The 72,089-nt window shown below is 34.8% G+C and overlaps 1 pseudogene; it reads left to right on the top strand.

Moving 5' to 3' along the window:
* Window positions 1-27,367: 27,367 nt before the first annotated feature.
* Window positions 27,368-44,735, top strand: LOC119537280 (annotated as a pseudogene).
* The last annotated feature ends 27,354 nt before the right edge of the window (window positions 44,736-72,089 follow it).

Below are 72,089 nucleotides of genomic sequence, written 5' to 3'. Positions count from 1 at the left end.
CAGGGAAACTTGGATACAATTTGTTACATGGTCATTGTGTTACCTACACTATTGATTTGGGCATTCATCCCACCAGGATCTTGGCCAATGATGCACTTTGCTTGTGCCGCATTGCCTGAAGATACTCTTATAGACACATTGCAGTAAAGGGCTTCAGTTTCTTTCAAGGAAAGGTAAGTACAAATATTTCTTAGAAAGTTGATGTTCCTCAACCAGGAAGCTAGCCACAGGACTGCAAGCTACCTGGCCATTGCACAATGGATCAATTTCAAAAGCAGCGAATTTTTAATAAAGAATAGCAGGTCAAAGACAAAATAAGGCTAATTAATCACAGAAGGATTTTAAGCTTTCTTTTCATTTAGTCAAAGAGATCAGATGATAAACAAAACATCTTTAGAAATCTCCCTAAATTATGGAACAAGTGATAATCTAGACATGGTGTTTCTTAAATTTTAATATGAGAAATACTCTCTTAGGGATCTTGTTCAAATGGCAATTATGATTCAGTGTATCTGGGATGGGCTGCATTTCTAACAAGCTGCCAGGTACTGCGGATCGTACTTTCAGCAGTAGAGTTTAAGATGCCTGTGGGCTAAGATGATCAGTGGTGCATTCTATTACAATAAGCACTAATGCTTAACAAATACCTATTAAGTGCCAGACAGTTTACCTCTATTTCATCCAGTGCTCATAAAACCTCTCAGATGCGGATGTTATTGCCCCTATTTTACTGATAATAAGGAATGAGGCTCACAAAGAAGAAATACATGTTTATGGTAACCAGTTACAACTGGGTAGAAATAGGGCCTGAATTTAGTGTTGTCCAACTCAAATCCTTTTCACACGTTTAGTCATTAAACAAATGTGAATGGAGGGCCTACCATGAACATGGCTCTAAGTGTCGGGGAGATAGAAGCAGTGTATAGGACAAAGGACCTAAGCTTATGGAGTGTTTGTTCTAGCAGGAAAGACTGAATCAAACCAACAAATTCCATAATTTGTTATTTGTGATTTGCTAAGTACCATGAAAAGAAAAAAAAGGGGTATTATGAAGATTATTAAAGGAAAGCCTGGCCTAATCTGCGATAATGTTAAAAAGGCTTCCCTGAGGAAATGCCTTTTGAGTTGAGTGTGGAAAGATGAGTGAGAATCAGCTAGGTGACTGGGGTGGGTCAGCGTGAGGCTAGCAGAATCGGCCCAGCCACTGACGAGTAGCAAGTGTAAAATCCACAGGGAGAGACAACTACGTGTGTGATTGGAGATAAGCCACTTGTAATGGGGCTGGTGGGAGAGACCCAGACCTGATCACTGTCAGGTCAGGGAAGCCACGCTAATAATTTTATTAATAATGGTGGTCTTTATCTACAAATGAGGAAAGCATGGGAAGGTTTGTTTTTTTTTTTTCCCTCTTTTACAATGGGGATTTATTAGCTTACAAGCTTACAGTTCTTAGGCCATTGGAATGTTCAAATCAAGACATCAACAGGCGATACCTTCTCCCTGAAGACCAGCTACTGGCGATCCTCAGCATCACTGTCCTATGGCCAGGCACATGGTGACGTCTGCCAGCCTCTCCCTGCCCTCCCAGGTTTCCTTGCTTCCAGCTACTGGTTTCAGTGGCTTTGTCTTTGTTTCTGTGGTTTCTCTCTGTTTTCTGTGTGTTCTCGCTTAGCTTCACTGGATTTTCTCTCTGAGCTTCTCTGTGTCTTTTCCTCTCAGCTCTGGGGCTTTTCTGTGAGTGTTCTTTCTGTCTTTTGCCCTCTTTATAAACGACTCCAGTAAGATGATTAAATCCACCCTGAATGAGTGGGGAAACATCTCAATTGAAATAACTTAATCAAAAGGCCCCACCTACAGTAAGTCCACACCCACAGGAATGGATTACCTTTAAGAACATGATCTTTTCTGAGGTACATACAGCTTCAAACCATCACACTAGGTGTCCTCAAAAACTATGGCCAGTGGGGCTAACTCATTGACAACTTGAAAGAGTGGAAGCAAAATTTGGGAAGAGGCCACTCCAGTTCTCACCCCCTTATGATCTGGCTGTGAGAAATCAGCTCCATGCATTGTATTGACTCTTTTTTAATGCATTTTTTAATTGTGAACTTTAGCATATATACATAACAGTGATAAATTTCAAAGTATGATTTAACAAATAGTAAGCAAGCAAATTTCAAAGAATAACATGGATCCAAGTTCCACAACTTCAGCTATTTCCATTATTATAAAATATACATAAAGAAAGGTGTTAACTTTTGATGTACAGCTCAACAAGCAGTTATTTAGGTAATTTTGAAAATTGTTATGGGTTACAGTTCCACAGTTTCAGTTCTTTCCTTATTATGCAATACAGGGTATGTACAGAAAGGTGAAGACTTTCAAAGCACAATTCAATGAGTAGCTATAGAGCAAATTTCAAAGGATGTTATATGTTAGAGTGCCACCATGTCATTTACCTCCTTCCAGCTATTCCAACACAACAGCATCTAAAAATAGATGTATTTACATAAAGATTCAGTATTCATAGACCTTTGTTAAATCTTATCTTGTCTGTTGCTAACCCTTCCTCTCACTTAATCTCTTTCTCTATCTTTAGGGGTGTCTAGACAGTAAGCACCCTAACTTGTTCATATTGAAAAGGGGTATCAACAGTATGGGGAAGGGAGCTGTATCTGATTGTTGTTCTAAAAGAGGCTCTTGCCTCTTTTAGAGGCTCTACATGATGTAAATTTCCTCTAGGGATGATTTAAATTTCACCTGGCAGTTGAATAGGTACAGATGAAGAAAATTATATTTTAGCTATTTTAAATTTTATTTATGGATAATATGCTGTCACTGTGAGAAAAAATATGAAGATATGCCACTGTTGAAAATCTTATTTTACCACTTTTTATATGTGAATTTGAATGGTTATCATAAGTGAAAAATATCCCCTAAAATAAAAATAACACTAATTGAAGTTCATTGCTGTATTCACCTATTTCATATGATGGCGCACCCTTATCTTACATGTCCTAAATTCATAAAGGAAAGAATGAATCTACCAAGCAGAAAGACATAATTGCTGGGTTGGAAAAAGCCTTGCAAGTATCCATGGCCATAATACAGAACCTCTGGGGTTATCTGCCCAACTGGGCATAATTTATTTACATCTCTACTATAAACAATACATGTTAACATGCAATTTCAACAAGCCCAGGACATTTAATCAATAGTAAACAGTGAGATGCCCTAGGTACATTCACTTAGATAATACTTGGTGGACTTCACTCCTGTTTGACATTGAAAATACATGCCACCCAATATATTGTCTTATTCTCACATTTCAGAAATTGTTCTGGCCAACAATTCTGTAACATGGGAGAGATGTATTGGTATTTCTACTTGGGGATTTACTGCTTTTCATAATGTTGTAGAGCTGGGAGGGAATTTTGAGAATATCTTTTCCAACTACCTCACTTTTAATTGAAGACTTTTCTATTTAATATCATGCAATGCATATTTTTCACCTCTTACCAGAGTACTAGCGTGGTGGTCAAATATATATGAACTTGGCTGGCCTATGGTCCCCAGTTATTCAACCAAACACTAATCTAGGTGTTGCTGTGAAATATGTTGTAGATGCATTTAAAGTCCATATTAAATTGACTATAAGGAAGGAAGATTATCCTAGATAATCTGTGTGGGTCTAATTCAATCATTTAAGAGACAAGCCAAGTTCTCCCTGAACAAGAGAAATTCTGCCTGAAGACTGAAGCTTCTGTTCACATCCTATAATTCTAGTCTGCCCTTCCTGATAATCTGCCCGATGGATTTTTGACTTGCCTAGCCAGCAATCATGAAAGCTAATTCCTTGCAATAAACCTCCCTCTCTCTCTCTCTGATTTTTATGATATGTATATATATACACTACTGGTTCTATTGTTCTGGTTGAACCCTCACTGATAAACAATTAGTAAAGTAAAATACAGTTAAATCACAGATTTATACCCAGGCAATGCAAACATAAAAATAAATTCTAACTCTCTAAAAATTCTCATCCATTCTTTAAATGAATTTTAAAGATTTTTATAAGGACTTACCATGTGCAAGGTATTGAATTAAACACTGCAGGGGAAGCACAACCTTCAAAGGTTTTAAAGTATAAATAGTGTCAACAGAGCAAACTGATTGTCATAAAAGAAGAGCACAGTGCTATGACTATAAGAATAGCCTGTCCACACTCAGACAATTACTGAATAGTCCAGAATGACTTGGATTTTTAACTGTTAGTGTAGGCTATCTGTTCATTTCTTTGTTCAACTACAAGATACCTTGAATTAATGTATTATCTAGCACTTTTACATGAACATTGTTTTTTTTGTTTGGTGTTATTTTGTTGTTGTTTTTGTTGTCTGTGCATTTGGTTTCCCTATTATGGGCTAATTATTTTTTAATTAACCAGTAGCTTTGAGTCTAGGGTGATGCAACCTCTAGTCCCAGCAGGAAGTCATATGCCTAAGGCATTGAACTAAAAAATGCATGCAATGTATTGCTTGTCTCCTCCATTTGTATGAATTTTTCAAATGATTTATGCCTGGAAAATAGCATTTTATGTTCTCTTTGATTATTGATGTTGATGAAAATTTAACAGGTCCAGTTTGTCCTATCTACTAAGTGATATTTTCTTTTATTTTTTTTTAAGAAGAAAAGTTATTGACTCATTTGAAGAAAAATCAGAACTTAATAACATTTCTGAGAAATGTGCACTATCATCTGATATAAGTCAACGTGTGGCAGTTTTTGAGCAAAGGTTCTAGAAATTTTAAAGAATTCAGAAAAATGAGTTTATAAGATAAAATCCAGAAAGAAACATATATTTTATATTCATAGCAAATATTTATTGGTTATTATGTGCCAGAGAATGTGTGAAACCTGCTTAACAATCAGACATGGCCCTCTCCCTTGTGGAGATTATGGCTTAAACAGAAAGACAGATATTGAATAAACCTACACATACAACTAGTTACAATAAGATTATGAAATAGAAGAACACTGAGCAGTTTCATTAAGGTGACATGTAAAAGATGCGAAGGAGCCTTCTGTGGGGCTCCAGGTGGCGGAGGAGCTCAGCAAACCCAAGAAAGTGTAAAAATCCAACATAGCTGACAAGTAGTGTAGAAGAGAAGATTATATAGGAGGTGTCAATCGAGCTTGTTCCCAACTGCCTCTATTAGAATCAATACTGTGGTTAATATCATTATAAATCTATTAAAATTTAATAATTCTTTATATCAACTCCTAAGAATGGAATTGCTGGGTTAAAGGTTATGATATAATATTAATATCTCTTTCTTTTTTCTTAAAAGCACAATACAAAATTGACTGCAAGTTTAGTCTGATACAAACTAGCAACAACTGTGAAATACCTGATGGATTTCATATATGCCTTATTTCATGCTAAACAGATAAACTTAATCCCCAGTAAGCCAAAGGGGAGAAAATTATTTCTTAACTCCTCTACATTCTTATCTAGAAAGAGACGCAGCTTACATTTATAACATATAAAATGGGTGATAAACTCATATCCTTCTCATCTCAGATTTAGATCCCACGGCATCCCTGAAATCTGGGTGTCATGGTTATTCTGACTCCCACTTGAATATTCTCATAAAATACCATGAAAACATATAGCTTCTCACCCTTTCGCCTTGCTGCTCTGTGTCTTCTCCTGAGAGAGATGGCTTATCTTCGTTTTCATACTTCTTTTACTTTCTAATCTTCATTTCACTAAAATTTGGGCATTTTAGAAAAAGCCTGAGACAGAATTGCTGATAGCATGTGGTTCTTACCTGGACCAGAAGCCTGAGAATCACCTGGGAACATTAGAAATGAAAATTCTTGGATCCTAACCCAGACCTGCTAAGTCAGAAGCTCTGGAGGTGGATCCCAGAAATCTGTGTTTTAATAAGCCCTCTTGGGTGATACTGAGACACCTTAAAGTTTGAGGTCCACTGGCTGGCAGCATTACATGGTACAAACTGCAATTCCATCATGAAAGCATCTGCTTTGGGATCAAACCGCTCTGTAGCAGTGTGTCCTTAGAAAAGCACTGTAACCTCTCTGAATATCACTATTAAATGTAGATAATAATATCTCCTATGATGGTTGTGTCAGCTTGTCCAGGTAATGGTGCCCAGTTGTCTGGTCAAGCAAGCACTGGCCTGTTTCTGTGAGGACATTTTGTAGACTTAAATCATCAGTAAATTGATTGCATTTATGGCTGATTACATCTATAACCAACTAAGGAGAGTGTTTTCAGCAATGTGAGACATTTCATCCAATCAGTTGAAGGTTTTAAAAGGAGAAGTGATGACTTCAGCAGTCAGAAGAGAGAACTTTCATCTCTTCTTCAGCCAGCCTGCCTTTCATCAAAAACCTTCATTGGAGTTGCCAGCTTGTACCCTACCCTACAGAATTTGGACTCGTGCATCCCCACAGTTGCATGAGACACTTTTATAAAATCTCATAATTACAGATATCTCCCATTGGTTCTGTTTCCCTAGAGAATCTTGACTAATACACTACCCCACAGGGTTGCTGAAATATTTACATGACTTAATGTTTGTTCTGGTTTGCTAATGCTGCTGTTATGCAAAACACCAGAAACGGATTGGCTTTTATAAGGGGGGTTTATTTGGTTACCAAGTTACAGTCCTAGGGCCATTAAGTGTCCAAGGTAAGGCATCAACAATAGGGTACCTTCACTGAAGAATGGCATTGACATCTGGGAAACCTCTGTTAGCTAGGAAGATATGTGGCTGGTGTCTGCTTGCTCATAGGTTGCATTTCAAAATGGCATTCTCCAAAATGTCTCTAAGCTGCAGCTTCACAGGGCAAACTCTGGGCTAGTACCTCCAAAGCATCAGCAAAACTCTGCTTTCAATGGCCATCTTCAAAATGTCTCTGTAAGTTGCAGCAGCAAGCTCCTTTTGTCTGAGCTCTTATATAGGGCTCTAGTAAACTAATCAAGGCCCATGCTGAATGGGCATGGCCATGCCTCCTTGGAAATGATCTAATCAGAGTTATCACCTACAGTTGGGTGGGTCACATCTCCATGGAAACAACCTAATCCAAAGTTCCAAATTAATCAACACTAATATGTCTGCTCCCACATGATTGTATTAAAGAATATGGCTTTTTCTGGGGGACAGAATATATACAAACCAGTACAATGTATATAGAGCAGGAAGCATAATGCCTTATAGGAAGCTCTCGATAAACAGGAGAGATTACAATTGTGATGTTATGACAATGTAATGATAATGACAATGAGTGTGCAAATGAGAAAACTTTTGTGCTGTATCTTGTTTTCATGTTATTCTTGCTCCAGTGTTTTCTAATTTTTAATATTACACTTCTTGTCTTACATAGAGTGTGACAGTTCAGTGCAGTGGGAAAGAGGACAAGCTGTGAGACCAGACAGTCTAGATACAAATCTTGATTTCATCTAGCATTTTCAGATATATCAAATCAAAATACAAGATGCCCAGGTAAATTTGAATTTAAGATAATCAGTGAATAATTATATCCAATGCAATATTTGAAACATTAAGGACATGAAAAAAGTATTTGTTGCCTTTATGGAAATCAAATGTATACCCGAGTGTCTTGTATTTTATATGGCAGCCCCACCTCCAAACTTATGGCTATGTGATATTAGCAAACTACTTAACTTCTCTGTGTCAGTTTCCTCACCTGTAACAAGTAAATAATAATAGTATATAGCATAGGGTTGCTATGAATATAAAGTATATGCATATATACATTTTATGTATGTATATTTAAACTATATAATGTGTGTATGCATATCTATTTATGCACTCACAATAGTGCTTAGAACAGTGTTTGGTTTTATTTCAGACCATGACAAGGCTTCAGATTTATCCTTCTTAAAATAATGCTTAGGAGTCCTGTAGAGCCAGGGGACTTGGTTAGTGTGGGAACCACTTAGGAAACATTCACTTTAGTAATACAAGTAGGTATTTAAACAGTATGGAATTCTATTGAAGTAGAATTCATTAGCATATAAATGTTTCTTTCAACAAGAGAAACAAGAACTTAGACTTCATAACTGCTGAGTATAAAAACTTTTTCACATTTATTTCTAAAGCTTGACATTCATTATGCAAATAACCAGAGTTTTTACTAAAGTCTTCTAAATTTTATTGAATTCCTATGAGTTTCCAAAACAGCCCTATAGGATTACTAGCACCAAGTAAATTCTATTTTTCATAGAAAAAAATAGTCAAGATTTTCAGTTTTGTAGAATGCACTTCATTTGGACGCATTTACTGGGAGAGTTGAAAATCTATGCCTGAGTTGTCAGATGAGGTAATAAATTTTATACTATTTGGATTAAAGTTGGGAACGGATTGGGAGGGAAATTTGTCACTACAACTTTTTTTCCTAAGTTTTTAACTTTTAAGTTCTAATATTAATGTCATACTATTGAATGAGACCCTGTTATGTGGAAATACTGTGTTTCATTTTAATACATTCATTTTTATCTGGTTTAATGTACTTTGACCAGTTGAAATGAAATGTATTATCTTTTGGGCAATAATTATATAGGAGAAAGAGCATGTTAGGTATTGGTAGAAATCCTAATAGCATATAATGTGCCTTTATGATATTTGCTTTTGGGTTTTTTCTTTTCAAGAAAAAAATAGAAGACTATAATGTTCTGAGGTTAGTGTTTCATAGGTGTAGAACATATGTTTGGTAAAATACATTTTTACATAGAATAGTATGATGATAAACAATGATTGAAAGTTACTAATTTTTATTAAAATAGTAAAACTATTTTCTGCAGTATTGCTTCACTTTACAAATTTTGAGCCAGTTAGAAGAGAGCACTTTAGGTAATCTATGATCTTGATATGTAACAGCAGATCCCCCTCCCCCTCATCGTTAGCCATTGCTGGCTTTAATAAGGTGCTTTACTTTTACGTAACTAATTTTAGAAAACATAAAGGAAGATGGATATGGTGGATATGGCCTTAGCATTATTTTATAAGGATCTTTTGCATAAACTCCAAACCTTTTAATAGTGGCTTTATCTCTGTCTCCTTTCATGTTGATCCTTCCCCTGTCTCTCCAGGCCAGCCCCCCGTCACAGCTGTCTCAGTGCCCTGAACACGCAGAAACATGAACTCATGCCCACAAACACACAAACAGTGTTTCCTTCTGTTGTCTCACGTGTGACCACTCATCACCTCCCATCCTGACTGTGGCCTGCTGATGGTTGTAGGATTCATTCTATTCACACTGCCTCCTCCAGGCTCTCTTACAGGCTGTTCCTTCATTTGTGGGTATTTACCTTTCTCACCCCACACATCTTTTCCCTGGTTAACACCTGCTAATTCCTCAGGCAGTATTAGGAAGTTACCACTGACCAGCAAAGACTAGGTTGGCCAATTCTAATATATCATAGTGACACCCTGCGCTTAAGAATGTGTGAACATTGTTCACCTGGTCTACTTGTTCCTGCCTCTACTCCTTAGCTCCTTGAGAGTGGAGAATGTCCTGTTTAATGTTATACCCAGACTTAGTCCAACAAAAATAGGCTCTCAAACATCAGATCAATGATTAAATGAGTCTGCCATCTATATGTTGGGAAGTTGAGAGTAAAAAACTATTGGACTCATCAAGATCAACAAAATAGAGATTATACCTGAAGCCTTATGATGTAGTAGAATCAGGACTGGTCTGGGTGTAAAGTAGATTGTTTTTTCTCTATTTTGATTCAGCAACTCATTCCCATTATGGCTGCAATACTCTACTCCTTATCACTAGTCACAGTTCTTGAAAAAAAATCTTCACTTATTGTCTCCATAGCCTCACCTCCAATGTATTCTTCATTCCATTGTAATCTGGCTTCCATCTTTCCACTCCACTGATTCTGACTTCTAAAAGATCAGAATGGATATCTATGTTGTCAGACAATGTCCCTACCTATATAAATAAACCTCTCTTCTCTTGGCTCCACAAGCTTCATTCTTTCCTAGTATCTTCCTACAACATTGGCTTCTGCTTCTTAGCCTCCTTTCCTGGCTTCCTCTCTGCCCACTTTCTAATGTGACATATCTTAGGGTTCTGCCCAAGCCTTCCCATCTATCTACCCAGAGGCTGCCTACTTATCATCTCCACTTGGCTTTGTCATAGGCTTCTCAATACTAGGAACAATTCCATGTACCTGCTTCTAATCCATCTCAGTAACTCCAGAAAACTAGAATCCATCTTTCTTAATTTTGTCACACTATTTATACAATCCATCAGCAAATGCTATAGGTACTATCTTTTTTTTTAATTTATTTTTTTAATTCAATTTTATTGAGACTGACAAACCATGCAGTCATACAAAGCGTACATTCTGCTGTTCACAGTACCATTGTATAGTTGTGCGTTCATCAACAAAATTAATTAGGTACTATCTTTTAAATACATCTTGAATTATTTTAACCATTTTTTTTTGCAAGTTACACAGCTACCAGCCTGGTCCCACTCACCATGACTTTTCACCTGAAGTATTGCAATAGCCTCCTAACTGATCTCCTTTTTTCCATCGATGCTATTCTTCAATCCATTATTCACATATTAACTGGGCTACAGTAATATTTTAAAAATATAGATCAGATGATATGTTTTCCTGTAAAACACATTAATGACTTAACCCTTAAAATAAAAAAGGACTTTCATGGTTTGGCTCTAACCTATTTTCCAGGCCTTAGTTTAGATGATTTTCTTTTTTTAAGTTTCGATACTTTTCTACCTTGACCATACTCTACATCATTTTCTTTTATTGGCTTCTGCAATTTCCTTAACAGACTAAGTTTTTCCTGCCTCTTTGAGCTCAATGTGCCCTCCTCCAGGCACACTCTCATTCATCCTCTTTACATGGTCTTGCTTTTCTCATACTCCAAGTCTGAAAGACCATCTGATACCCTATCAAATTAATTTCTGTTTTTCTTATCTCATTTACTTCTGAGCTTTATGGCAGTGATTACAATTGGAAATTATGTCGGGTTTTTTTTGTTTTGTTTTTTCCCGTTTGTCTGTCTTCCTCCACTACCCACTTTCCAATACCATTCATAATATTTTCCATTGTTTTCACAATGAAACTCCAGTGCATTCATTGTAAGCACTTATTGGATATTTGTTGACTGAATGTGTGAATGGGTGTTACTAAGTGTGTGCGTGATTCCTGCATGTTGTTTTATTTTCTGTAAAATGAGAGGATTTGGACTTGATCACCTAGGAACTCCTTTCCAGCTCTCAAATTGTTTGAATTTTGGATCAAATCCATCATTAAGTATTTAATTGTAAGATACAACGTGCAAAACAAATTAAGTGGTTAGAATTATAATGTAAATATCAAAATATTTAAACAAATAAGATTTGCTGGGACATGTGCTCTCTGAGATCTACATTAATTACCATGCAGAATTTTTTTTTTAATACAGGGAATCAAGGCCTCATTATTATTATTTTGAATTGCAATAGTTTTTTTATAGTGTCAAGACATGGCCTTGTAAAATTCTTTGCATAATATTTAATGGTTTCTTTTTAAAATTACTAAAATATATCAGTATATAAGTAAATATTGATTTAAAAAATCAAGACTTCATGGTCCTTGAAAATGATGCTTCTTTTTTTTTAAAATAGAAATGCCCTATTTCTGGAACTATAAATCTGAAATTAATTTACTTTTTTTTTTGAGGGATGATATTCAGAATTTGAAACTTGAAATGTTTGTTTACCAGATAAAGTTTCAGTTGTAGTTTTAGCAGTCACTCACTGTTACCTATCCTACATCCACCTCCACTCATTCCTGCCTTCTTCCTTCTTCTGAGAACCCATTTGTTCAGCTATCTTCCCTCCTCACAAGGCTTTGGGTTTCTGATCATGTGCATCACATCCTTTGATAGTGGGTCCTGATACTTCTGAGTCATCTGTAATTATACTGTCCCCCATGGCAGTGACTGGTTTAGGCATGATCTTTTGAAATTATGCCAGCCAATGAAACTTGAAAGTCTACTGAATGGCTTCTGCTGAATGTTTCATTGCTCTTAAACCCAAAGAATAGATAGCTGCTTTTATTCCAATGGCCTCTTTCCTTTGCTAGCTATAAAAGACTCCTGGAACTACTGCAGCCACCCTGCAGTAACATAGGAAACTAGTCTAAGGAAAATCTGACGCTCTAGGGATGACAGAGAAAAGAATTGGAAGACCCCAATTCCTTAATATTCTTTGATAATACATTTCAGTTAACATTTAGTTTAAAAATGCAATATCTATTATTGTTCTGAAATGATATTCTAGAACTTTCTTACACTGATTGTGGTAAATACTATTTAAAGTAGCAATATGTTTAAATATGACAATTAAAACCTCTGTTTAAATATGGATTCATTAAAGTCACTTAAATTCCCTTGTAGAACTGTCTGCATCTTGTTTCCTGCAGAGAAAATTTTCCTATCTATTAACTGTGTGATTCTTTGAGTTATTTTTCCACAAACCAAATTAAGATACATTGATCCACTGATTCACACTACCTTATGCCACCTTACCTACTAATGAAAACATTTCTAAGGTAGTTGGACAAAGAGAAGAGAGAAATCTACAAGAGTGCTGTCCAATAGGAATATAATATGAGCTACAAGTATGAGTCATATATGTAATTTAAAATTCTCTAGTAATTTTATATAACAAATAAAGAAACAGAAGGGATTAATTTTAATGGTATATTTTATTTAACCCAAAATATCAAAATATTATTTATCAACATGTAATCAATATAAAATCATTAATAAGAAATTTTACATTCTTTTTATTCATATTAAGTCTTCAAAATATGGCATTTTTATATTTACAAAGCATAATTCTTACAAGGCACATATCAAAAGTTCAATAGCCACATGTGGTTATTGGCTATTGAACTGTACAGTCCAGGTTTATAATGAATAGAATAATGACAACTGAACAATAGAGAAATGGAAGTTGTGATATCAAATTGACATGTGGCTTAATACTAAACCATATGGCTGTATTAAACAAACAAGCAAATTGACTATACATCTTAAAATTGGACACAACACAATTTTATTGACCTGTTTGTAGCATTCAGGTAGGGTCTTAATATAATTTTAAAATAAAAGCTTTTTCAACATTGGGCCCCTTCACTTTTAACTTCTGTTGTTTATGTCGCATTTTAACTGCAGCTTCTTTAGAGAGAGGCCAAGTACCCCACTGATAATAATAATTTCTTCCATTACATGCTAGGAATTTTTTTATGAAAACAATGTAATGAGGTCCAGAATTTGCATCATTTGTAAATGAAAGTGATGGATCCAAAGTGCCTCTTCCTAGCATACAATAAGATAAACTTAGAGCTATATGGATTAATAAATACTCATGGTTTATGCCTACAGACTCTAGGACTACAAGATAAGTGTTAAAAAATATGTGTAAAATATATATATATATACGTGTGTATACATTCTTATTCTCTACCCAAATTGTTCTGGGATGTATTGGGGCTTCACACTAACCTGTACAATCTGACCAGATTTCATTCCCTATTCAAAGGCCCATTAAAATATGGTGTTTGAATAAACTGACAATACAAATTAAATTATATAGTGTGCTACAGAAAATATAGATTTTGCACCAAATAAACATCTCTTCTTTTGGTCTCACACAGAAGTTGAAGTTTTAAAACACTGTCAATATCATCCTTTAACCTTTAGTTTGATTTACCGTCATCCTAACCAAGTTCATTTCATTCATATCTCTAACTGAAGTCTGATCTCTTTTTCAACCTCTTTAACATTTGCTGTATGGTGTGATGCTGACATTCATAGCTGCCAGACTCTGGCTCTGAGTCTCAGGTGTCATGTCACACAGATACCTGAAGTTTCAGGGACTGACCAGGGTTATACACAAAGAGCTCAGCATCTCAGAATTTAGAAATAGCCATTACAACTTAGCAATTACTGATATTCTCACAAGCATTGAGGACTACCAATTTAGAAGGCTGAGACCTCGATCTTGGGGCTTGCCCTTATGAAGCTTATTACTGAAAAGGAGAAGCTAAGCCTACTTATAATTGTGCCTAAGAGTCACCTTCAGAGAACCTCTTTGGTTGCTCAGATGTGGCCTCTCTCTCTAAGCCAACTCTGCAGGTAAACTAACTGCCTTCCCCGCTACATGGGATCTGACTCCCAAGCATGTAAATCTCCCTGGTAACATGGGAAATAACTGCCAAGGATGAACCTGGACCTTGCATCAAGGGATTGAAGAAGCCTTCTTGAACAAAAAGGGGAAGAGAAATGAAACAAAATAAAGTTTCGGTGGCTGAGAGATTTCAAATGGAGTTGAGGACATTCTGGAGGTTATTCTTATGCATTATTGAGATATCTCTTTTTAGTTTTTAGTGTATTGGAAATAACTAGAAGGAAATACCTGAAACTGTTGAACTGCAACCCAGTAGCCTTTATTCTTGAAGATGTTTGTATAACTATATTGCTTGCACTGTGTGACTGTGTGATTGTGAAAACCCTGTGGCTCACACTCGCTTTATCCAGTGTATGGACAGATGAGTAGAAAAATGAGGACCAAATGTAAATGAATAATAGGGATGGATGTGTGGATGGGATGTTTTAGGTACTCTTTTTTACTTTAGTTTTTATTCTTATTCTTTTTTTGTGTGGCAATGAAAATGTTCAAAAGTTGATTGTGGTGATGAATGCACAACTATATAATGGTACTGTGAACAACTGGTTGTACACTTTGGATGATTTATGGTATGTGAATATATTGCAATAAAATTTAATTAAAATGTATATATGTGTGTGTCTGTAGTGTTTGTTTATGCACACAATTATACATAATGTATAAGAATGTTTTAAGTTGGAGAAACTTTGTGCGTCTTATTCTCTTCTCTTTCATGCTACATTTCTTGTAGCTATTCTCCTGCCACCTGTTGCCAGTGATCAGGAGTTACAGACTCTGCTGTTAATTACAATAATAAAGTCAAAAGCTCAAGACACTTCTTGCAATGCAACCCATGATGGCACTTCCTTTCCTAAGAAGAATATGTAACACTTAATAAGATCCACTACTCGACACTGAGCAGGGGAGTCGTTTCTTTATATCTCAGCTTCATTGCCTAGAAAATGGACTCAAGAACAGTTTCTAAAAATCGTAGTAGAGAATATACAAGAAAAAAACATGTAAAGTACTGACAAGGTATCTGGCACACTCAAAATGTTAGTTTCCTTTTATATGTTTCATATTTTCTAAATGTATTCTTTGTCTAAAAGAAGAAAATGTATGAGATTTACAAAAAGGAAGAGATGAGAAAAGAAAGCAAGGAAGTGTGGGAAGGAAGGGGGAAGAACATGTAAAGGATGGAGGGAACGAAGGAAGGAAGGGAGGGCGAGAGGAAGGAAGGAAGGAAGAGAGAGAGGGAGGGAGGGAAGGAGGAAAGGAAAGAAAAAGGGAAGGAAGGAAGAAATTGTCTGAAAGTTCAGCTTACAAATTTCCCAATAGGAAGCAGCATAGCGTGGTGTAAGATTCAGGTTTTGGGTTTGACTTGCCTAATCTCTGATCCTTCACCAACTAGATGTCTTATGTGAATGATTTACTTGACTGTGCCTCAGTTTTCCCATCTTTGAAATGACAATAATAATAGTTATTTTATCATAGGATTGTTGTGAGGCCGAAACGAGATATATGCAAAGCATTCATAACTCTGCCTAGCACAAAGTAAATGTTCAGTAACTGACAGCAATTATTATTATTATTATGATTATTAGAAGTATTTGTCTTGCAAGACCATTTCAGCAGTAGTCTAGGACTCTGGGAACGTGTGCATTTGAGAGTGTTAATTGCTGGCATTCTGTTTCTATTTGCAGAGGGACACAGCTGGAGCGTTTGCCCCAGAAAACAAGACATCTGGATGGAGAGAATAATAAAAACAAATGAGCACATGAAAAAAAAAAATCACTGGGAAATAAAACCTATTTTAAACTCATTTTCTGCCTACCAGCTATGAAAAGAGATGTGGACTCCTCTTTGCTGTCACGTTGAAGTCAGAGCACACAGAACGTTAGAGGTGACCTGTGTCTGTTCTGCTGGGGAAGCTCTGCCTACATATTCCAGGGAGGAATTCCCCGAGACGTACCCCACGGCATTTCCTAGCTGCCGGAGAATCAGAATGAGATCCAGTACCTGGCACAGCCCTGCATGGCATCAGGCCCTGTCCACGTTCATGCCACATTTTAATTCAGAATTAAATAAGCTGCTTCACATGTCAACAAAAATTTGAGAGCTAAAATTTTCTGCTGCTTCTCTCTATCCCTTCTCTGTTGCCTCCTTTCTACCTGAATTTGTTGATTTTGCTCTGGAAATAAACTATTCCACTTAGATGTTCTTTTGAAATGGTGAGAACAAGATCCTTTCTGCAGAACAGGAAGTGATGTTTAGAAGAGATCATTCACTTGTACATAAACCTCATCTCACAGGGACCAGCAGGCCAACTGAAATGTCATGCTTGATAGTAATCTTTAAAAAGAAATATATCTTTATGCTGATTTTTATAAAGTACTTTTTTTACTTTTTCATTATTAGCATCTAATATACAATATGGAAATTCTTATAAAATTATAAATATATAACATATTTATTATAAATAATAACTATACATTTTTATAATATCTTTTTGTCAGTATGAAAGGAATATATATAAACAATTTTTGATTCAGGTTATGACCTCATTTGAGTGTTTCCATGTGCCAGCCATCATACTAATGGGAATATACAGATAAAGATATGGCCCTCTCTAGTTGCTTAGAGAAGATCCCATCACAAATATAAGTACATTGTAATGAAACATGTTAGGTGTCATGGTAAGGCTTATAGAAAAAATGATGAGGCACAGTACAAGGTGAGATTAAATATTTGTTAAGGAGTGAGGGGTTATATTTGCTATAGTAAAGAACCTAAAGTTCACCTTGTAAGTGACAGGGGTTCATGAAAAGCTTTCCTTATTATGAAGAGAAAATTTACTTGCTAATACAGAAGAATAGCTAAAAACATTTTTCAACACAGAAACAACCAAACAATTTGAAAGTTTAAAAATAAAAGTTTAAAACTGATATATGCATGCACCCTACAACACGTATATATATATGCACGAATGTCTGTAAACACACCTAAAATATAGAATTCATGTCAAAAATGTCTTCAAATTTTCAAGATCTAATAACAAATCCATGGTATGGTGAAAACTCAAACACAGTGTCAGATAAAGAATGGAGCTATCGGATGGAGGAACTGGGAAGTTGTGTAAACCTGAACATTAAAGTTTTCTGCCTGGCAAAGCAGTGTAAACATGTGTTTCAGAGATGTGTCTAGAATTTTCTTTGTCCCATAAAATTGAATGAGTCAAGCCTCTTCATTAGAATGAAAGAAATTTTTTTCTGCGTGGAGCATAGAATTGAAAAGAAAAAACAAAACAAATAAAAAATTTACCCCAAAAGCTCTATCATCAAGCTTGGGAAACATGGGAGAAATGGCAGATTTATTTTTATTTCATCCAACACTCTAGCATATCCTGGACAAATCATTTCTCAGGCCCAAACAAGGAAATATCCTATCTTCTGATGACCTAGACTATGACTGCAAAATAAACATACACACACACACACACACACACCCCACACACACACCCACACACCCACACACACCAACCATAGAGAATGTGGCGTGGGTAGGAAACTTTGTTTTTGTTTCTATTCTGTTGCCATGTTCAGGGGGTCAACCATGGGCAGCTGGACCAGATGATTATGTTCAGCCACTTTGCCTTACTCCTTTCCAACAACCCTGCAGAAGAACAATCATGGATCTGGACGTGCTTAAGGGAGGAAAATAACACAGGCAAGTGCGACAGGCCTAAAACAACATGGAAATTAACTTTGACCCAGAAATGTGTTTTCCACTTTCCTTGGCTCCATCATTCAGATCTATCTGTATTCTCTTTTGTAAAGAACTGAGTGCGCGTGTGCGCACACATGCTCGTGTTTTAAAGATTAGACATGCAATAATCCTTTTAAAAATAATACATCTACGAAAAGGATGAAATCAAAGAGTGCCCTGTTGACACAACTCTCTCATTCTTTTAGTTCCATCCTACTCTTATTAAAATATAAATCCCCAGTGTCCTGTAGATCACATTTCCATGTCAAATTTCAGAAGAGTCATATTTCAAAGTATATGTTCTGAAGATACAGACAGTCATCTGACAATTGGGAATTGCTGGTTCCTTCAAGCCAAGTGCTACTCAAATATGACAATATCAAAGTGATGAGGCTGTCAGGTCCCAAAGGGAGACCACACAGCTACTCTATGCTGAAAGCTCCCTGGGAGGTGGAAGAACTGAAGATTGCATTCTGGCTGATGTATGGTTGATCGCAGACAAATAAGCAGAGGCTGATAGCAAACATTTCATAAGGGCTACTAGCCTTTGGGTCTGCGTTGGTTCTCCTCTCCTGCACAGGCTTTCAGGGACTTGAAGGGAAAAACACACAGATGTCGCTTTTAAAAGAACAAAACTGATAATGCTGATCACAGCAACCCTTATCACACATGTAATGATTCCTGAATTGCAAAGACTTGTGAGCAAAGACTTGTAGGTGAGCAAAGACTTGTAGGAGACATGCCAAATGATTTTGTTCAACAGGTGAGCAAAGACTTGTAGGAGAGATGCCAAATGATTTTGTTCAACACAAAAGGATCTGAGAAGTTCTGTGTACTGTAAAATCTCTTTGTGGTGTTGACCCAGACCCAAACATACATATTGAGTAATTCATGATTATTACTATCTCTACTTAGTGGGCACCCTTAAAGCATCACTGAACACATTCCAGTCCGTCTTGTCCCAGGACTGTTTTGAATTGGCTCATTTGTTCCTCAGCTATCTGTGGAACTTCCTCTCTATGTGCAAGATATGATCCCAGCAGTCAACAATCACATGAACAGATAAATGAAATGCATATAATAATGCATCTCTGTAAACAGAATGGAATAAATACAAGGAAGAGCAAGGTACAACAAACAGAACAACTTACCATTTCGGAAGTGGGACATGTCTGGAAAGGCTTCAGAGAGGAGACAACACTACAAATGTACATTACAGAGTTTACAAGATCAATATGCACGTGGTAGTCATTCCAGGCAAAGTGTGTATAAATTCAGAAGAATGGACAAGCCAGTGTTCCTGAAAAATTGCACGTGACTCTGGGAGACTAGAGTGTTGGGTGTGGGGGAGCCGATGGTGCTAGATGGGTTTGGAAGATAGAGACCACAAAGTTAGGTGGTAGCAGATCAGATATGCTATTGAATGCCATGAAAGGTGACTTTTGGACATTATAGACCTGCCTTTCCTGTGTGCATCTTCATATATTCCTCAAGAAAGCCCAGGTCAAGGATACCAGACCAGAACAAATGGAAGGAAGCAACATCACATGGCTGTCTGGGGCACTGATCATCTTAGGCAATAATATTTGAGAATTTCACCTGCTTGTTACTATCTCCACAGCTCCCATTCCCCCCAACACCCCAAAAGCATCTTAACCTAGCTCACGTGTGTGTGTGTGTGTGTATACTGTTTTCAATAAAGTATTTGGTGCTAATATTCATAATGTCATCACAAAATTTTTTATTTATGCATACCAGCATTTGAATTTGGAATTCAATCAGTATAGCTCTCCTTTAGAAAAACTTGAATTTTTCATCTTATGAAATTTCAAATCACAAACAGACATAACAATTTGTACCCATTTCTAAGTCATTTATCCACTTAATAAGCCCATATTTGTTGAATGTCTACTATGTGTAGGGCACTGCTGTAGGTCTTTAGAAACAAAGACAAATAAGATAGTGCTCCTGTCCTCAAGGAACTAACAGTCTACTGAGCTGTCGCAAGCTCCAAAACAAGGAGCCGTAATAATCTGAGCTTAATATATTCTATGAAAAAGATTCAAGGCAGACTTGTTCAGAAGGTCATTGACAAACATATTTTATCAAGATAGTATTTAATTTGGTATCTAGTGGTTCATAAATGTCTAGACAGATATTATGTAATTCTTATAGAAAATGCAGGCACATAACACCTGGGAGATTAAAGGGTGTGAACCATACAGACTCTGAAAAGCATGACTTGAATCTGGTAAAATATTTAGTTTTATCTGTTTATCAATTTTGATTGTCTAACTCCTGGCCTGGAAAATCCAATTGAACTGTTCTCTTGTATTAATTTATTTAGTTGGTTGTGAACATGAGCTAATTTTAAAAGAAAGCATCAGAGTGAAACATACTCCAAAGCTATGCACAGACTGAATTGAGCAGGGATATTCAGGTATTCAGAGATCTGTTCCCAATTAAGTGGTCACCACTACCAGTCTTGATTCAGAAGGCTGTCCCCTGCTCAAGATTCTGTAGGAGGCTGGACCGAGGCCAAATCTGACTACAAATGAGTTCTTCTATCCTCCTGCACTTATCCAAATGTATCAGTTTCTGTAATGCTATAAATGCTCTAACTGGAAAAGCCCAAAATTTCACTTTTAACAAAATGATTGTTATTTCTTGCTCACTTAAGAGACCAATGTCAGTATTTATTATATTCAGATGGCTCCTTCCATTCTGGCGCCACCACTTCCTAGAACCACAGAGTCCACTGCAAATGGTTGAGAGTTGAGCAACATGACAAATCTGCATGGAAAATTTGTATGGAGCAGTCTGAGAAATGGCATGCGTCACTTCTGGCAACTTCCATGACTAGAGCATGTTCATATGGCCACACCTAATGGCAACGAAAGCTGGGCAACAGATTCAGTTTTAGGATTGGCAAAAAGAGAAAACAGGAATGATATCAATTTGCAGATTCAGCCACACCACACACCCACATCCCTTCTCTAATGAAAATCTTCATGAGAACTTTTACCTTATATCTTAAAATCAACCTCCCATTCAAATGTAATAATTAAATCATGTTTACATTCAATGTGCAGAAGAAAATTGCTTGTAGATGGAGAAAAAAGAATGGTTTTGGATAGCAACAATTTTATTTTGATTTATTATTTTAATTTTAATATTCAAAGGAAATTGTTACAGGTTTGGAAGGCAGTATGTTTTAAAAGAAAGATAACCAGTCTTATACAGGAATTAAAGACATGCCTTTACTACTGAGGCAGGCACTATAATTTGGCTTCCTCATCCCCATTCCAAACCCCTTTCTCTTGCCTTCCTCTACTGTAGACACTAGAAAGATAAAACTCATTTTCCCAGCCTCGTCTGAGACTAGGGGTTGCAATGTGAAATAATCATGGCCACTGAGAGCTATAGAGAAAACTGCTGGAGAATTCTGGGAAAGCCTTTGCTTTCTTGACATGGGTGCCACTCTTTCCTCTCTTCTTTGATTTCCTATTTATGCTCCTGGGAACACAAACACAATGGTGGTAGCTGCACTGCCATTTTGTCACCAAGAGGGAAAGAGAAAGAGGCAGAGAACTCAGCCTTGACATTCTTTATCCCTGGCTGAAGCAATACCAGCCACCACCTCCATCTGTACTGTCTTTTACAAGAGAAAGCCAAAACTCCTAGGTGATTTAAACGTGAATATATTTTTTACTACTGACAGTCACATAAATAGCTTCAATAGGAGCTAATGCTTTCTTTGAAATTCTGTCAGTTTAACCTTTTTGATTCTCATTACCCTCATCTGTAAAAAGACCATGAAAATATCTATACTACAATATTGCTGTTGAAGGTATATAAAATGAATATATGGTTAAAAAAGCATAAAGAGATGACTTACTAGGGATTAATTTTCACACAGGTTTATCATCATCAGCTCTGTCTGCAAGTAGAATATCCCCACTGTGTATCCTGATTCTCAGATTTTGAATATGATAAAAATTATCAAGGAATATATTAAAACAAAACCTGACTATATGTTGTCTGAACATATAGATAGACTAGATTTACTTTATTTGATTTAATGGAAGTAGAAAGATACACCATTCTCACACTGATCAAGAGAAAGCTCAAACAGCCGTATTAATTTCAGACAAGGCAGATTTCTGAACAAAGAAAATTATAGGGATAAAGAGGGGCATTTCATGATGATAAAGGTGTAAATTCTCCTAGAAGACATAGCTATGCACCTAATAACGGAGCATCAAAATGCATGAGGCAGAAACTGATAGAACTGCAAGGAGAAATAACTGGATTCTTCAACAACCCTCTCTCAGTAACTGACAGATCCAACAGGCAGAAAACCAGTAAGGATGTAGTTTAACTGAGCAGTACCATCCATCAACTGGATCTAAGTGACATTTACAGAATATTTTATCCAACAACAGCAGAATACGCATTCTTCTCAAGCTTGCATGGAATATTCACCAAGATAGACCTCATCATGGGCCATAAAACAACACCTCAACAAATTTAAAAGAACAGAAATCATACAAAGTATGCTCTCAGAAAACAATGGTAACAAACTAGATATGAATAACAGAAAAAGAGCTGAAGATCCAAAATATTTTGGAGATTAAACAACACACTTCTAAATAAACCATGGATCAAAGAAGAAATCTTAAGAGAAATTTAAGTACATTTTGAATTAAGCAAAAAAGAAAATGCAGTATCAAAATTTGTGGGATGCAGCAAAAGCAGTGAATGGAGGGAAATTTATAGCACTGAGTGCACATATTAAAAGAAAGATCTAACATCTATAATCTAAATTCCACTTTAGGAAACTATAAAAAGAAGAGTAAAACTAAATCTAAGCCAAGCATAAGAAAAGAAACAAACAAAAAAAATATACCAGAAATCAATTAAAGTGAAAACAATAGAGAAAATCAACAAAACCAAAAAGCTGGTTACTTAGAAAGATCAAAATTTGTTAAACTTCTAGCCAAGCTAAACAAGGTAAAAAAGAGAGAAGACACAAATTACTAATATGAGAAATGAAAGAGGGACTATCACTACTGATACCATGGGCATTGCCAAGAATCATAAGGGAATATTATGAATGATTCTATCCCTACAAATCTGATAATTTAGATGAAATGGACAAATTCCTTGAGAGACACAATCTACCATAAACTTATACAAGGAGAAATAGATCAACTGTATAAGTCTATATCTATTAAACAAATTGAATCAACAATTAATATCCTTCCAAAACAGAAAACACCAGGCCCAGAAGGTTTCACTGGTGAATTCTACAAAGGACCTAAAGAAGAAATGACACTAATTCCATACTCTCTCTTAAGGAGAAAAGAAGCAGAGGGAGCATTAATTCTATAAGGCCAGCATTACCCTAATATCTAAACCAGACAAAGAAATTACAAGAAAGGAAAATTAAAAATAATATCTCTCATGAACATAAGTGTGAAATTAATTCATTAATTTCTAATGAATTATTAGAAAATAAAATTTAACAATACATTAAAGGAATTATATACAATGACCAAGTTGAATTTATCTTAAGTATGCAAGTCTGGTTTAACATTCAAAGTCAAATAATGTAATCCATCACATCAACAGGCTAAAGAAGAAAAATCATATGATCATATGAAGAGATACAGAAAAAGCATTTGACAAAAAACAGCACCAAATCATGATTAAAAAAAAAATGTTCAGCAATCTAGGAATAGAGGAGAACTTCTTAAACTTGATAAAGAACACATACAAAAAACCTACAGCAAGCATCATACTAAATACTTTCCCCTGAAAATCAGGAAAAAGGATGTCCCTTCTCACCACTGCTATTCAACATCAGACTACAAGTCCTACTTAATGTACTAAGAAATGAAAATGAAGTAAAAGGTACATAAGTTAGGCAGGAAAAAATAGAACTGTCTTTGTTACCAGATGATATGATTGTCTATGTGGAAAACCAAACAAATAGACAACAACAACAAAAAATCCTGTAACTAATAAGTGATTATAGCAAGGTTACAGAATGAAAGGTTAATGTGGAAAAATATATTGCTTCCCTACATTACAGCTATGAAAAACTGGAATTTGAAATTAAAGACACAAAACCTTTTAGATTAGCTCCAAATAAAAATGCAATACCTAGGTATGAAGCTAACAAAATACATACAAGATCTGTATGAAGAAAACTAAAACTCGGATGAAATCAAGAAGATCTACATAAATGGAAAGATATTCCACATTCATAGCTAGGAATACTCAATATTATTAAGATGCCAGTTATATGCAAACTGTAAATGGATCCAATACAACCTAAAAAAAAATCCTAGCAAATTATTTTGTGGACATTGACAAAGTGATTCTAAATTTTATATAGAAAGGCAAAACACCCAGAATAGTCATACATACCGAAGAGCAAAGTTGGGGGCCTGGCACTACCTGACTTCAAGTCTTACTATATAATCAGTAAGGTACAGTATCGGTAAAAGAATAAACAAATAGATCAGTGGAACAGAATTGGGATCTCAGAAACAAACCCACACAAATATAGTTAACTGATATTTGACAAAGGAGCAAAGACAATCCAATGGAGGAAGATTAGTCTTTTCAACAAATGGTGCTGGAGCAACTGGATATCTACATACAAAAACATCAAACAAACACAAAACAAACAAACAAAAGCAGACATTAAAACTTTTAACAATATCAAGTGAAAGTGGATCGTAGGACTAAATGTAAAATGCAAAGCAATGAAACTTCTAGGAGAAAATCTAAATTAACTGGCATGGGTGATGAGATTCCATATTAAACACCAAAAGCATGATCTATGAAAGAAAAAATTTTTGGTGAACTTCACTAAAATTAAAAACTCCTGCTCTGCAAACATTACTATTAAGAGAATGAAAAGAAAAGCCACAGAGTGAGAAAATATTTTCAAACCCATCTCTGACAAAGGCCTTATATCCAAAGTATACAAAAAACCCTTAAAACTCAACAATAAGAACACAAGCTACCCAGTTGAAAAATGAGTAAAAGAGTTGAAAGGATTCTTCACCAAAGAAGATATATAGATGGCAAATTAGTATATGAGATGACTTTCAATGTCATGTATCATTAAGGGATTGCAAATTAAAACAGTAATGAGATACCACTGCACATCTATTAGAATGGCTAAAATTCAAAACACGGACCACAACAAATGCTGATATGAATGTGGAGCATCAGGAATGCTTATTCATTGCTGGAAGAAATGCAATAGTACAGCCACTTTAGAAGATAGTTTGGCAGTTTCTTACAAAGCTAAACAGAGGCTTACCTTGTGATCCAGCAATTGCACACCTAGGTATTTACCCCAAGGAGTGTTAACTGATGTCCATACAAAAATCAACACATGAATATTTATACAAGCTTTATTCATTTGGAGGCAGTCCAAAAATTTGGAGGAACTCAAGTTGCCCTTCAGTTGGTGAATGGATGAACAAACTGTGGCACATCCATACAATGCTGTGTCACTTGGTGATGAAAAGAAAATGATCTAAGAAGTCACGAAAACATATAGAGGAACCTTGAATGCATATTGATAAGTGAAAAAAAGCCAGTCTGAAAAGGCGACACACCATGTGATTACATCTTTATGACATCCTGCAGGAGGCAAAGCTATAGAGAAAATAAAATCACAGTGGTTTCTTTAGGTTCAAAGTTATGAAGGGAGGAAGGATGGAGAAATGAAACACAGGGCATTTTAGGGTAGTGAAACTATTCTGTATGATACCATAATGGTTGATACATGAAATTACCCAATTGTCAAAACCCACAGAGTATATAACACAAAGAAAGAGCCCTAATGTAAACTATAGACTTTAGCTACTGATAATGTACCAGTATGGCTCATGAACTGTAATTAATGTTTCACACTAATATAAGATGCCAGTAATAGGGAAAACAATGTGTGTGTGAGGGAGAAGGGTATATGGAAACTGTACGTTCTTTATTTTTTTTCTGTAAACCTAAAGCCACTCAAAAAAAAACAAAGTGTATTATAAAAAATAATAATCAAGGCCTATTATTTACTTTTTATTCCATATTCTAAAATTATGAGAGAATGAAACAAAGCCTATCTTGCCCTCATTATAGGTTAATATCAACCTTATACTTGTATTACATGTATTCTTTATATTACTGTACTGTGGCATACAATACCAGTGTAAGGTTGTCTTCTTTGAATTCTTTACATTAAGGAAAAGGATTCAAATGTGATTTTGAAGATGTGAGTTTCACTTCACATCTACTTGCCTTTAAAAAAAAAAAAAAAAAAAAGGTGGGACTATGTTTTTTTTTCTTCCAGAAATGGAATTTGTTAGATTAATTTGGAAAACCAATAAACCAATTCTTATCTAATCAGGGGTCTAAAACAATTTGTCATCACTAATGGCCTGAGAATTAAAGAAACATTGGAGACTTTATAATCCCATGAGTTTTGTGGATAATTATTTCCCAGCTGAAATTCTCAAATGGCTACTTGCTTAGAAAAAGAATGGTTAGTGGAGAACCTTTTCCAAATTCTTAAAACAGCTAAGTGGCAAGACACTAGTGTATGAAAGAGATGTGGAGGGGGGGTGCTGGAGAAGAAAGAAAAACATATTTAAATTAATCTTATATATTATCCTAGATGGCTTTTATATTTAGTAAAGCCTGATTATTAAAGAAATAATCCTCCTTAATTAGTTTTTTTAATACTTCCACAGGCTCAGTTATACTATCTTTGCCTTAGGGTATAATTTAGTCAGAAATTCATATAGCAGCTTATCAATGACCACATGACCAATTCCTTCCATTATTCTGCCTTTTCAATAGCTTCCCAAGTAATAAGTACTTACATTTTAAAGCTTATGTAAACTGCTCTTTTTAAAAAATCATCATCATAGATGTAAAGCTCATAAAAATTTCCAGTGTTAAGTAACACACTTGTAGGTGAGAAGCTGGCCATTTTGTGGCCTGAAGTCCAAAATTCTGAATATTCATATGCTTGTCTTTCTTGCCAATGTCACTTCCTATAATTTGGCCTCTTTCTGTCAATAGCTAGTGAGTGCCTGCTCTGTGCCGGGCACTGTTACAGGTCCTGGGATGCAACGGGACAAGGGGACTCTGTCACTGCCCTCGTGAATCTACCATTTTAGCTGTACTGAAGTACACGCTTCTCCAAACAGAGCATGACTTTCTTGCCTTCCTCTCCTTGGCCATATAGAGGTAAGGGAAGGAAATGATTTATGGTCTTTGAAAAAGGTAAAGCAGCTTTCTAAATGCAGGGGCTGAAAGGATGGCCTCCAACCGCACAGACTGGCTATTCTCTCGTCTAGATGAAGAGGATTCAGTTGACCTTCTCTTCCCTACTCCCTCCATACCACCCATGCATAAACACTGTAATTGCTAAAATCACAGACTTCAGATTTAGAAACCCTCTAATCTTGCTGTGAGCTTGAACAGCTTATTTAGCATTCTGATTCTCAGTTTTTGTTGTGAAACTGGAACAATAATAGTATCTATCTCCTAGGGATCTCAGAACATTTTAAAGGGGCCCCTAAGATGTAGACTACGGAGCTTTGGATAGGAATAGATGTACCCCGGTCCTACTTCTTGACTAACAGCTCAGCACGAGGAAAAGGGAAAATGAGATTCTGTTATAAAATGGAGGTAAAAATTAGAAGTAAAGCAAAGGAATGGAATGGGAAGTTGCATTAATTAGCTAGAATGTGGGAGGAGCAAACTGACCATAAAATAGTCATTCTGGAGACTATTCTCTGTTCTCCCTGTTTCACCCGCCGATAGTGGTTCTCAAGATAAAGAAAGTCATGAACAAAAGGGCAAAATTTTCACAACTGCTTCTTATATGAAGCTTACAAGCACTTTTTTTTTTTTTTTTTTTTGTCATAGCCACATTGACTCCCCATCTCAAATTTGCAATCCCAATTAAAATGATTCCTTTGGTAAGAACAGCAAGTTCATCTGCCAGTATGCAGAGAACCGAAGGGAAACGATTCAGGAAAACAGGAGGAGAATTCACAGCATTTAAAAAACGTATCAAGTTACAGTTCCAGATAGCCAGGGTATCCTCATGAGCTTTGTCAGTAATATAAAGAGGGACAGGTATGCTGAAAGTTTTTAAAGATTGTGTTTTCTTGGGATTATCATAACAGCTGAGCATTAAAAGTTTTTCAATGGAAATTCATAAAGAAATGCTGAATGGGCATTTCAAAAACTTTGATTTGATATAGTTTTCATGTTTCCCAGAATACTAAAACCTTGAAAACATAGTCATTCCAAAAACAGCAGAATATCATTAAAATTCCTGGGATTAAAGACAAAACTTACATTAGTGCAAGCAAAAGTAAAATAATGAATTAAATATGAAGATACACAAGGGGATTTGCACTTGATCTCTGGTAGAGAAGAAAAGACACTGGCAAACGGAATTTTTTGTTGTTGTTGTTTTGTTCTGTTTGCATGCCTGTGTGTGATATAATGAGTATACTTTGTAGTTAGTATGAAGATAAGAAAATGTTCTAGGTTCTTCTGTGGTATGATTTATGAGGCTATGAAAAACTATTCTGTGACAAAACTTTTTTTCCTATCTCAAGTGTCTGGAACACTACAAAACTAGGACAGCCCCACTACAATTCCATTCTTTTTGTGATGTGTCACTACAGCTTTAAATGCAGATACTCCTAAAATTAACTTCTTGTAAGCAATTCTGAGCCTGTTGCACATAATGGAAATGAGTTTACTCTGTGGTTTTCTCTCTAACAACTAGCTGAGAGGGAAAGTACTTGAGGAAGAAGGATGAATTTTGGTACAGACTCCAATGGGGACAACTTTAAGCAGAGAAAGGGCTGCACGTGATGGGAGAAGAAGAGCAAAAAAAGGAATAGAGAAACACCCAAATAGCAACTATATCTCCATTTCACCCTGACTGCAGAGAGTACCCACAGACAGCATTTTGGAAATGAACTTTCCCATTTCTTTCTGAGCATAGATGGATATGGTTGACCACAATAGCCTTAGTGGAGATAGCCAAAGCAAATGTCAAAACATGAATTTAAACTTCAAAGGCAGTTACATGACTTTAGTAAAATTTGAGTTGCATTCCTTTCTCACATAATTCACCAGCAAGTCTGGAGTCCAGGAGTTCTTCTTCTGGGTTTGCACAACACTTTCTGGAGCATGAGTATAGCTTTGATTTAGCTGTTTGATTGTGGACTGGAAGATCACTGAAGTGTATGAAGCACCAGACAAAGAATGGATGCCTGTAAGAAGGGATGAGATCCTGGGGTTCAAAAGGCATGAAGATACAAGTACATGAGGTCTTACATTCCAGATGTAAGTCCATGCTTCCCAAGAATATATTTTAAGATCAAGAATATCAAACCCTTCCCAATACCAAGGCATAGAAAAATTATATGAGTTGTCAAAGGTAAAACAACTAGTCTATAGCAGATTTAGAACTGTTTATTAATATCCCAATCCAGTGCCCACAAGCCAGTTAAACTTTCCAGAAGGCTTTTAAGGAGTGAGCCAGAAGAAATCTTTAGCCAGAAGATCTCTGCAGAGCCTAGTTTTATCTATTACCAAATAATAGAGGGAGAGTCATCCTCTGTTACATTTCAAGTATTTAAATCAGACACACAAGTCCCTGAAATATAAAATCTTTACCTAACTGCAAATAACCAAAGTAGCTTCTAAAATTCTATAAGCAGGCAGAAAGACAGAGATACAAAACCGGCATCAAAATAAAAACAAAATGAAATTAGTCTATAGAACTCCAGAGTTCATGGAAAACATGAAACTTGTTTTTCTGCAGAAAACATATTTTAATGGAATGGGCTTGGAATATTGAATCCTGAGACAAATTTTTATGCCAATTCAGAGACAGTCAATATAAAAGAGACCTTAGTCTCTTTCTTATGAAGACTTTCTCCTTGTAAAATAGAGGTAATAATTACAGACCTAATTTGTGTCCCAGTATGCCCCTCCGAGTGGAGGGGGGCTGACCTGTGTGGTGTGTTTGCCAATTGTCCAGCACTTGAGTTGACTTCCAAGGGAGTTGAACTAGAGACAAACAAGGAGAAAACTCCAAGTTGGTGGCCAAAAGCCAAACCCCAGGAAGGCTACATATAAACACCAGAGAGCCAGGAAGAAAATGAGAGCTTGATTCTGACGACTAAGCCAAGACTGAGACAATGACTGAGCAGAAAGAATGCAGGATGAGAAAAATGTGAGAAGAGTCCAAGGGAATTGGCTGGTGGCTTCTGTAACTCATTTTCAGTTCATGGATGAATGCTTTATGGTTAAGACTGGAGTCACAGTGGATATAATATATCCACAAATCTAAACATGTATATATCTATATAGATAGATTCTACACACACACATATAAATACATATTCCTACACATATAAATACTTTATATACACATACATATATATATATTATACACACACACACACACACACACCCATTTCTGAACTACTTTTCTGTTTGAGAGGCTATGCTTAATGGTTAGAGCATAGGCTTTAGGGTTAGACAAGGTTTTAATTTCATTCCAAATTTTACTAGAAAATTACTATTTTTGCTTTCTAAGTCTCAGTTTCTTTATCTATGAAATTAAATAATAGCCTTTAGCCTCCAGTCTTACTGTGAGGATTAACTGAGAAAATGATATTAAATTCTAAGCATAATTCCTGGCATATATTAACTGCTTAATACATAGTCAAACTAATTATATTTTATCATGTTATGATTTATCAGAATGGGTATTCAAAATTAACCAATAAACTCCAGTTAAGTATCACCAAGATGTTTGTTATTAGATTATCAGCATGAGGTTTGAAAAAAACAAGGTAGATAGGTAATTACCTATTGGTAATTCCTATTGGTAAGGAGGAATAAAACAAAGTAAGCATTGATATACTGGGCCAACTTACCAAAACATCACTTTATTCCATTAAATTGCCCTTATGCAATATAAAAAAGAAACATAAATCATGTGTGAAAACTTTTGTTTACCTCTTTTTTCAGTGAAATCAGTAATATAGTTCTTGGATTTTGGGAAAGAAATCTACAAACCAAGTTGACTTCTAGTAATCTTTGGATAATTGTGGCATATAAAGGTTTTTATGAGTATGCTATATATTTTAAATGAATAACTATTTACTCATTTAACAGCTATTTATTTATCCTCCTCTGTGTGAGGCAATGTCCTAGACACTGAGCTAGAAAAATGATTAAATAAACTTTGAAATAGTTTTAAGCAATAGCACCTATAAATGGATACTTAGTGGATAAATATGAAGTAATTCTAAAATCTTTCTGCAAAAGGAAATAAAAATTCATGATTCAACTTTTCCATTTGGATTGCTTAGTATGTTTTTGTCATGACTTTTGGCTCAAAATTGGTGAATTATAGTTCTTAGCTTGTTTATATAGTCACTGAGATTATTTTTTTCTTTAATAATATCTTTGGTTTTACTAAAATAATCATCTCTAAAACCTATCAGTCATATACTTTGATCAGATAGAAAGACTTCCCACCAATAAAAAGCAATGTGGCCACTGGCTATGGACTAGCACTCCAGTAACCTAACACATTTTTAGCATGTATTTTTTAAATTAGGAAAATCATTAAATTCACATGGTGAAATCCTCCCAACTTGCTCAAACACTTTATGGCTCATTGATGCAGATACTACTTTGACCATTTTAATGACAAGGGGTACCCTGGACATGTGAAATGTGATTTAATGCCTCCAGGGCACCATTTCCTGCTCCTTTGTGGTCTAAAAGAAAAAAAACAGGCTCACTGAGATGAATCTTTCTCACAGAATTCCTATTCTACTTACTAATCCATTCATTCTTCTCACCTATTTTGGAAATGAAATGTAAAGAAAATGCAGGCATAATCCCAATCACAGCAAACTAGATAGAGACAATAAAGCCACAAGATGATGAGAGTCACAGGGCAATACTAATGAAGCTACATTTTACACTTCTCATAAAGTAACATGTCACATGGGATGGCAGCCCGGGTGTTGGCTCTTCCTGCGAGAGTGGACCTACCATGAGGAGTGCAGTGAGCTAGAACCTCCAACCTCAGCTCTTCCGGGTTCCATTTTATCGTTTGAGCCAAGATGCACGCTGCTCAGGCAACCCCCAGAAAACATCTCAGCACTGTGATGGCACTAGGGCATTGGCCATTCTTGTGCAAAATCTCCCTTTTGGCTGGCTGAGACTTTCTCCAAGCTATGCCACAGTCAGAACCTTTTCCTACTCAACCCTTCTCTCTTCCCCCTTTCCTACCTCAAATGCAAGAACAGCATCATGGTCTAATGGTTTTTCCTGCCTACTACTGCTCTCCCCACTTTCTATTTCACAAGCAATATCCCCAATGAATATTTTGTACTTTAAACTCTAATCTTGCATCTGCTTTCTATCGGGCCTGAACTAATGCATTTTAGTTCAACATATACTTAAAATAGTGGGCTTTGATGCTAAAAGGAAATACAGAGCAACATCCCTGAATTTCAGCAGCCTAGAATAAGGCATTATCTATACCTATGTAACTTATATTGTGCTATATTAGCTAAGACAATTTTTCCCATTTTCATAGTGGATAATTCTGAGTAATCAGGACAACAAAACATTTTAAAACATTCAGGGGAGGGAAGGAGATGGTTTAATCCTTCTAATATTTTTATTTTGTCCACAATGATATTATATTCTGTATTTACATGGAAATTTCCCTAAAGAAAATATATATTAGATATTAATTTTTAAAAGAAAAATACCAATATACTGAATGGTTATCATAGCATGATAGAATAGAAAGAGAATCTTAGAGTCAAAGAAAGCTAGATTCAAATTTCTTACTTAGCAGTTCTGTAACTTGGGACAATTGTTTTTTATCACTTAGCATTTCTCATAAATAAAATTTGAAAATTGAGGAAATGCAATAAATTGTCATGGTATATTGTACATGTTCAATAAGTGACACATATGATTATAACTCTTAGAGACTAACTGTTCTTTTCCTGCATTTATAGGAATTACTGTCATAAACCTAAAATTTATGAATATGCAAATGAACACAATTATTTCCAAAAAAATATTTAAAGTAAAATCCAAAACTCCAAAATATTTTACCTGTTTCTTCAGAATTTTCTTTGCATTTACATACATACTTATGCACATGTTTGTGTGTAGAGAGAATTTCTGTGGCTCATATAACATTAGTATTTTAAATTTTTTAAGAATTTTTTTAGAAAAATAGGTTTCCATTGACTGCCTATTAGATTATCAAATTGTAAAAATCATGAGCTATTTAACCATCACCTATTAGCGGATATTTGGGAAATTTCCACTTTTTCCTATTAGAAGAATTACTGTAATTAAACATTCTTCTTGGGCAAATACACACTCCCATATGTCTTATGTCATATGTCATATGCTATGACAAATACCACACAGTGGGTTTTGCTGAAGCAAGAAGAATATATTGGCTCATGGTTTTAGAGGCCAGAAATCCCAAATCAAAGCATTCTGGTGATAGCCTGTTGCAATCCTTGGGATTCCTTTCTTGAATATCTGCCTCCTGTTACATGGTGATGTCCTTGGTTGGTCTCCTCCTGTGGCTTTCACTGACTGTGGCTTCTCTTTTGAAACCTCCTGTAATACAGATTAAGACTCACCCTGTTTCAATTGGCCAGTAAATAGAATCTTCAAAGATCCTATTCACAAGTGAGTCCACACCCTGACTCATCTTAACATACTCAAAAATACAACTTATGAATGGGTTCACACCCACAGGAATGCTGTTTAAGACTTGAACATTTCTTTTGTGTTTGTTGGGTACATGATTCAACCCCCAACAACATATTCAACTGGAATTTATGTTTGAAAGGGTATTCACCTTTTAAATTTTGATAGAAACTTCTTGATTACTCTCTAAAAATTATATCCAATCAGCACTTCAGCCTTTGAATGTTTCTGTTTAATTTTTGTCCCAACTGAAATTTGTCAATAATTTTTTTTTTAATTTTACAAATTTGATGGATCAATAAAATCTTAATGTTATTATAATTCACATATCCCTCATTCTAAGTGCTGTTGAGCAACTTGCAATTTTCTGTGGATTGTTATAGCCATTGTCCACTTTTTGACTTTTGGGTTGTTTGTATTTATCTTATTGATTGGAGGGAGCTCTTTATATAGAATTACTATTAATCTTCCATATTTCCTATTAGTTGAGGGCTTGTCTTTTTAATTGGTTCATGATACTTTTCTTCATAAAGAATAGTTTCAATTTATTACCATTATTATCATTATTTTGTCAAATTTATCTTTTCCCTTATGGTTCTTGGTTCTGTATCTTCCTTAATAAAGCATCCCACATCCAAATATCATATATAATATTTTTGTAGTTAATTTTAAGTTCATCTTCTAATAAATGCAGATTTTTTTATATAGTTTGAGTTAGAAATCTAATTCTGTTTCATTCAAATGGATCATCAATTGCAAAAAAATCCATTCTTTTCCCACTTGGTTTGTAATTGCCTTATGCAATTTATCACAAAACTTTTTGCACTGATATGATTCTGAAGTCTTTCATCTGTTCTCACTGCTTATTCCTTTGTTACTGTCATACAATTTTTGTTCTTTTAAATTTGTAATATATTTTGATATATGGTCTTTGTTACAGTGCCCGCGAGTTAAAGTTCGAGACAGCCAATTAGAATTTTTAAAAAAGCCTTTATTAGCCGGCCGGCGACTGTTCACCGTTACTCCCCACAGGGAATTCAGTGAGCAGCCCCGACCTGTGTGTGTGCTGGTGCCTTATATAGACAGAAACCATATCCTGGAAACGCAAGCAAGCTATTTTAACAGAAGCAGAGTTGGCAGTTAGCTATTGGTTACAAAAGACAATTTCACAAAGAGTTTCACTTGGAACTGGTACAGTTATTGATTGGTAAAGAGTTACAAAAAGTTTCACTTGGAACTGGTGCAGTGATTGTTAAAGGGTTATGCTTGGCTGATACGTGCAACCACAGTTTCGCCTCCCCTGAATGGTAAAGTTTCACTTCCTTTAACTGGTGCAGTCTCACTCCCCACTCCTCATGGCCTAATGCCATTTACACAACATTTTTGTTTGCAGATGTTATAGGATTAAGGGGAAAGGGGGCTCCACTTCAGTCTTCTTAGCACATCTTTAATAGTCTTTTTTCTTTACTATTGTTTCATATTTTCTCCTCTACATGATCTGGACAATTAGTCTGATTGGGATGGCCTTAAATTTTAGATTAATTTAGTAGAAATGGACATATTAATAATATTAAATATTCTCATCCATTAATCTGCATGTAGAGTCTTTAATAAAATTTTGTTATTTTCTTCATATTTTCCAGCAATACAAAGTTTGTTCTTAGAAGGTTGTATTTTTAGTTGCTTTAGTGAGTGGTAATTTTGCATCATATTTCTGAATTGGTTATTCCTAGCAACAAAATAGAAAAACTATTAATTTTTGTATGTTGATATTTCCATCAAAGTTAATCAACTCTTTTATTTATTCTAACATTTTATTTTCTTCTGTTTTCTAAGTAAATTAAAATTAAAATATCTGAAAATAACAGTTTTTTGTCTTCCCTTTTCAAATATTTATAGTTCTTGTTAATTTTCTTGATTTGTTTCAATAGTTAGACCTCCATTAGAAAAATAGGCAATAGCCATGCGAATGGAAATTTTGGTTTTGTTTATAATGTTAATGAGTATTCTTCTAATATTTAGCCACTAAATATGAAATTACTGGTAGATGAAGTATATATAAATATATGTTACGTAATAAAAAATTCTCTTGTTTCTACAATTAAATTTACTTCTGGGGCAGTAAAATTGAGTCACAAAAATGGTATTGAATTGGGTTTAGATAAATAGTAAATATCCAGATGTTCTTCACCAAGGTTGCTTTGAAACTGTTATAAAGATTTTGTTCCATGTTAAATATATTTTAAAACAAAAATCATTGATAATACGTTATGAGTGTGATTTATGTCAGAAAAATGATGTTATAATCTAATCATTGCCACCATCAGTGATGAGACCCCAATGAGGGATCCAAGCCTATTGAGAGAAAAGGAGCTGTTCAAAAAATGAACTCTTTCCACTCCTGTAGAGAGAAATGTTCAGTAACTTCTGAGTCTTCATAATCATCATCATCGAAGAAGAAAAAAGCAAATATAGAACATGGTGGGTCATCAGGCTCTAAACAAAACTGTGGTTAGTTAAGCCAGCTGCTTAGGATTTTTAGTTTTAATTTTTCAGGAAACCATTTAGTCATGGCAAGTACATTTTTCAGTTCAGCATTCATATTGATTGTTAGGCACCGTGTTAAGTGTGAGGGATAGAAAGATAAGAGAATTTTTTAGAAAGATAAGAGAATTTTTGCTCTGAATATTTAGGTTATCTTTTTAAAAAATAATTTTATGACATTTTAATTTACATACCATATAGCTCACTTGTTTTAAGTGTGCAATTAAAAGAGTTTTAATAAATTGACAGATTTTGCAACCATCACCATGATCCAACTTTAGAACAATTCTATCACCCCAAAAGATCTTTACAGCCCATTTGCAGTCATTACATGTTCCCACCCCTAGACGAGGCAACCACAGATCTGCTTTCTCTAAATATACAGTTTCCTCTTCTGGACGTTTCACATAAATTATGCAGTCTTTTTTTGTCTCTGGCTTCTTTCTTTTATATATATATATACATATATATATATCTTTATTGAGGTATAATTTACATACCATTTGAAGTGCACAAGTCAATGGCTTAGTAAATTCAGAGTTGTGCAACCATTACTACAATCCAATTCTAGAACAGTGCCATCATCCCTAAAAGATCCCTTCCACCAATTTACGGTCACTCATTGTTCTACTGTTTTAGTTTGCTAAGGTCACTGTAACAAAGTACCACAAACTAGGTGCTTAAAACGATGGAGATTATTGTCTCACAGTTCTGGAAGCTAAAAGTCCAAAATCAAGATGTTGGTAGGGCCATGCTCCCTCTGAAACCTGTAGGGGAGGGTCCTTCCTTGCCCTTCCTAGCTTCTGGTGGTTTGCTGGTAATCCTTGATGTTCCTTTGCTTGAGCACTTCTATTTCTGCCTCTGTTATCACAGGGCTTTCTCTGCTAGGTCTCTGTGTCTCCTGTAAAGACACCAATCATAATGGATTAGGGACCACCTTCATCCAATGTGACCTCATCATAACTAATCATGTTTTCGCAGTCTGGATTTCCAAATAAGGTCACATTCACAGGACTCGGGGTTAGGACTTGAACACATCTTTTGGGAGGACATATTAAGCCTAAGACAACCAAGCCCAAACCTAAGACAACTGCTAATCTACTTTGTGTCTCTTGAGAATTGCCTTTTTGGACATTTCATATTAATGGAATTATACAAATGTGATCTTTAGTTTGTGGCTTCTTTCACTTAGTGTTTTTTGGTTTCATCCATGTATTAGCATGCATAATACATAGTTCCATTTTATTGTTGAAGAGTATTCCATTGTATGGATATACTGTAATTTGTGTATTACCAGTTAATGGATATTTGGATTGTTTCCACTTTCTGGGTATTATGAATAGTGCTGCTATGAAATTTCATGTACAGGTCTTTGTGTGGATGTGTTTTTATTTTTCTTGAAGGGACACCTAGGAGTTTAATTGCTTAATCATATGGTACATTTATGTTTAACTTTTTAAGAAACTACCATAATGGCTGCACCATTTTACATTCCCACCAGCAATGGTGAGAACTAGAACCCTAATGAGGGTTCTGATTTCTCTACATGCTGCCAACACTTGTCTTTTTGATTGTAGGCATTTTAGTGGGTATGAAGTAGTATTATGGTTTTAGTATGCATTTCTCTAATGAGAATGATGTTGATCATTGTTTCATGTGCTTATAGACCATTTGTATATGGTATGCAAATTGGTAAAATGCTTATTCAAATATTTTGTTCATTTTTAAAAATTGGGGTATTTGTCATCTTACTGATTTGTAAGAGTTCTTTGTATATTCTGGGTATAATTCATTGATCAGATGTATGGTTTATCAATATTGTTTCTAAGCCTGTGACTTGTCTTTTTACTTTCTTACTGGTGTCTTTTGATGTGCAAAAGTTTTTAATTTTGATGAAGACCAATTTATCATTTTATTCTTTTATGATTTTTGTTCTTGGTGTTTAAGAAAAAGAAATCTTTGCCTAACCAAAGGTTGTGAAAATTTACTCCTCTATGTTTTCTTTTAAGAGTTTTATGCTTTACATTTATGTCTACGATATATTTGAGTTTATTTTTATGTATGGTTTAATGGAAAGTTCTTACTTCATCTCTTTGTTTATGGATATTCAATAGTCCCAGCACCGTTTCCTGAAGACTGTCCTTTCCCAATTGAATTGCATCATCATCTTTGTTGAATATCAACTGAACATAAATGAAAGAGTTTATTTCTGGAATTTCAATTCTGTGTCATTGACCTATATGTCTGTCCTTATGCCAGAACCATACTCTCTTGATTGCTGTAATGTTATAGAAGTTTTTAAATTGGGAAGTCTAAGTTCTTCAACTTTGTTCTCCTTTTTCAAGATTGTAATAGCTTTTCTGGAGCCTTTGCATTTCTATATATATTATAGAATAAGCTTGTCTGTCAACTTCTGCAAAAAAGCCAGCTGGGATTCTATTAGGGGCTGCATTTGAGTCTATAAATCAATTCAGGAAGAAGTGCCATCTTAACAATATTAGTTCTTCCAGTCAGTGAACACTGATGTCTTTTCATTTATTTATTTGTTTAGTTACTTTCAGTGGTCTTTTATATAGTTTTTGATGCACAAGACTTACATTTATTTTATTAACTCTATTCCTAAGTATTTTATTCTTTCTGATGCTACTGTGAATGAAATTGTTTTCTTATTAGATTTTTGGATTGTTTATTGCTGATATATAGAAATACAATTGATATTTGTACATTTAAAAAATCCAATCATAAGGGAGCACATCCAAAAATGTCTGTAAACTCCCCATAAATCTTATAACTGAATGGATATTGGTATATTTTAACTAAATATGAAATATCTTATACATATACATATATAAAGCTTTATTATAGTTCCTCAGTTCATGGGCATTTTGGATCATGTCAATTAGGAAGTATTCTATTAAGCTTGCATTTTTGCATAAAATAAATGAGGAAAGTATTACCTGACATGAAATTCCACAGCATGATTTTGTTTGTGACATCTGTGTTCAAATCCATGTTTTATTCAAGACATATTTACTGAAGATCAGTTGTATTCATGTTGTAGTCTAGGCAATGGATATACTGCCATGAATAAAATAAATAAGTACTTTCTTCTCCATGAAACTTACTTTCTAGTGGTAGAGTACAGTCAAAATTACACATATACATATATAAACAAACAAACAATAAAAGAAAGGAAGGATACAAGGAAGGAAGGAAGGGAGGAAGAAAGGAAGGAAAGGAAGAAAATAATACAATTTCAAATAATAAGAATGATAAGCAAAGTGATGGTAGTGTGACGGGTGGGGTTGGAAAGAGAAGTGGTCTGCTTTCCGTGGATTGCTTGGGACAGCCTCTCTGAGAACATAACATTTGAGCACAAACTTCATTATTGAGAAGGACCTAGTAATGGGCAAGATGAGGGCCAAATAGAACCAATGGATTTGACAAACTGGAAGCCATTGGTGGCCCTCAAAAAAGGAAGTTGAGTGGAATTGTGAGGACATAACACTGTTTATTTTAGGTTAAGGAGACAATATAGAAAACTCTAATGAGAAGTTTACTGTCAGCATCAAAATAACACTCTCATTCTATCATCAACTCAGTTTATTTAATTGGGAAGATTTGACTAAGAGGGAATCAAAAAAAAAATCTTTTTAAGTGAGAAGAGCTTCTCCCTTTTTAAGTCAGGAGGTGATAAGAAGAGCAGTATAATCACAAATAAGTAAACAGTTATTCTTCCACATCTCCACATTTGTTTCTCTTTTTATTTCCTTAGAGGTGTTAGATGAGGAAAGGCCTGACTTCACCTCAAATTCCAGAGAAGTAGGAGGGAATAAAAGCAATTGTCCTTTTGTAATCAAGCTTAAATTAGTGAAGACCAACAATCTCATTTTTTACATGAATGAAACTTTGCTTATAAGTAACCATCTTAATCATTTGATTTGAACATTACATTTTGCAGGTGGACAGCTTTTGTGATATAATAGCATAAATGTCTATTAAAAACAGATTCAAAGATATTCTGATTTACGTTATCCCAAGAGACTCCAAATTGTCACTCTAGCAAATTCCCTTTGAAAATACTACTGAAATATTAAAAATTACAACAATGTGATTTGTGGTGTAATTTAGAAAGGATTTCCAGATTATAGAATGCCAGGTCACAGAATATCAGCATGTATTATGATTTATAAATATTTCCCTATATGGCATTTTTCAATCAATATCTTCTCTTTTTCTATCCTTAGAAATATGTAAAACTTATATATCATATTTCATTGTCATTTTTCCTTTGCTCTTTACCAGAGCCAATATCCATGTGGTCCTGGATGAGAAGAGATGCAAAAGGAGAGGATCCTAAAAAACTGTGCAAGATGCTCACGGTACACTTGACTTGTTTATTGGGATAATGCTACTTAACCTGGAAGATAGAGGAGTGTGGGGAAAATGATAGCTGTCTTTAAATAACTGAAAGACATCAATTCTAAGAATGATACATTTTTTTCTGCATGATTCTAGAGGATAAGTATAAGTAAATAACGTGATTATAATAAAGAAATTCCAAGAAATACAAATGTCCCAAAATGTTTTATAAGATTATGAGTTTTTCCTCATTGATGGTTGGACAAATATCAAGGACTTATACAAGGGATAAAACCTATGTGGCCCCTTCCCATGAAGAGGTTCTAGAGAACACATTAAGGAAAGAGGATGATAAGATAAACATCATTTTCCAACTCTGAGGATTTTTGATAAGTAGTATCCACTCTATTTTTTGTTTTTACTGTCTCAGAATCTTCCAATAGGGAAAAAAAAAAAAAAAATCTTTCTTTAAGCACCTCACTGAGAACCACTTTTTAGTTCTGCTTTTGTGTCTTACTTGACATGACCTGGAACAAAATAAAGCATGACTATATATCTGCTTGTGTTCCACAGTTTTTTTGTGCTTTTTCTTTTAATCAAGACAAGGTAAACTGCATTTATAAAATGAGAGCCTAAAAGCACCACTTTAAATCTCATTTAGGAAGCTTAGACACATTAGATAAACATAAATTTAAAAAGGAAGAAAGAAAAGTCCTGGGTTTTCAAGCATATGAAATTCTAAATGCCTTTGAGACAAAAATGAAATTAATTTCATAAACATTAATGGTGTCTAAATAATTTCCCAGCAGTGAAGGATAATAATATGTAAAAAAATTTCCTCTGAATATTAAATATGGTAGTTTGGAATAAAACAACAGAAAGCAATATCAAGCTTTCAAAATTTCTCTTTATTTTAGAATCAGGTCATTAAGTATTGCTTGTTAAGTACACTGGTGGTATATCAAATTATTGTAAAAAGAGTGAGAACAAAGCATCACAGTGGACCTCTTACTATGTCGGTCAGAGAAGATTAAAACACTGAATATGGATATATCATGCAAAGAATAATGTCAGTGTGAATGGGCATTTTGAGTCATTTATGTAGAAGAAAATAACACAACTTTATGAAAAGATCACTGGTTTTGGAGATAGGTATGGGTTTGAATCTTGGCCATATCATTATATGACAATTGGATTCCCTCAAAAGCATACACTGAAATATGATTCCAGTGCAGGAACTTTATTTGGGAGGCATACCTCATTTTATTGCACTTCACTTCATTGGACTTTGCAGATACTATTTTTGTTTTTTTGCTTGTTTGTTTTTTACAAATTGAAGGTTTGTGGCAACCCTGGGTCAAGCAAATCTTTAAGCACCATTTCTCCAACACTGTATGCTCACTACAAGTCTCAATGTCACATTTTGGTAATTCTGGCAACATTTGAAACTTTTTCATTATTATTATATCTGTTATGGTGATCTGTTATCCGTGATCTTTGATGTTACTATTGTAATTGTTTTTGGGCACCACCATGTAAGAGGGTGGGCCCAATCTACAAGTGACTGTTGTGTGTGTTCTGACTACTCCATTGTCTAGTTGTTCCCCCATCTCTCTCACTCTCCTCAGATATCCCTATTCCCTGTGATACAGCAGTACTGGAATTAGGCCAATTAATAATCCTAAAGTGGCCTCTAAATGTTAAAGTGAAAGGAATAGTTTCATATTTCTCACTTTAAATAAAAAGATAGAAATGATTAAACTTAGTGAGGAAGGCATGTTGAAAGCTAGGATAAGCCAAAATCTAGTCCTCCTGTGTCAAACTGCTAGCCAAGTTGTAAATGCAGAGGAAAAGTTCTTGAAGGAAATTAAAAGTGCTACTCCAAGAAACACATGCAAGATAAGAAAGTGAAACAGCCTAAATGCTTATATAGAGAAAGTTTCATTGGTCTGGATAGATGATCAAACCAGCCATAACATTCCCTGAAGCCAAAGCCTTAACAAAGCAAGCCCTAATTCTCTTCAATTCTATCAATGCAGAGAGAGGTGAGTAAGCTGCAGAAGAAAAGTGTGAAGCTAGCAGAGGTTGGTTTATGAGTTTTAAAGAAAGGAGCTGTCACCATCACATAAAAGTGCAAAGTGAAGCAGCAAGTGCTGATGTAGAAGCTGCAGCAAGTTATTCAAAAGATGAAGCTAAGATAATTGTTGATGAAACAGCTTTCAATTGGAAGATGATGCCATCTAGGACTTTCATAGTTAGAAAGGAGAAGTCAATTCCTGGCTTCAAAGCTTCAAATAACAGCCTGACTCTTTTGTTAGGGGCTAATTCAGCTGGTGGCTTTCAGTTGAAGCCAATATTCATGTACCATTCTGAGAATTATAGGGCCCTTAAGAATTATGCTAAATCTGCTCTGCCTGTCCTCACTAAATAGAACAACAAACCCTGATGTCAGTGTATCTGTTTACAACATGGTGTACTGAATATTTTAAGCCCACATTTGAGAACTACTGCTTGGGAAAAAAAGATTCCTTTCAAAATATTACTGCTCACTGACATGTGCCTGATTACCCAAGAGCTCTAGTGGAGATGTACAATGAGATGAATGTTGTTTCCATGCTTGCTAACACAGCATCCATACTGCAGCCCATGGATCAAGGTGTCATTTTGACTTTCAAGTCTTATTATTTAAGAAATACATTTTATAAGGCTGTAGCTGACATATACAGTGATTCCTTTGATTGACCTGGGCAAGTCAATTGAAAACTTCCTAGAAAGGAGCTATCATTCTTGATGCTAATCAGAACATTTGTGATTCACAGGAGCAGGTGCAAATATCAGCTTTAACAGGAGTTTGGAAGAAGTTGATTCTAACCCTCATGGATGACTTTCAGGGGTTTGAGATTTCAGTGGAGGAGGTAAATGCAGATGTGGTACAAATATCAAGAGAACTAAAATTAGAAGTGGAGCTTGAAGATGTGATTGAATTACTACAATTTCATGATATAACTTGGGTGGACGAGGAGCTGCTTTTTATGGATGAAGAAAGAAAGTGGTTTCTTGAGATGAAATTTACTCCTGGTGAAGATAGTATGAACATGTTGAAATGACAACAAAGGATTTAGAATATTACATACAGTTCATTGATAAAGAAGTGGCAGGGTTTGAGAGGATTCACTCCAATTTTGAAAGAAGTTCTGTCAGTAAAATGCTATCAAACAGCATTGCATGCCACAGAGAAGTCTTTCATGAAAGGAAGAGTCAATTCATGCAGCAAATTTCACTGTTGTCTTATTTTAAGAAATTTCCACAGCCATACTGTGGTAATTGAAGCTGTATATACCCCAGAAAAAATTATGTCCTTAAATATAATCCATTCCTGTGAGTGTAAACCCATTGTAAGTAGGACCTTCTGAGGCAGTTACTTCATTTAAGTAGTGACCCACCTCATTCAGGTTAGGACTTAATCCTATTACTGGAGTCCTTTATAAATGAAATGAAGACAGAGAACAAGAAAGCTATGGAAGCAAGAAGTTGAAGGGAACAAAACCCAGAAGATGAGGGAAAGACCAGCAGATGCTGCCATGTGCCTTGCAACGTGCAGAAGAGCCAAGCATTGCCAGTAGCCAGACTTTGGGAAGAAAGCATCACCTTGATGATTTCTTGATTTGGACATTTCCAAGGCCTGAAACTAAGCTAATAAATTCCTATTGTTTAAGCCAACTCAGTACATAGTATCTGCTCTGAGCTGCTTAGGAAACTAAAATACACCTCAATCTAAAGCAATCACCACCCATATCAGTAATCAGACAGCAACACTGGGACAAGACCCCCCACCAGGAAAAAAGATTACAACTCAAAACCCAGAGGATAACTCAAGAGGATATTTAGCATTATTTACAATAAAATATTTTCAATTAGTGTATCTACATAGTTTTTTAGACACAATGCTATTGCACACTGTAATGATTTAGAGTACAGTATAGTGTAAACATAACTTTTATAAGCACTAGGAAACCAAATAATTTGTGTGACTCATTTTATTGTAGTAGTTCCTTATTGGGGTGGTCTGGAACTAAATCCACAATATCTCCAAAGTATAGCTGTACACAGACACTGGTAATGAAGTAGGGAAGACAATCTGTAAAGGTATGTTTTTAAGCCAACTAGCACAGTGGATGACTGGAGATAAACCAATTTTCCATAGGGAAGCTCTGGATAATGGTGCACAATATGTACCTCAGATTCTCCTACACATACATGAAACAGTTGAGGTTTCTGAGACGAGTTATTGGTTGAAGGTTGCCCCAAGGGGGTATTAATTCCCAGCATTTCTGGTCAGCATCTTAAAAATATCATTAGATTGTGGTGTTGAATGCATAACTATGTTATCATACTGTGGACAGTGGATTGTATATCATGGATGATTGTATGGTGTGTGAATGTATTTCAATAAAACTGAATTTAATAATAAAAAAAAAGAATAAGTACAAAAAAAAATATCATTAGACACAGATGCTGATATTTGCAGTTGGAAGTGAAAGACCACACTGGCTCTGTGTGGAACTCATAAATCATCTGCTGAATTGACCTTGAGCCTTAGTTTCTTCATCCATGAATCAGAGATAATACAATCTCCTTCTGATTTCTACAATTTAGTGACATAAGGGAAATAGTTACTACTCAGCAAATATTACCTACTATCCCCAACCTTGCCTCTGATAACCAAATGGCCATATGGTCTTAGACCCTACATGAGCCCTTCAGCAGGCAGGCTGACATGGATTCATTGGGCAACCCATCCTCTATTGGACACCATTTAGTTGTACAATATAGGTCTTCCTTACAAAGTGCCTAACAGAGCTCCTGCCCTTTGCACATATTAGTCCTCAGTTTACTCTATGGGCTTGATCAGAATGAAACTATGCCATTTCCAAAGGATATTCTAGATGATGTCATGTACACCATCCATGTACTGCCCTTGTGTTGCCACACACCATCCAGCCTGAGATTATGATTATATTTGACTTCTTAACAGTCATTTTCCACAATTGACTCATAAGAAACTTTAGCTTAAAAAAAAACATGTACTACTATTAGAGCAAGTCTTGTGTATTTTTTCTTTATACTCTAAATATTGGGTAATTGCATTTGTTCTTATAAAATTATTCATCTGAGCTTAATAATCTAGCCTTTGAAATCATGACTTTCAGATTGACTCATATGCAAATTTTATTCCTTGTTATCTCTATATTTAAGATTTTCTTTTCTCCAAAATTTCTGTTACTCTTACTTCTCCAATGTGATTTTTCTTACTGGGATAAATTACATATTCTTAACTGTTTCATTGTTTTCCTCCCTCTTCTAAAAGATGACTTATCAACTAGGTAATTTTAGATGTATTAGATGTGCTGAATGTTACCAGCTAAATCTACAAATAGCAGCCAAGGTAACTAGAGTCCCCATCATGGCTCTGTCTTCTGGTCTGTACCGTGGTTCTTTTCCCATTGGCATCACTAAATGTGACACCAGCACAGGACAGTGGACAATCTTAAACTGAGCACAATAGTACAAAAGTTGAAAAATGCCATGAACCCTAGTTGTACTAAGAACTACCTTGAAGAACCTTCTGAAATGTCTCTAGTGTATTTTCATATTTTAGATAAGTCTCTTAATCTTTCAATCATATTAAATTAGTTAGACTGATTTAACATCAATGAAAAACTTCATATTTTTTCCATGCCTCAGAAATATTTTAAATGCTATTCATGGAGTATTAAAAATATATTATGCATTATCAAAAGACATACAGGCATCCAAATTGGAAAGGAAGAAGTAAAACTCTCAGTGTTTGCAGATGACATGATCCTATTTGTAGAAAATCCTGAAAAATCTGCAACAAAGCTTCTAGAGCTAATAAATGAGTTCAGCAAAGAGGCAGAATACAAAATCGACATGCAAAAATCAGTAGTATCTCTATATACTAGCAAGGAGCAATCTGATGAGATCAAGAAAAAAAATTTACATTATAATAGCAACCAAAATAATCAAATATCTAGGAATAAATTTAATCAAGGATATAAATGACCTATACACAGAAAACTACAAAACATTGCTAAACTATATTGAGGAAGACCTATATAGATGGAAGGACATACTGTGTTCATGGATTGGAAGATTAAATATAGTTAAGATGTCAATTCTTCCCAAAATGCTTTTTATAGATTCAATGCAATATCAATCAAAATCCCAACAACTTACTCTGCAGAAATAGAAAAACCAATAAGAAAATTTATTTGGAAGGGCAGGGTGCCCTGAATAGCTAAAAACATCCTGAGAAAGAAAAACGAAGTTGGGGTTCTCACATATCCTGATTTTAAAGCATATTACAAAGCTACAGTGGTCAAAACCGTATGGTACTGGCATAAGGATAGATATACAGAACAGTGGAATTGAACTTAGAGTTCAGAAGTAGACCTTCTCATCTGTGGACAATTGATTTTTGACAAAGCAGTCAAGTACTCTCAATTGGGACAGAGCAGCCTCCTTAACAAATGGTGCTTGGATAACTGGTTACCCATATCCAAAGGAGTAAAGGAGGATCCCTGTCTCACACCTTATACAAAATTTAACTAAAAATGGATCAAAGACCTAAACATTAGAGCTAAGACCATAAAACTCTTAGAAGAAAATGTAGGGAAGTATCTTAAATATCTCATGGTAGGAGGTGGTTTCCTAGACCTTATACTCAAAGAACAAACAATGAAAGAAGAAATAGAAAAAAATGGGATCTCCTCACAATTGAATACTTTTATGTGTCAAAGGACTTTGTCAAGAAAATTAAAAAAGCAGCCTACTCAATGGGTGAAAATATTCAGAAACCACAAATCTGATAAGTGTTTAATATCCAGAATATGTCTATATATACATACATATACACACACACACACACACACACACACACACATATAAAGAAATCCTACAATGCAACAACGGAAAGACAAAAAACCCGATTAAAAAATGAGCAAAAAACATGGATAGACACTTTTCCAAAGAAGAAAAATACAAATGGCAAAAAAAGCATATGAAAAGATGTTCAACTTCACCTGCTGTTAGGGACAAACAAATCAAAACCACTATGAGATACCATTTCACACCTACTAGAATGGCTGTTATCAAATAAATAAATAAATAAATAAACCAGAAAACTGCAAGTGCTGGAGATGATGTGGAGAAAGATGTATTCACTGTTGGTAGTGATACAGAATTATGCAACCACTATGGAGGGCAGTTTGGAGGTTCCTCAGGAAGATAGGTATAAAAGTGCCATGTGATCTGGCAATCTCGTTACTAGGTATATACTTGGAAGAACTGAAAGCAGGGACATGAATAGATATTTGCACACCAATGTTTATGGCAGCATTATTCACAGTTGCCAATGGATGGAGGTGGTCCAAGGGTCCATTTAGTGACTAGTGGAAGGGCAAACTGTAGGGTATACCTACAATGGAATATTGTGCAGATGCAGGAAGGAATGAAGTTGGTGCATGCGATGACATGCATGAATCTTGAGGACATTATGTTGAGTGAAATAAGCCAGAAATAAAAGGACAAATATTATATGGTCTCACTAATATGAATTAACTGTAATGAACAAACTCTGTGAGTTAAATTTGAGAGCATAGGTTATCAGGAGATAGAAAAAAAGCAGGAATTGGGCAATTGATGCTTAAGGGATACAGAATGTTTAATAAGGTTGATCTTAAAGGTTTGAAAATGGATAGCAGAATACTGTGTGATGGTAACACAATACTGTAAGTATAATTACAAAAGCTGAATGTTAGTATGACTGAAAGAGGAAAATTAGGGTCATTATGTCATCAGAAAGAAAGCTAGTGGATAAAAACTGGGACTGTAAAACCAAGGAAAACCTAGAGTGGATGGTGACAGTGGTTAACTGTACAAATATAAGAAAGTTTTTACATGAACCAGAACAAGTGTATGTCACTGTTACAAGTTATTAATAATAGTGTGGTGGTTAGGCTCATGTGTCAACTTGGCCAGGTGATGGTGCCCAGCTGTCTGGTCAAACAAGCCCTGCCTACCTTTGCTGCAAGGACTTTTGTGGGCTTAAATCATCAGTATGTTGATTGCATCTGTGGCTAATTACACCTGCAGTCAGCCATGCGGTGTGTCTTCAGCAGTGAGAGAAGTTTAATCTAATCAATGGAAGGCTTAGACGGGGAGGGATAGCTTCAGCAGACAGAAGAGAGAATCTTCGTTTACTTCAGCCAGCCAGCCTCTCCTGGGATATTCATTGAAGACCTTCATCAGGGTTGCCAGCTCACAGCCTGCGCTACAGAATTTGGACTCATGAATCCCCACAGTTATGTGAGACACCTTTATAAAATCTCATACTATTTACAGATATCTCCTGTTGGTTGTGTTTCCCTAAAGATCCCTAATATAGGTAGTATACAGGAAAAATAGAATTAATGCAAACTATGGTCTAGAGTTAACAGTAATATTGTCATATTCTTCCATTAATTGTAACAAAGGCAGTATACCAATGCTAAATGTCAATAATAGGGGGATATCGGGGAGGAATATGGGATTTTTTTTTGGAGGAAATGGAAATGTTCTCATACTGATTGTTGTGGTGAATGCACAACTGTGATTACACCAGGAGCCAAGGATTATACACTTAGTATGGATTGTATGGTGTGTAAATAAAACTGCTAAAAAAAGGCATATGTAATTCAATAATATTATCATTAGTATCAACAGTGTTTTAAAAGAAAAAAATAATTTTAAGAGGGAACAACTAGGGGAAAGGTTCAAGTAAATTCAAAATTTTCTTTGAGAATTAAGTATTTATGGGTTTTGATTCTTAATGAGAGATCTCACTCTTACAAAAGAAAATGTGAAAAAAAAAAGCTTATACATAGAAGCTCTCTTTTTGGCACCCTCTTGTCTTGACAGCATCCAAAATTCATAAATTAATCCCCAGGGGGTAACAGAACAGAAGATCCCAACAGATGGCCTGGACTTCCACTCTCTCAAATCATAACATATTTACTTTTAAAGCTTTTAAGTAAAATTATTCTAACAAGAATAACTTATTATTTTGCCATTTGCTCTAAGAAAAAGTTTGCAATCATAATTAAAATTCCTATCAGTTACCTTTGCTAAGTTAAAATCTACCTATCTGCACTCATCTTCGGTGAGTCATGAGTGCTCTCCCATAAATCTAACAAAGGAAATCAGTCCATTAAAAAAAAATATAGTACTGAATAAAGAAGTCAGTTAGCAAGGAAAAGAGCTAGTTTCAATAGGAAATGGCTTGAAAGGGAAAATGAACCAAGAGCTTTGAATAGGAGCTTTTTATTAGTGCCAGAGTTTTGAGTTTTAATTTTCTCAAAGTCCTGGGCGCATATGATTACTCCCCTTTAATTCACATACATATTTAAGAAATAGTTGCATATTCATCATTGAAGTTTTAATTCAAAGCACTTTAAATCTATTTGTTTCTGTAGAAAAGCACCATGAATTGAAGAAGGTAAAGAATAAATAAAAGAAAATAAAGCAATGGAGTGACATGTGAAGTTGATCTGTCAAATCAAAGAATTCACTTAGAATCGAATTACTTTTTGAAAAGGCAAGATTAAAAATATGTAGATTCATCTAACTCATTCTTTTTATATCTATAAAATATCCCATAATATTTTACACTAAAAATATTATATCTTAGGATATATTCTTAAAAATATGTCAAAGTTTATATGCATCATAAATCTGAACAGATACTCTCAAATCACTTTCCAAAATTGCTGTAGGATTTTATATTCCAATACATTACATGTGAGGGTGCCCATTTCCTCACATCGTTACCAGATTGGATGTAACATTTTCCTCTAGTATGATGAGTAAAATATGCCATGCCATTGTTATTTAAAGTGAATTTTCTTGAATTCTCACTCATCATGTCTATCAATTAAGCTCTTCATTCATAGGCTTTTTCCAAGAAGATTTTCATGGAATTTGTGTCAAGTGTAACATTTATTTTATGGAACACTGTGTCTTACACTATCAGGTGCTCAATAAATTATACTTAAATAAATATATAAATAATAATACATAATACATAGAAGACATATTTTCTCTTGAAAAGCTAGTTTTCATTTATACTTACAAACTCTGTTTAGCTGATAACTTTTGAAACAGTAATGCAACTTACTGTACATTAAAATGATAATAATAATAACTTCAGTCAGATATAGTATTGAGGTTTAAGATTGTACGTACATCTTTCTTTATGCCCTTCATCATGTTTCTCTTACTACTAAGCCAATATCAACCTCGCTCAATGCTTAAGCAAATTTAATACAAAACTCTACTGGATTTTATTGACTAGCTAACTCAAGAGCAGTATATAATTTGTTGGACAATTGGGGAGGCCCTGAACTAATTAAAACTTAGCGATCTAAAGTATATCTCTCTCTTTCTCACACACACACACACACACATACATACACACACATACATACATATATGAAGGTTAATACACACATAAAATATATGCATATAATATAGGTATGTGTATTAAATATATGTGATTTCATATAACATATGTATACAGATATTGTATGTTTTAAATATGTATTGCAAATACATATACAAAATGAAAAGTAAATAAACTGAGTATTATGGATGAAGGCTTTCTCCATTATACATGTTCGTGCTATAACTTTTTTCATGATCCTAAAAGACATGGTCTTAGAAATTTTCCTTTCTTTTTTTCTCTACTCAATTCCTACCTTGTCTATCTTTATCTACCATATTCCTACATATGCTTCTCAAAAATAGATATTAATGTAACTTCTTCCCACAAAGCCTCCCCCGATCATGTGTTTATAATTGATCTCATGCTCCTTTGTCTCCCTTAGTCTTTTAACACTCTCATTGTTCTCATGACCTTCTTTTTTCATATTTTTTTATTGTAGAATATAACATACATACACAAAAGTGATAACTTTCCAAGTGCAATACAACAAGTAGTCAGAGAGCAAACTTTAAAGAATGCCATGGTTACAGCTCCACAGTTTCAGCAACTTCTTTATTGCGGAACATAACATACATGCAAAAAGGCAATATCTTTCAAAGTATGCTTTAACAAATAGTTATATGGGAAATTTCCAAAAATCCTAAAAGTTACAGTTAATTCACAAATTAATGTTCTATGTTCTCATGATCTTCTGTATTAAATAGAGGTTATGTGCATATCTGTCTTTCTCACTAGTGTGTAAATCCTTAAGAACAGGGACTTCTTGTTTTATGTATAAATTTTGTACCACTGAGATATATTTGTTTTGTTTTGTTTTAATCATCTTTGTATTATTCCAGTATTTAGCGTGTACTTGGATCCTTGTAGTTGCTCAGAACTGCTTCTTTATGTGTAATATTCATCTTAAAGTCCCTTTCAGTATTTAGCAGAACTAAACTACTAGGTGTGCAAAAATGTTTATTCAATCAAATGATTATCTCATGGCCATCTAAACTCCAAACCACATCTGCATTGTGTGGTTTCAATATGTGTGATTAACTACACTACTAAGGATTCTCTTTCTTCATAACGCTTTAAATTTCCTTATTTAACATATCTGTAACTGCGAATTTTTGAATTTGCTTCAGGTTACTGAAAAACACAACAACAAAAGTCTAAAGAGCTTATTATTTGGCGGTAACCATTGAACCATATCACATTAAAATGAGACATTTGCTTTTGCAGCATGAATGCAACTGAATTACTGGTTCAATAAATGCTCATAGTGCAAGATTAGCTCACATAACTAGATTTTTCATTGTGAAGTGCAAAGAATTGCTAGTCCTTAGAATGTGAAGCTTAAACATGTCACATAGCTCAAGTTTGACCTTCAAGTAAAATGTTTCCCTGATTGACTACATGAATATAGCTTCTTTCAGTACTTGTTCAGTTGAAAACTATTCATAAGGAAAGATTTTTTTTTCAATACCACATTAGGCAGTTGACATGTATTGATTTGACTGCCCAACATCATTCATTTTATAAATATTTACCTATCCAATATTCTTGGTATTGGAGAAGAATGTGCAGCAGTAAAGAAATATAGACAAGGGTTCTGCTATCAAGGAGTTTCTCTTTTATATGTCAAGTAGTGGGTAGTCTCTCCTACAAAGAATGGAGTAAGTAGGAGGACAAAGAATGCCAATCGAGGTAGTCTGGGTGTTACATTTTAGAAAGGTTCATCAGGGAAAGCTCATTCACTAAGATAGCACTTGCAGAAAGAGACAAAAGAAGGAAGGGGGGAAATCCTGCAGGTATCTGGAATAGGATTGGGGTAGAGGTGGGAGAAGGTCGGAAGTTATTCCAGAAGAAGGCCATGCAATGACTATATTGTAGAAGTAGAGTTGACATGCTGTGAGATGGTAATGAGGCCTGTCAGGCTACACTGAAGTGCATGATAGGGAAAATGACAGAAGACAAGATTAGAGAGCTAACAGATCACATCTCATAGGACTTTACAGACCTGTGAAGATCTTTATTTTAAAGCAAGTGATATAAGAAGATATTAGACGACTTTGAGTGACAAGTGACATGATCTGACTGACAGTTTACAAAGATCTCTCAGACTGCAATGTAGAGTGTGTCCTGCATTGGAGATAAGATAGAAACATGGGAATAATTTTAGAAGGCTTTTGGAACCTCCAGGTTGAGAGATGAAGGTGGCTTGGTCAGAAGTGATAGTAATGGAAGTGGTCAGACATGGTATGATTCTGAACATATTTTAAAGATAGTTTCAATATTTACTTTCCTTAACTTTCTTGACTTTAGAGTATTAGTGAAAGAAGGAAGTCAAGAAAAACTAATAGTGTTTTGATCTGAGCCAGTGGTGGAATGAAGTAGATAATAATTATTAAGGCAAGACAATGCGGGAAATGTAAGGGTGGAGAGAAGGAGTGGATGGAAGTCACCAGCATGGGTATGGTATTTAAAGCAATGAAGTAGATAAGATCTCCAGGGAAGGGAGAGTAGGTAGAGAAGTAAGGACTGAGAGCTGGGACACTGCAATATTTAGAGGTCTGTAAAACACAGAGGAAGAGTGGTCATTGAGCAGGAGAATAATCAAACCTAAATGAAGAAAATAGATCATGATCTGTTCAACTTTGTCAAATGCTATGGATGAGTTGAGTAAGATTAGAAGAGATTACTGTTAATTAGATTTGATAATATGTAGATCACTATGAGATATGAAAATGATAGTTTCGTGGGGTTATGGAGAGGAAAGCCTTATTGGAGGTGAGGAGATTAAGTAGATACAGCAAGTACAGACAAGTTTTCAAGGGGTTTTGTAAAGGACCAAGAAATAGAGTAGCAGGCACTTGAATGGGATGTGCCATCCAGAGATTATTTTTTCTTTGTTTCAATGTCTTTCCTAGGGAATAGAATATTTTATACAATGATTAAAATTATCCAATAGAGGGAAAATAAAGATGATGCAGAAAAGAAAGGGAATAATTTCAGGAACAAAGTGAGATTCCGTGGGATCCAGTGCTCACTTGGAAGAATTTGTCATAAACTGAAGAAATAATCCATCCATCAAGATGTATGATTAGATGGCTCCATATGAAAGAACTTTGGTATATTGAGTGGGGGAGAGAATAAGCATTCACTTCTTCTCGGTTCTCCTCCTTTTCCAATTTTTCTTTCCTTTCCTTTTTTTTTTTTTTTTTTTCTTTTTTTGTTTGTTTTAACTAGTGAAATTTTGGCCAGTTTATCAGACAGAGTAGGAGGTGGGGTGATAATGGAGATTTAAGGAGATAGATCGTGTGAAATCCTTGCCTAGGTGAATGGGAGAGTGAATGGACCAGAGTTAGATAATGAGATTATCTCAACAGAGTGAAACAAATGTGCAGAAGGCCAGTTAGAGATGGTTTTCAGGGGTTAGAATGGAGTCAGCCTTGTGCCCTGCAGCAACTGTCTTGGGACCACAGGTTCTAAGAACCCAGCAGCAAGAGTTTAACGGTGGCATCCTAAGCAGGCCGTTCTTCTTTCCTCCATTGAAAATCCCCCAATCCTGGTTCTCTGGCCTTCAGATAAACTCTGTGAGCTGCTCAATAATCTTCCAATAGATGTCTCTTTCTGTTTACATTAAACAGAACTGGTTACTGTTCTTGGAAACCAATAACCCAGTGTAATCTGGTAATCATTGGGTGGAAGCACTCAAGAACTGTGGCAAATATCAGGGCCCCTAAGTGGAAATATATCCTAAATTAATTACCAAAGCCAGTTGGCCATTTATGATGTTTGTTTAAACTGATCATCTGGACATCCTTTTCGGCTAGATAATTTCCTAATACAGTCTCTGTGTGAGTGCTTCTAAAGCTGTGAGTGTTACAAGAATATCAGGTGGTATATTTAGGAATCTAACCCATCACTGTCAGGCATGGAATGTTATTATAATCAAATCCAACCCGAGAATTTGTAACTATGTCAAGTAAGAAACATATTTCCCTCTAATGAGCCATATCATGTAAACCACTCAGAGAGAGCATACAGAAAAGTGGATTTGGGGGAGCAGTATTGGCTATTATTATTTAAAGTAAATATTTTAATACAGAAATGGGTTACCTGAACTGTAGTATACACACACACACATACACACACACACATATTTATGTTACTAACTATATAGCTATACCTTCCAATATGCATATATATATACACACACATATACATACATACGTACACCTTGATGTTCCCAGAAATTTCCTGAAAATTGCATCAATTCTTGTTTAAAACTGAGAAAAATGAGAAAACTGAATCTAATTCAAGCCCACAGGTATAACATAAGCAGAAATAATAATGATTTCTTACAAATAAATTGATATCTAGTCAATCCACAATACTGTTAACATACATGGAAAGACTAGTAATTGGCTCACAGACCACATGTCCTGCATTGTACAGGGCAATCTAGATAACCTAAATTTTGTCCCATTCCACCATTTTGGCCTATACACATCAAACATTGAAAGGGTCTAACAACATATTTCTTATGTTGAACTGTATCTTCCAGATAGCCTCCGGAACCCAGAAAGCACATATTTCCTCACCAAGTTAGGATTTGAAAAGGTGGTGTTTTTTTTTTTCATAAAGGCATATTTAATTTAAAATTGCATTGGCACATACCCCTCTCCAGTATTCAGTGGTGGAGCTCTACCAGCCACGCTCAGTAGAAGTCATTGTGTTTTCCATCACAGATCCTTTCAAATCTGTCTATATGAATATCTGCTTTGGGGCTTCCCCAAGAGGAACAGGTGATGGACTTTATTGTCAACATTTTAAGACATTTTTACACTTCCCTTCAAATCATTGTTTTGTTTTGTTTTTTTGCTATCTTATTATTAAAATGTTTATTTCAACGAGAAGGATATCTTCACTTGAAGTATAATAAAAAAGATATTAATTTGACTTTAATAATTTTCTTTCCTGTTTTCTAAGCAATAATCCCGCTAGAATAAAGAAAAGGCTCCAGGTAAAATCATGAAGTGGACTGTGATTTGACTGGAGTGTGGGCCAGTCCTCCTATCTGTGCCTCCCCATTGTCAGTGATCTGGGTCAACCTCGATTGTGCTAATCTAAAATTTCTCTCTCTTTGAATAGGGTCCTTTATTTCAAAATTAGTCTCTTCTCTATCCCACTTTCATCCATCAAACTGCTGATATCAAATGATCATAATAATAGCTGCCAATATTGCCTGAAACTGTATACTCTTCCAGGCAGTCTAGAAGCGCTTTGCATGAACCGGCTCATTTAATGCTCAAAAATACCCTGTGGGGTAGGTACCATCATTGCTGGGTTACATATGAAGACTGTGTCCAGCTTAGAACAATGAACACAGGAAAGCAGCACTTTTTATGGCATTATCAAGGTATGGTATTTATAATACTACTTTTGGATTTAAAAGTTTTATAAGTTGATGAAGATACTACATGAATGTGTCTTGCTCAGTTTTTTTTTTTTTTCCTTAGAACAGATAAAGAAGATTCTAAAAAGTAAAAAAAATGAAACTTCCTACTGAGACTGCTTCATTAATAAAAATGGCAATTTTAGCATTACTCTGAACCAGTCTTAAGAAAAAGCATTTCTTTTTAAAAAAATTTTTTCAATCTTCTGTTGTCAAAAAGGTTACAAGTGTTGAAATACAAGAATACCATGTTTTGACTGAATTTCCCTGAACAGCAATTTCTATATAAGATTTACGTAGCTTGCAGATAGGCTGATATAAAGGGAAAAATCACTTTCTAGCCAGTATCTTTGTGTAAACATGGTCACCTTTCCTTAATTCTCTGAAGCCTATATTTCGCCAGCTCAACTCAAATGGCAGACGAGAAAGGAAGCTGTAAAATGCAGCCTGACGAGTTTGTCACAGTCATTTTAGTTCCCAGTACGTACAAAGAGCCACCCTACTTCATTACAAAGAAAATCCACATGGAGCCAGGTGGAAGAAATTTTATGTTCTCTAAGCATTTGATCTATTTTGTGTTAGCATACACAAAAACATTATTTTTTACTCCGCTACTAAAATATTGATCAGAAAAATGGATTTTGTATTTCTAACATGCATTGGATTCTGCCACAAGGTAATCTGATTTTAGCTATTCCCATGTATGCATTCTCATTTTGATTACCAAACTTTGGGAGTTACACTGAATTATTATATTCTCTAAAGGTACATTTTCTCAGTACAAAATATAAAGAGAATGAGCTGTTTTATACGATCAGTTTAGGCAAATAATTTAAATGAATACAATCTAAATATGAGTATTGTTTTTGTTTGTGATTTTTATTCCAAATTTTCTAAATTTTATATTATATAATATAAAAGAAACATGCAAGACACCAATGGCTAACTTATTGCTTCTCTTTATGATAGCCTGAGAAAGCAACTATATATATGAATAGAAAACCAGACATTGTATCACATGAATCTTTATGACCGCACATTTCTTGAGCAATATTGATCTGAGCTTGTCATCATACAGATGGGCAGAGGGAAAGTACTTCATTTTTCAGTGGACAGGTACAATCTTAGAGAAGACTTTCTATACCTTATTAAAAATCATACTTTGCTCTTTAAGGGATTCAAATGCAGAACCCGTAAGTAGAAGAATTTTCTAAAAGTAGCAATATGAAGAAAACCTCACAATATTTTAATGACAATATTCTTAAAGCAATTATAACTTGTAGCAATGGTCCTTCCCTACAAAGACAGCTTAGATATAGCAATTCATTCAAAGAAACAGTTATACCTGCATATTTTTTTTTTTTATTTGCATTTGTATATATGATCATTCTTAACTCAGAGATACCTGCATATTTTGAGTGGAGGAAATGGATCACAAATGGAAAAGGTTTCTTGATATTGGGCTTATTAGTTTCCAAAAAGTTGCTCATGTTGATTAGTATCTTCTCAGAGTCGCAGAGCCATCAGTATCAAATATTGTGTAATTTTTGCCTAATCTCTAGGAATGACGTTGTATTTTGCCCCCTGAGCTACACCATGATTCCACTAAAAAGAAATGTGTCAAATCATAATCTCTCTATGGAGGCATAGTTTGGTAGATTGTGTAGTTTGCTAGTCTGGTTGATTGCATATTTTGCAGACAGAATGCCAACTTTTTTGAAGTACTTTTTCAATAGATGAATACATTTATTATTATGAGATAATTTCCCTTATGAAGGGAATTTGAATAATCTAGTATGAAAAGAATGTGTACTAATTATAAAATCATTTGCACTTACATCTTTTCATTGTCTGTTATATTCTCTTATATCCTGAAAATAATTGTTTCTCATCTCATAATGAACTTTTCTTTTTCTATCCATTTTTAATAGAAATAAGCCTAATTTCCTTTATTCTGTCACAAAACCCTTATTTAAATACCTCCTGTATTGCAACTGAGCAATGATATTAAAATATAAACTGATGCTCAGATGTGGCGTCTCTCACAGCCATCCTGAAAATAAACTCACTACCCTCTCCCCTAAGTGGGACATGACTCCCAGGGGTGTAAATCTCCCTGGCAACATGGGACATGACTCCCAGGGATGAGTCTGGCCATGGCATCATGGGATAGAGAAAGCCCTCTGGACCAAAAAGGGGAAAAGAAATGAAACAAAAATAAAGTTTCCATGGCTAAGAGATTTCAGATAGAGTGGAGAGGTCATTCTGGAGGTTATTCTTATGCATTATAGAGATATTCCTTTTTAGTTACTAGTGTATTAGAATAGCTAGAAGGAAATACCTGAATCTGTTGAACTGTAATCCAGTAGACTTGATTCTTGATGATGATTGCATAACTATATATCTTTTATCATATGACTGTGTGATAGTGTGATTGTGAAAACCTTGTGACTGACACTCCCTTTATCCAGTGTATGGGGCAGATGAGTAATAAAATAAAGACTATATAGGGGGGATAAGGGGCATGGAATGTTTTGGATGTTCATTTTTATTTTTATTTTTTCTTTGTTTTGAAGTAATGAAAATGTTCTAAAATTGATTGTGGTAATGAATGCATAACTATATGATGATACTGTGAGCCACTGATTGTATACCTGGGATGGATTATATGGTGTGTGAATACATTTCAGTAAAATTGCATTTAGAAAAATAGTTCAAAGATTACATAGATAGATATAGATAGATAGTGTTTTGGCAGGTGGCAGGATAGATCATTTTGCTGCTGTTGCTTTCTCTTTAACATAATAACCCTTCTTTAAAAGACCTGTAGCCCAGATATCCCTGAAGATTGAGACTGAAATGGTAGAACTGTAAACCATAACATTCTTTGAAATTTGCTCTGTAACTGTTAAATTGTACTTTGAAAGTTATCACTTTTCTGTGTATGTTATACTTCACAATAAAAGATGTTTAAAAAAAGGGTTGTAGTCTTGATCAAGTCTGCACATGAGCTACACCTGAGAACTTTATTAAGGTGATATTGCATGGGACCCACCACAGATAAATGACCGAGAATCTCTAGGAATAAGGGCTGGCATTGCTACTTTAAAATTGCTTCTTAGAGGACAATAATGTATAGCTGGGGTTGAGAACCACTTTACTAGAGATGTCAAAAATACTTAGATGATGAAAATGATTATAATCTAAGTGAAATCCTAGAGCTACCTGTCCTGTTTGTGTTGCTCTATACATCATGCATAATGTAATGTAACATCCATTTCACTTGGATTTGTAATTATAAATCAGCGTTGACATTTAAGGTGCTCATGCATGTAAACATTTGATATAATAGGCTACCAAACACCAACAAATTAGTGGAATCAGAGAAACAGAATTCATTTACTATGATTGTTACTTTTTTCCCCCTCTTGTTAGTGTTTACTATCTACATAACTATATCTGGAGGAATGAATGTATCTATAATGATAAAAAAAATCCTCTAAATTTCTTCCAGAAATTTGAATTTCTTCCACAAAATGACTACCAGAAAATAAAAATTATTGAAGGCCTTTTGCAATCTTATTTGGGATATTGACTCTTTAATAAGAAAAAGGAATCTGAACAGAAGGTGTATTGAGAATTTACATTACTGTTGCTAAGACTATCGTTCTTTTTTTTATTACATCTAAAATTAAGCATAAATGCTATGAATTAGAACACGTTGCTGAGGCTGTGAAATCTGACTCTCAACCTCAACACAATTTTCTCTCTCTCTCACTCTCTCTCTCTCCCTTTCCTTCTCTCTCTCTTTCGCACACACACACACACACACACACACACACACATACACTTACTCACTCATACACACTTGATTCTGCTTCTTTGATTTTATATGGTACTGTGAGTCAGGCCTCAGTGCAGACAACTTCTCCTCTTTTTACAATGCTATTATTTCTCCTAATTCAATAAAGATAAGTTGGAATTTTTCAAAAGAATTATTTTCAAGAGTCAAGAAAGTGGAATAGAAAGAACATGTGCTTAATTCCCTGTTCTGCTGCATTTTTTTTTCAACCAGGGCAATTCAATTAGAATTGCTAATTCTCTGTTTTCTTATCTATAAAGTGGAGCTAACATTAAATTTCTCCCTATTACCTTATAGGAATAATGGTAAGAACAAATGAGACAATTCTTCTGTAAACAAAAATGTGCTTGTGAAATTTTAGTTGTAATTCAAAATTTTAAAAGAGGTTTAATAAGGGAGGAAATCTAAATTCTAATATCTTTACTTCTCTTTTTTTGTATATACACATACATATGTGTGTGTGTGTGTGTGTGTATATATATATATATATATATATATATATATATCACAAGAAGAACAAGTCAATTCACTTGTTGTTCATACCTATTGTATGAGTTTACCACAATAACAATTTGCATGTAAATGGGGACATGAAAATCCAAAACTATCAGAATAGATCCTGGAGATTACAGTAGAGCATCAGAGAGGAATTGCCTCTAATAAGGAAAAGCGAGGGAACTTTATGAAATTAGCCGAGTTTACACCCAGGAGCAAAGAGTGCAATCCTGTGAGAGGAAATCTTGGGAACAAGATTAAGTTACAGGAAGAGATTTAGAAAGTGCATGAACTCAAGCAATCTTTGGAGAGGCATTGTGTCTGGAGGTGAGAAAGGCAGATCAGAAGGGGGAATGTTTCTTGGAGGTTAAGTGACATTAATGAAATAAAATATATCAAACAATTGGAATACGGCATGTTATTTAAGATTCAATTTACTAAAGAAACTTCCCTTCACTTTCCCAGTAGAAGAGGACACTCAAACTAAGAAATCAGTGTAAGACAACACAAAAATTTCCCTTTTGCTGAGGAACAAATACTTAAAACTGTAATTCAAGTAAAAAGATGCAGATCTACATATTGTAAGGACATATATGGTCAATGATAAAATTAAACTGGAATGACCAAATAAGAGATATTCTAAGAAAAGCTATTCTATTTTAAAGAAAAAAATCACAAAGGCAATAGCAACATAAAAAGATAAAAATGGACCTATCATTTCAAGATATTCTAGAAAAGAGGCAGTGAACCATGGATTCTGTATCAAGACAAGCAATATTTCAAGCATCATGGCTCAGGAAATACTGCACTAACAAGCCCTTCTTGAGGAACTTCCCAGAGAAAGAGCAGGAGACTATATAACCACTTCCATACCTCAGCACAAATGATGCTGGAGGAGCTGTCAAACAAAGTCAATTTCAGAACAAAGAATAGTACCAGGGAAAAAAAACTGAATTTCATAATGAAAAATGGGTCAATTCATCAGGAAGACATAGCAATGCTAAAATTTTATATAAATGATAACAAAACTTTAAAATACATGAAACAACAAAAGTGGTGCAGTTGAAAGGATAAACAAACAAAATCCACAATTTTATTTAGAAACGTCAATGCCACTCTCTCACTAGGAATTTATGAATATATTTATGTCTATATAGTCAACAACTTATATGAAATGGCAAATTCCATGAAAGGCACAAATTACCAAAACTGCCTTACCAGAAACAAATGGAAATATGAATAGTCTATATCTATGAAATCTCCAGAACCAGGTGATTTCACTGATAAATTTTATCAGGCAAGAAATAATACCACTTGGTTAAAAATTCTCTCAGATAATACTTTGCAACATATTTTACAAGGTAAAATACAAGGGCAACATTACACTGAGATCAAACCCATATCAAGGCATTACAGAAAACTAAACTATAGACCAATATCCCTCAGGAACTTGGGTGCATAAATCTGTAATAAAATAATAGGAGATTGAATACAGCAATATATGAAAAGATAATATACCAAGACAGGGTATAGTTCATCCCAAGAATGTAAATTTGGTTTAATGTTCACAACTTAAACTACGCAACTTACCATATTATCAGAATAGAGAAGAAAAGCCATATGACCATTGTCATAGATAAGAAAACTCATTTGAAAATATTCAACAGCTATTAAAATTTAAAATTCTCAGCAAACTAAGAATAAACGGTTTCTCTACTTAAGATAGGGTATCAGTTAAAAATCTACAGATATCTTTAAAGTTAACAATCAACTTATATTCTAATCCTATTATTAGAACAAGTATGCCCACTCTAAGCAATACTGTCATCAATTAATTAATGAATTAAAATGCATATGGATTTAAAAATAAGCAATAACTGTATTCACAGGAAGCATGGTTGTAGACCTAGAACATACTAAGCAATCTAATAAAAAGCAACTGGAACTAATAAGTAGAAATAGTACAAATCACAATTGAAAATCAAAATTTAAAAGACATTACTATTTACAGTAGCCTCAAAAATCAAATATTTGGAAATATATTTAACAAAATGTGTGCAAGATCTGAACATGAAAAATACAAAATAGCATTGAGAGGTATTAAGAAGGATCTAAATAAAAATGGAAGTATACACAATGTTCAGTGATTAGAAGACAATATTTTAAAGGTATCATTCCTTACCTATTGGTTTAAAGCAATGCCAGTGAAAATCCTAGCAGATGTTTTTTAAGGAAATTGACAGCTGATTCAAAGGAAAGATTTCTCATACAAGACATTAAAAGCATGAATCATAAAAGAAAAATATTAATAAATTTGACTTCATCAAAATTGAAAAATTTTGCTCTTCAAAAGACACTGTGAAAAAATTAATTCAAAGTGAATAAAAGACCTAAATATAAGAGGCAGTATCATGAAACTCCTAAAATGAAATATAGAGAAACATCTTCAAGACCTAGTGATTGCAGACAGCTTCTTAAACCTTACATCCAAAGCACAAGCAATGAAGGAAAAAATAGATAAACGGGAACTCCTCAAAATCAAATGCTTCTGGCTTCAAAGGACTTTGTTAATGTTCTAGTTTGCTAATGCTGCTGGAATAAAAAACAACAAAATGGATTGGCTTTATAAAAGGGGGTTTATTTGGTTACACAGCTATAGTCTTAAAGCCATAAAGTGTCCATGGTAACACATCAACAATTGGGTACCTTCACTGGAGGATGGCCAATAGCTCCTGGAAAACTTCTGTTAGCTGGGAAGGCACATGGCTTGCATCTGCTCTGGAGTTCTGGTTTCAAAATGGCTTTCTGCCAGAATGTTCCTCTCTAGGCTTCAGATCCTCAAAAATGTCACTCTTAGTTGCTCTTGGGGCGTTTGTCCTCTCTTAGCTTCTCTGGAGCAAAAGTCTGCTTTCAAAGTCAAACTCCAAAATGTCTCTGTAAGCTGAAGCTCCTTTCTCAACTCCTGTGTGTTCTTCAGAGGGTCCCTCTTGGCTCTAGCAAGCTTGCTCCTTCTGTCTGAGCTTATATAGTGCTCTGGTAAACTAATCAAGGCCCACGCTGAATGGGCGGGGCCACACCTCCATGGAAATTATCTAACCAAAGTTATCACCTACAGTTGGGTGGGATGCATCTCCATGGAAACACTCAAAGAATTACAATCTAATCAACACTAAAACTCTGCCCACACAAGATTGCATCAAAGATAATGGCATTTTGGGGGATGTAATACATTTGAACTGGCATAGTTAAAAAGATGAAGAGGCAGCCAACTCAGTGGGAGAGAATATTTGGTAACTATATATCTGATAAGGGTTTGATATCTAGTATGTATAAAGAATTCCTACAACTCAACAATAAAAGGACAAACAATTCAATTATAAAATGGACAAGTTATGAACAGACATTTTCTCAAAGAAATACAAATGACTCAAGAGCACATGGAAAGACGTTCATCTTCATTTGCTAGTAGGGAAATGCAAATCAAAACCACAATGAGATATTGTCTCACACCTGTAAGAATGGCCCCTAATAAACAAACAGGAAACTACAAATGTTGGAGAAGATGTGGAGAAACAGGAGCACTTCACTGCTGATGGGAATGCAAAATGATACAGCCACTGTGGAAGACAGTTTGGCAGTTCCTTAGAAAACTAAATATTGAGTTCCCGTATGACCCAGCAACTCTGCTAGTCAATATATACCCAGAAGATCTGAAAGCAGGGACATGAACAGATATTTGCATACCAATGTTCATAGTGGCATTATTCACAATTGCCAAGAGAGGGAAACAATCCAAGAATCCGTCAACAGATGAGTAGATAAATAAAATGCAGAATATACATAAGATGGACTATTATGCAGCAGTTAAGAAGGAATGAGGTCCTGAAGCATGTGACAACATGGATGAACCCTGAGTACATAAAACTGAGTGAAAAAAGCCAGACACAAAAGGACAGACATTGTATGATTTCAATAATATGAACTACCTAGAACATGTAAACTCAGAGTCTTAAAATGTAGAAAATAGGGTACCTTGAGATAGACAGAAGCTGGAGAAGGGGGAGCAGTTACCTGAGATGTATAGGATTGTTGACAAGGTTGAACTTAATTGTTTGGGAATGGACAGAGGTGTTGGGAGCTCATTATTGGGATTATAAGAAATAATGCTGAATTACAGGTGAATTTGATTGAAAGTGGTTGTTTAAAGTCATGAATGTAAATAAGTTCTTGCGTGAACTACTACAAATGTAAAAAAAATAACAGAGGGGTATATGGGGAAAAACAGCTATGGCAAATTATGGGCTTTGGTTAACGGTAATATTTTAATATTCTTTCATCAACAGTAATGCATTTACTATGCCAATACTATGGGTCAACAATAGTGGGGAATAAGAGATATGGGGGGATTTGGGTTTTATTTTTTTTTCTTGTTTCTGTTCTGGAGTAATGAAAAGGTTCTAAAATTGATCATGGGGATGTATGTACAACTATGTGATGGTACTGTGAGTCAGTGATTGTATATTTTGGATGGTTTGTGTGGTGTGTGAATGCATCTCAATAAAATTGAAAGACACTGTGAAGAAAATGAAAAGGCAAGCCAGAGACTATGAGAAAATATTCTTAGTACATAACTGTCAAAAGATTTAATCCAGAATATGAATAAATTAATCATAAGATGTGCAACCCAAAACACATAGGCAAAATATTTCAATACATAATTAATTAATGAAAATATATTAATGGCCAGTAATCACATGAAAAGGTATCCAGCATCAATGGTTATTGGGGAAGTGAAATTTATAACTACAGTGAGATGCCACTACACATCCATTAGAATGACAGAAATTAAAAAGTCTGACAATACCAGTTGTTGACATGGGTATAAAGCAGTGGAAATTTTCTTACATTCCAGGAAATTTAACATGTTTCAACCACTTTTGAAAAGAGTTTGGCAGTTTCTTATAAAGTTAAACATACACTTACCATATGACCCAGAAATTTCAATCTTGATTTTTAGACAAGAGAAATAAAAACAAATCCACAGAAAGACGTGTGCATGAATGTTTGTATCAGCTTTATCCATATAGTTAAAACCTGGAGATAACCCAGATGTCTATTTCCAGGTTAATGGATAAACAAACTGAGATATTTCCATACAGTGAAAAAGTATTTAGCAAGAAAAATTAAAAAACACAAATTATTGATAATTCAAAACCATTAACGAATCTCAAAAATATCACGTTCAATGAAAAAGGTCAGATTCAAAAGACTACATACCATGTAATTCCATTGGTATGAAATTCTAGAAATGGCAAAACTAATTTATGGTGACAAGGAGCAGATTGGTGGTTGACGGGGGTGTGGGTCTGTATAGGGGGAATGTGGGGACTTTTTGGGGTGGAGGAAATGTTCTGTATGGGTAAAGAGGTATGTAAATTTGCCAAAATGCGTCATAATATATAAGCTTAAAAATGAATATATTTATTGTAGTTTATCACTCTAAAGTTCACTTATTTTAAAAAGAGAAAACAAAGACAGTGGTTGTGATTTTGTTATCTAATAGGTTAGAATGCAGATCAAACATATTTAACCAAAAAAATAAACATTCTAAATATTAGGGCTATAATTCACAACAAAGACCTAACAGTTATCAATATCTCTAAACCAAAACAAAATGACTTTTACAAAGCAGAAACTACAAGAGATACAATGAAAATAAGCAAAATTGCACTAATAAATGAAGCTTTTAATATGCCACCCTCTGTCAAGGCACATCTAATGGAAAAAGAGGAGTAAAAGATATAAAAGATCTAATGTATATCATCAGTAGGATAGATATTATGGGCATATTTTAAACTTTACATCCCAATGACAGAGAATTAACTTATTTTCAAGTTCATATGAAATATAGTAAAAACTGAACATTTAAATGAATATTTAAAATATTTAATTGAATATTTAAAAATATTAAATATTTTAAAGTATTTTAAAACCTCAGTAAGTACCATAAGTTAAAATTGTAGAAATCACATCCAAAGAAACAAACAGAAACCAAAGAAATCACCCTCCCTAAAATTTAAAAATATAAATCTAAATTAAATGACTTGAGTCAAGGTTGATATTAAAATTGATATTACAGACTTTCTAGAAGATTATGATAATAACAACTATAACACACATAAAATCTATGGAATGCAATTCAAAATGCAAGCATTCAAAATTCATGATCAGATATTCTTACATCAAGAAAAGTTAGGGACTAAAAATCCAGTTCCATTTAACAAAAAATAAAAAGAAAGAAAGAAAGCAGAAGGGGAAGAAATAAAGATAAAAGCAGGTAGAAAGTAGAAAATGAATTAGAAAGCAGAAAAACAGTAAATTGATTAAATAACCCATGATGTTTCCTTAAAAAAAGTCATTGAAATATGTGGAAAAATTACAACTATAAAAAATGACAAGGGCAATAACTATTGAAATGGGAGATTTTAAAGTCTATATTGCATGAATCTGTTCAAATGTATTTGAAAACCTAGACAAAATGGGTAATATCCTAGAAAATTATAGTTTAAAAATTCACCCAAAAGTATGGATGGAAAGTATAAACAGACTTATTTTCATAGAAAAACAATATGAAATATCTACGAATCTCCTGGAGAACATGGCCCAGAGAGTTTCATGGTGTAAATCTCTGCAATTTTTGATGGCCACATAATGCCAATGCTCTCTAAACTTTTCCAACCTAAGAAAAAGAAATATTCCAAAGTTCTCATCTTAGTAACTAACTACAACATTGAAACACAAATTTGAAAAGATTGCTTTATAAAAAGAAAACCACAGACCAATCTAAATTATGAATGCCTACATAAAAGTCCTAAATAAAATATGAGCAGAGAGTCCAATACTATACAACAGTACATTACAAAATAATGCATCATGAGCATGTTGGGTTTATTCTAGGACTGCAAGGGGTGGTTCAATATTAAGACATCCATTAATATAATTCTAAGCAGAAAATTATTGTGATTATATTGACAGATATTTAAAGGACATTCAACAAATTAAGCACTCATTATTAAAAAACAAATTCCCTTACTTAATTGTGAGACATTGGTTGTGTTTCTGCTAAAATCAGAAACAAGACAAGGGTGTCCGATAACACTACTTTTATTAGATACTTTTATTAGAGGTTTTAGTCAAGGAAATCAGTAGAATGAGAAAACAAATGAACATTTATTTTGGAAAGGAAGTGGTAAAACCATCTCTACTTGCAGATGTTTTGCTCATGTACTTGAAAAATGCAAGAGACTTACCAAAAAGAAGAAATGATTGTCTGTCATTCTGTTAGTAAGTTCTTTATATTGAGAATGTGCGTTTCCTTAATCATCAGTCAGTGGTCTTCATTTTGTTCTGCAAAGACAAATAGAATAAGCCTGAATCTTATTTCACATGACAGTTTCTTAAGAATTTACAAAAAACCTTCATTCCCCAGAGTCTACTTTTCTTAAGGATGTCTGAATTTTTCAATCAGTCCTAAAATATAGTTTCGAGTCTTCTGCTCCTCTTCCTCCTTCTCTTTTTGTATGAACTCTATTTTGTAAAGATCCTTCTTAAAATCTCACCACCAGAATAAGATGAAATTCAGCAAGTAACTTTTCCTCAGCATGAACTAGAACCAACCAATTGCTTTACTGAATCTGTAGGGTGAACATATAATTTATTATTTAAAACATGACACTTCTAAGAGTGAAAGGGGGTGCTATCAATAATTATGCTAGGACAACAGCTATAAAATGAATCTGTCCTCCCCCATTAATCTGCATTCTGTTCTTCTGGTATTAAAATCCAAAATTTCATTATCTTCTCAGTTTATGAGGACGGGTGACCTTGAACAAGTTATTTCATTTATATAAGTCTCTGTTTTCTTATCTATAAAACTGAAGTAACTAAACCTTGAAGCACTGGAGAAATAATTAGAAACTGCATATAAGAAAATAAGTTTTTCAATTGCCTCATGTCAATGATTTTCGCTCATTTAACAAATATGTACCATATATGGGTCAACATATTATTAATAACAACAATAAAAATTGTCACCAAAGAGAGATAGGCACCTTGCATGCATTATCTCTAGTCCTCACAAGGAAACTGTAGAAGATATGCAGTAAAAGAAGTGAGGTTCAAAGATGCCAAATAAGCGCTCAGGGTACAACCACTAGCAGGGAGTGAGACTGAGCTCTGCCTAACATATTTCTTTTCTTTCTTTACTATGGGGTTACTCAAATATTCACAAAAAATAATAGCAAATAATATAATAAGCATAAAAGCACCTATCTATCAACTTTAATAAACCATAGTATCTTGTCATGTTTGTTTTGGTTACATATTTAAAGAGACAAACACACTATAGATACAAGTGCAATATAGTCATCCTCACCTTCCCCAGAAGTGACCACCATTCTTTCTTTGTTGTATACCTGTTCCAAAAATATCTGTCCAGTGTCATCGTGCTTTTGCGACATTATACGATGCTTTCCATTTCAACAATTCAAATTTTTTTCAACTTAATATTCTTTATATTCATCCAACATGATCGATGCAGCATGAATTTACTCATTTTTTTCTGTATTTTTCCACTTTCCTATTGATGAACACTTAAACCACTTCCAATTTTTAATAACTGCAAACAACAGTGAAGTAAACACCCATCTACATGACTCCTCACGTACATGGGTCAGAATCTCTACACTTTTCCTTGTGGTTCTGGGCTTGGGAGTGCAGACTTCCTTGCCAACCAGCTTCTCCTGAAGTTCTGCCAAGAGACACTGGCAAACCATGTGGAAGGTGGGAGGAGCGGGTAAGGGAAAGTCTCTCCCACTTTGAGGTGGAGTTTGCAGCAGACGACAGCAAGGATTCCAGTCTCAGACGTCCTTCCAGGACCCCAGCACCAAGAGCTCTTCTGGAAGCCTTTAGGAATCAGGGCACCAGCCCCGCCCCACCCCCAACCCCCACCATGTCAGAGGACCAGCCATGCCATAATTTCTACTGTAAATTTATAAGAAAACCTCTCATCTTGGATAGGGGTCATTCCAAATACACACAGATACATAGACACACATATACATGCATACACACTCATTCTTTTCTAGTTTCCTGTAGTTCTCACTGTTTCCATCTGGTGCTTATTAAGACACATAAATTACTTGATCAAGGATTCATTCGAGATGGAAAATTACAGGCTTCAATTTAAAAAGGCCTTAAAATTCAACACATCGATTTATGGAAATTTCCTTTTCATTGTCTGAGTCCTAATGAAATGCAAAAATGCATAACTTTATTTATTTATGTTCCTAATATTTCACACAACTTGAAAGTGCATCTGAATATTCAGAATATGTCAGGCACATTAATTAAAATGGTAAAGTACATTTTATGCATGCTAATATTTTAAAAGGACTTCACATCAGGAAATGTGTTTTATTAGCTTTGTAATGGAAAGAATTGGAATTAAATTATTATAAATAATGATTGCTGGGCCAAAGAATCCTATTTAATTTTCTTGAAAATTAGGCCAATAATGGAATATGAAGCCTAGAGATGAGTACATTTAAAGAAAAACTGAAAAATGTAAAGAATAATATTTTATAGTGGCTTTGTTATGGCATTTAACTATGGCATGAAGGTTCAAGTTTGTCTATGGGTGAGTGTCTATAGGACCCTTATATACTTACACATCAGTGGCAGAGGATAGTAGTACACAACCTAGGTTTAATGAGATGAATGTAGAAAATCAGTCATAAGACTTCAAAAGAATCTGAGGCTGCTGTGGGTTATTGGATCTTGAGAGGAGGACTAAAGATGTGTGAGCTATAAAGAAGAGGAATAGCAGAAGGCATCTCTGTTTCTGCTATTCTAGAGAAAATTGTTCTTTCAAACACTGGATCTTTAGACATCTAACAGAAACATATCTGTTCATAAACATGTAATCTGGTTGTGGCACTGAATGTCTTTGCTTCCTCTCTCATTCCCTAAAGAAACTTCATCAAGTTTGGATATTTAACCCCTTTAGAAGATATTGTTTGTTCGAATAAGTTGTTTGTTAATATGTAGGGCTTGGGTTATGGTGAATCGTGTATATGAAGGGATAGAGGGGTGAAAAAAACAGAAAGAGAAGTTTACTATGTGCTAATCCTTGTTAATCTCCCACTGATAGGAGATGATAGGACTGGGTGAAAAAATAACCCCCTACTTTATTTAGAGTCTTATAAAGATTTGTAAAGGAACATCCATTGATGACATCAAAATAAAGATGAAGAGGACTTGAAAAGGAATGACACAAATTAAAAATTTTCAGACCCTATCATTTTTACAAACACAAGCGCTCAAAGAACATTTGTTCAATGGTGAATCAAATGGAGGACCAATGGCAGGAAAAAAATAGAGGAGAAACTGTCCTGACTTGAATGTCCTGGATTCTAGTCCCAGCTCTGTCTTCAAATAACAGTGGGATTTTGCAAAAAGGCACATCTTCTCTCAGGTTCTGCTTTCCCAACCCGAAATGTAGGTAAGCTGAAAGAGATAGTAGTCTCTGAGGTTTCTCTATTCTGCCACTGTGACTCTGCGAGCACCCAGATTTTTCTTCATGGGTCTAGTCTCAGGACAAGATTCTGAACACAGGAAATTTAATGACCCTCACATATGCTGATTGGGAAAGGGCAAGTAACAGCCAAATAGGGAAATTTTAGCTGCAACAAGCTAGCTACTAAAGAACAGCCCAGAGGTAGTCACATTTTTATATCCATTTCATTGATCTCAATGATTTTTTAGGTAACTTCCAAATTTCCTTTGTTGCAAAGGTAGGGGAAGAAACAGAGATGGTTAATATTTTATTTAAAATACAAATCAGCCTAATGCAAGATGGCATTTGGCCTCTCCATTATTAGATACTCTTTCTTTCAGTAAAAACT

This window comes from Choloepus didactylus, chromosome 6 (assembly GCF_015220235.1).
Source record: "Choloepus didactylus isolate mChoDid1 chromosome 6, mChoDid1.pri, whole genome shotgun sequence".
Classification (NCBI taxonomy): Eukaryota; Metazoa; Chordata; class Mammalia; order Pilosa; family Megalonychidae; genus Choloepus; species Choloepus didactylus.
This window is presented reverse-complemented; position numbering and strand designations above follow the sequence as displayed.